The 72,089-nt window shown below is 40.7% G+C and overlaps 1 pseudogene; it reads left to right on the forward strand.

Moving 5' to 3' along the window:
- The first annotated feature begins 31,131 nt into the window (after positions 1-31,131).
- On the forward strand, positions 31,132-58,541 carry LOC112181420 (annotated as a pseudogene).
- Positions 58,542-72,089: the final 13,548 nt, after the last annotated feature.

Raw genomic sequence — 72,089 nt, forward strand, 5'->3', positions numbered from 1 at the left:
TAATTAATTATACTAAAAATTTCCGGAAATTCCACGGAATAAAAATATGGTAACTATTACATAAATCAAAATCCTCAAATCGAGCATAATGAATCTTAATTCAAAAGTTCAAACCAATAAATCAATCAATAATCCAAACCAAAATAAAATGCTCGATAATTAAGTTGATAAATCAATAAAATCAAAATTTGCGGAAATTAATTTGCATGCATCAATTAAAATCAAAATCCACTCACAATGCTATTGGGCGACCACGCAAACGAGTTCCTTCATCTAGTCGTAGCTCGCGACATCATCCTGTACACAATTATATTTCCGTAAACGACAATCCGATAAAAAACTTACGAACCTAAAATGAAATCTCATCTCCATAACTTCTCGGATTCAACCCAAATCTCCCCCATAACACCAATCCTCAATTTACATACTCCATGGCAGAAACGAGGGAAATCCGAAGGCCGAATTTCCCACAATTCAATCACAAAACTCTGCACTTCAGAAAATCACAAACAATTCCAAACTCCTCCAAAATTCACCAAACTTCACCTACAAGCTCTACAACAATTATACAATTTAATGGGCTAAAAACTGGAATTAAAACACTGCCCTACACGCCTCCACGCGCCACCCACAGTGGCCCACGCGCCGCCAGCCACCACCATCGATGGCCACCAAATTTAGGCAGCACCACCTACTCATCTAGCCCAATAATTCTCTCAACTACAACAAAGCCAGAAAATGCCTAGAACTACCTCAACAATTAAGGTGAAGATTATACCAGAAACGTGAATAGTATCAAGAAATTCAAACCTCAAATTCATCCTCCATGCTACGAATCGATGCAAGAGATTTGAGGAGCATCATCTACCTCTTCATGCGCTTCCAGAGAATCAAGAAAATTGGACGGAGGTGGCCGGAATCCTGAGAAACCGGCGTTGACCCAAACTGCTGTCAAACTCTTCTCGGCGTCGAAACTGCATTTTCCGGTCGATCACGGCGATCCACCACCACTAGCGAGTCCAGGAGGAGGAGACGAAGCTAGGGTGGTCGCGGCTCATCCCAGGTGGCCGGAAATGGAAGATTTGCCGAAAAAACCAAAAAAAAAGAAACCGGAGGAGAGAGAGCTCGGGGAGAGAGAAAGGAGAGTTACCGAGTGGGTTTTCGAAAGCTACCACAGTAATTATATAAGAAAGTTACTATGAACAACTTCTACCTTTTTGGCCATAACTTTCGCATACGAAATCCAATTTTTACGTACCACATATGCACGCTCTCAGTTTAACGTCCTCTACTACTTTCATGAAGAAAATTTTCTCAAATTTAAACCCGAACTAAAAGTCAACTTTAGGGCCACTAAAAGTACCGAAACAAGGTAAAAAGTGAAAGTAGTTGTCGTTTACCATCCAAATGCCAAGTAAATCGGTAAATTTAGGTTCGGGACGTAACACAACAAGTTAGAATGCTAATCTTATCATGCAAAGTTCATTGTTGATTTACCTAAGGAATTATAGATTTTTCACTTAGCAATTAAGACCTAGAACGCTAGCATATCTTAATTTGGATATAATTACATGCTTATAATTCTAAGTTGCGCACCAAAGAATATAACACATAAAAGGTGGGATTGAAGCACAAAATCAACAAACAATCATGACATATTTGGAATCGAAAATTATAATCTGAAAACCTAAAACAAACATGCTTCATGGTTATTGGAAATCAATCTTTAACATCCAAACTTTAATCTAACAAGAATTCGAAACATCCAGAAAATAACAAAAAATCTGTTTTGAATTACAAGAAAAGAAAACCAAAATTAAACTAGAAGAGGACATGGTTACACTTTTGAAGATCTCAAGAGCGCAAGAAAGCTTCAAGGTGGTGGAAGATGATGATGACTATGGAAAGGAGATGTTGATGGAGCTTGATCACGGCTTCTTGACTTGAAGAGAGGATGACAAAATTTTGAGAGAGAAAAGGGGAGGATTGCGTATTTGATTTAGGGTTTGATGATTTTTTAAGTTGCGGAACGGATGAACGTGCATGGAGGGAGAGAGATGGCTGAATGGAGTGAAGGAATATGTCAAAAACGTCCAACATAGGTGTGTATATATAGAAGAAGCTTTAGACGTCAAACCCTAGCTCTCCGTCTTCAATTCTGATTCTCTTTCCTTCTTTGTGTTGATGTAGACTTCTTTTGAATTTTCTCATTGGTCCACATCATCATGGCTGCAATATATCCACAAAATCAGATCAAATATGGAGTAGAAACCTTCCCAAACTCGTCCCAAAAGATATTCACGTTCAAACTCTCCTTATTCACGCAAAACGGATTTCCGGGCAGATTGACCTTCGTTCACTAATCGGCCATAACTTCTTCTAGAAAATTGATATTGACGAACCATAAAAAGCTCTGGAAACTAGACATCGTAGATTTCCAACCATAGATAGATCGTAATTTAGTCATTCTGAGATGTCCTCAAGACTCTGTCGAAGTTGACTGATCTGCACATGTAGATTCCTACAAACTCTCCCTTTTGGGGATTTCCGAAATCTTCTTGAATATTCTTCATATTGCACGGCAAAACCAACTAGAATTGTTTTAGGATTCCTCCAAGACGTCAAGAAGGGTCAAGTCACATGCTTCAATCTTTGGGCCAGACTTCTTAATTGGACAATTTCAAGCTCATTCTTCAATTGTCGAAATTCCTTGTGCATTCTAGAACATTCTTGCCACAACATCTCCTAGCACCACCAGGTCTCCTAGTGTCATCAGGTTTCCTAGTCCAACTGGGACTCTATCATTTCTTCATTTCCGAACACCATTTTTCCGAGCTCACTCCTAGTTGCATTAGGATTCCTACTTCATCTGGGATTCCTTTTCCTGGTATGATTAGGAAAGCTTCATTTCTCCATTTCTGATCATTTATGCGCCTCATTTCCTCCTTGCCTTCATTTTTGACTCAAAAGTACCTAAAAACAAAAACTAAGTTAGAATGATAATGTTAAGAGGAATAACTAAGTAAATGTAAGAGAATGCACTAAAATAGAGAAATATCGTCGATCATTTTTTTATTTTTTTATCTTTGTATCTAATTTCTGACCTATACTTCTTGGTATTTTTTTTGTTATATATATCAATAAACAACTTATAATAATTTGATAATGTACATGATCTAGTTCTAGTTCGTGAGTTGCATTTATAGTTTTCCACTTACAAAGTATGCACTAATACCACTTCACCAAATGGTCCCGCACTTTCTGTTTATTTTGAATGTACACCAATAATCTGAAAATGGTATTTCTAGAGGAGGCTCCTCATTCTCTCTAGAAATCTTCTCTAGATCTGCCATTTTGAGAGTCCAATACCACCACTCCCATCCCACCCACCACCACCTCCACCACTTCCACTCACCTTTACCTCCTTCTCCACCTTCACCCAACCTTTTTGCTCGACCAGATTTCCCCTTTGCCATCTACCAGCTCCTCTCTTTCCTCTCATGAGATTTCCAGTGATGGAGAGTTCTCTGTTCATCACCACTTTCACCTTCTCTCCATTCCACGATTCCTCCTTCTCCATCTCCACAAACCAAATTTCCTCTCAAGCCGCAGATTCTTCTTCATCTAGCTGAGTTTTGGTCATTCTTTCTTTGGATGGGTTTGACTACCGTGGCTTCCAGATCTACTTACTTCTCCACCACATCTAGGCAAGCTTTCGCCCGTTGGCGGATTTTTATCCACTCAAAAGAGGTTGTTCAGATTGCCTTGGCAATCACGCCCTACGGTTACTTTTCTCTTGGGCGTTCTTGAGCCCTGTGTGTGTTCCAATCAGTGGAGGAGGAGGTGCGATATGGCTCTACGATGGTTGCTTCTGTTCAAGAAATGGCTCTAATTTGGCGGCTGGATTTTGCGGCTGCAGGTCCCTCGATGGCAGATTGATAGGTTGCTAGGGTTTGCTAGTTTTTTCTTTGGCTTTTGTCTTGTATCTGGGTTAGACCCATTGTAGGTTTTATGTTTGCTGGGCCTTTGTGCCTCATTTACTGGGCCTATGTGCTCATTTACTAGGCCTATGTGCTCTAGGCTTTTGTGCCTTTTGCTGGGGTCTTGTATCTCTTGTATTTGGTTTGATCATTTGGATCTTCTAATATAATCAACCATTAACAAAAAAAAAGAATGTACACCAATAATTAAAAGTGAAAGTTACTCATTTATCATGCTACAACGGACTAAGTTATCAAGTAATAACTTTCGATTGATATCATCTACGAAAAAACAAAAAAATTGTTGTTTCTTCTATATCACAATTTGCTCATTATATGATGTCCTCTACGAAATAATTTATAATAATATTTTTTTCTTATTAGATAAATAATTCAACACTATAATAAATGATAGACTTTTTCAAAATCCATGGATCTATAAAAAGTTCATAGACTTTTATTGATTTTTAAAAACCATTGACTTTTACTGATTTTTAGCACAGATTTTTACTGATTTGTAAAAATCTACAGACTTTATATGAATGACTTATGTAGATTTCACAATACTTATAAAAAAGAAAAACCAAGCTAGTTTATTAGTGTTAATGTCTAAAAGTCTAGCGGTAGCTGGACTTTAGTTAACGCTGATCCGGCGGGCGGACCGATACTCCTGCTGTTAGTGATTCCCGTCACCTGTCAAGTAAATACAATGGGCGTCAGAGGGAGACCGTGTCACGCCCCTGATTTTACACACATGAAAATCGATATATATAACCCCATAATTATATATGCGTGAACGTCCAGTCATCAATACAAAATACCTGAAATCTTTTTCCCTTAAACTTACACACTTATTGATGCCCTGAACCCTCAAAGTTAATATACACTCGCTCCAAAGAGTTATATATTACACAAGCCTACGAATTAAATTGTCAACAACAAGATAAACGTAATGCTCCTCAGAGCTCACTACAACGGAAGTCCAAATAACGGTAAAGTCACAAAATTAGCTTCCTACCGTAAAGCTGCTAGCTCGCTGCTTCAACCTCGATTATCCTAACCTGCAGGATTAACCCCTACACCGTTGGAATGGTGCACCGGGTTGCCACACAACACCCCGGTAAGCTTTTGCAAGCCCGTATGAGTAACTCAAACCACACACAACTCACGCCAAAAATAAGGAAAACAACTCACGCTTTGATTCCTTAAAACACGAAATAAAGGAGAATAACTCACACTTTAATTTCCTTTCAAATCGAAATAAAAGAAAGCAACTCACACCTTGTTTCCTTTTAAAACGAAACATAGAAAACAACCCACACTTGAATTCTATCAATAAAACATAGAAAACAACGCACACCTTGAATTCTATCAGTTGTACCATAAGCGTACCCTAGAAAGCAACTCACACCTTGATTTCTATCAGTAAAACATAGAAAGCAACTCACTCCTTGATTTCTATCAGTAAAACATAGAAAGCAACTCACTCCTTGATTTCTATCAGTAAAACATAGAAAACAACTCACTCCTTGATTTCTATCAGTAAAACATAGAAAACAACTCACTCCTTGATTTCTATCAGTAAAACATAGAAAAACAACTCACACCTTGTTTCTATCAAATGTACCATTATCGTACCATAGAAAGCAACTCACACCTTGATTTCTATCAAAACGTTAATAAGGAAACAACTCACACCTGTCCCTTAAAAACCATTAATAAGGAAGCAACTCACACCTTGTTCCCTAAAAATACGTAATGTCATGAGTTGTAAATAACCAATTCCCGTTACCCATGAATTACCTATATGGCAGACAGATTAGAGCTCTAACTGAAAAACGTAACCACTCGTCCGGCCAAAGACGTGGTCACCTGAGATTCTGCCCAAGGTCTTAGACCTTCGATCCTCGGGCCGCAATGTCCCTTGGAGCAAAACATTAAAGGAGTCGCATCTGACCCAAATGTTACACAAATCGCAACGCTTTTGAAAACAATCGAAATCAACATTTCCATAATCATTGTTTTCCGAAAAAGCCATAACACAAAACAATAAAAAGCATCAATTCATGCCCATTGTTTTCATACCCAAATCTCAACACTTTTCTCAAATCTCAACGCTTTTCAAAACAAATCGAAATCAATCATTTCCACAAATCATTTGTTTTCCAAAAGCCACACCCCAAAACAATAAAAAGCATCATTTCATGCATATTGTTTTCATAAATCCACAAACCACCCAAAACATATATATTTCACGTAAACATATATCTACTAATACATGAATACGTATGTATATATATACATCCCATAATATACATATATACACACGTAATCATCTACTCAAAAGTGCCACTAATACCATCTATAGTTTGCAGTTAACTAAATAACTCTCAAAATAATAAGGGTATTCCCGTTCGTGAAATGAACTTCGTGAGATTACTCACCTCAGAATCCCGCTGCGTCTTCTATACAGAACCGAACTAGTACACTATCACCAACAACTCGTCCAATTCACCTTCTAGAAGCACCTATTCACCAATGATCTCAAATCAGTAACGATTCATAACCAATTTTAAGTCCGAAACCCCTGTTTTGAACTAAAATCCCCCAAAGTGGCGCCAATCGAGGCAAAACCACATCCGAGACCTCCCGAAGTCTCTGGAATACGTCCACGATCGATGTGACCAAACCACAAGTCGATCGGACGCTCAAATCCTCACGGATAGAATAATCGATCGGTATGAAATTGCAAAAATCATAACAATTCCATACGAACTCCAAAATTTGCATATTATATATCGAAACGCTCGTATCAACGAGTAGAACATATATAATACCAAAAACAGTTCCTTAAGTGGCCGGAACACCGCCGGAACTCCACCACAGACGGTGGTGCACCGCCACCGGCCAAAACACATTATTTCACAAAACTCCCAACATCAAAGTTCTTCATCTAAGCATGCTTGTGAATTCTCATAACTAGCTCGAAGTCAGAAAACAAGCTTAAGGGATCGAAAACTACCTCACAAGCCGTGAACAGTAATCCGAACTGAGTTGATCGAATTTCACGTGAATCGATCCAAACAACCACCATGAATCGACCAGGGAGCTTGTTCTGAACTCAACCCAAGAAAATCGAAGCCGTGCCGACGTCGGAACTGTGTTTTCCGGTCGGGTCCGATTTCTCCAGTCTGCACCGCCTTGAACTGCCACCGAGACGGAGAATCGCCGTAAGAGAACACCAGAGGTACGACCAGACGGAGGAGACGACCCTGCTGGCCAAGTTTCAAGGCCGGAAACCGCCGCAGTTGGCCGGAAAAGTCGGGTCGGATCGGCCGGGTTCGGGTCGGGTCAGGCGGTTTTCTTCGATACTGAGGGAGCGGACGAGAGAGAAGAGAGAGAGAAAAAAGGCTTCCGGAAAAGGAAATGAGGAAATGAAAATATATTTCTGATTTTTCCTATATATACTAAAATGGAAACTTTTTCCAATAGCCATAACTTCCTCATACGAACTCCGATTCTCGCGTTCCACATGTCCACGAACTCGTATCGACGCGCTCTACAACTTTCGTGAAGGAAGTTTTCGGAGAATCCCAACGAATAAAAAGTCAACCTTTGGCAACCCCCCCTAAAACCATATTCTTCAATTAATTATTCGCCCGAAACACTTCCGCTCCATCCACGAGCCACGAAACAGTCCAATAGTTATAAAATTAATTCCGGAAAATCCTCGGAAAATAATTACGAATTTCCGGGGCATCACAGACCGCGCTGGGCGGTCTTCAACTCTCCGATGCCTAAGTTAGTCAATGTATTTATGTTGACAAAGTAACAGTAGGTAAGTATTGAATGCGTAATAAATGAGGAGAGAGGAGAGGACCTTTTATAGGTGAGGAAGAGGATGATCTTCTCCTTGTTTTCGATGTGGGACTGATGTGTTTCGGTTCCCAGTTTAAGTAGCCTCTGATGCCAACTTGACACGGCGCGTGGCGGCGCGTCAGCGGTGCTTTGGGGTTGATCCGGGGCTCAGGCGGTAACCCGGCTAGCTGTCTTTACGCCAGTCACTTATATGGTGGGCGTTGATACCCCTGGCGGTACCATGAGTCTGGCTCATTATAGCTAATTATGCTTGCAAATGCACATGTATGTACAAGTCCCCCAAATCCCCAGTCAAGGAGGGCAATCTTGGTTGGGGAGTTGATCGGCGGTTTGAAGCGTTTCTCCCGCTAGACTTTGTGCCCTTTCGGGTGGGCCCCTGCTAGGCCCCCAGGGAGTCCCCCACTCCCCGGCTAAGATGGACCTCCGGATGGTCGCTATTATTGTTTGTTGAGGGAGAGCTGCACGGAGCAGAGGGTGTTGGGTTGCGAGCCCAATCTTAGCACCCAAGTGACGGGGGTCAACGTACCTGATCAGGGCTGTCGTAGACTGTTGACTAGTCCCCGTGTCCCGTAGGGACATTCTGACTGTAACTCCGCGTGGCGGCGTTGTCAGAGAGGCGTGGCCTCGGGATCCACCGCTGGCGGAAGTCCCCCCGCTAGATGTAGCGGGAAGCAGCGTCAAGTAGACGTGCTTGGTGGTATTTTATTGAGCGGTATTGCGCTGAATAAAGTACGCAGTTTGTCAGATGAGAAAGGGGGTTCGCTAGCGGTGTGCTGTGTAGCAGAGGGCGCCCCGTTCACGGAATGACGAGAGAAGTTCCACTGGAGACTTTGATGGTGACAAAAGAAGTTCCGGTGGCGGGGTTTCACTCAGCGGAGACTCCGTCACTTGGAGGATGACAAGTGAAGATCCGCTGGCGGGGTTTCGCTCAGCGGAGACTCCGTCACTTGGGAGATGACAAGTGAAGATCCGCTGGCGGGGTTTCGCTCAGCGGAGACTCCGTCACTTGGAGGATGACAAGTGAAGATCCGCTGGCGGGGTTTCGCTCAGCGGAGACTCCGTCACTTGGGAGATGACAAGTGAAGATCCGCTGGCGGGGTTTCGCTCAGCGGAGACTCCGTCACTTGGAGGATGACAAGTGAAGATCCGCTGGCGGGGTTTCGCTCAGCGGAGACTCCGTCACTTGGAGGATGACAAGTGAAGATCCGCTGGCGGGGTTTCGCTCAGCGGAGACTCCGGGCGGTTCTTTACGAAGTCACCCAACTGTTTAACACGTGTCGAACCTATAGCGGGTTAGCGTGCGTAGGCTTGTCTCCTAAGCCTGTCCATCTTCTAGCTTTTAATGATATTAATTGTGGGTTTCATAACCGAGGTAACGCCTCGGGTACTCCGGAGAGTGAGTGGAGACTGATGACACGTGTACGGCTGGTACGTGATGTTGATATGGAGCGGACGGCTGAGGACGCGTTGGGGCCAATATAAGAGGGGGGGAACTTTGTGGGATTTGACACTTTGTGAAAATTTTGAAAACCTAGTCACCGTTGAGCCCTGTTTGTCCAAGACCGGAGAAGGAGCCTACCGAAGTTTGGGTACACCATTCCCAAAGAGACGTCGATCGTAACTGTGCACCACCGTGTCGGAGTTTGCACCACTGAGGTTGGTATCTGGATTTTCCTCCTCTGCCTTTTGCTTCTGCTATTTTCTTTGATAATTGCTGGTTTTAATGGGTGTGTTCTGAGGTTGGAGTGGGATTTCCTTGGGTGGGATGGTTGGATTATGGTTGGCTAAACGTTGGTGGTTAAGGATTTAGATAGCCGAATCTGGGTTGAGTAGTCTGTTTTGTACTCTGGAGTTTTCTGGGTTTTGTTTTTTATTATTGTGGCTATATCTGATGCGAGAAAGGCTAGATCTGTGTTTGTGCTAACTGATGTGGGTTTTAGGGTTTGGGATGGCTAACGTTATAGAGATTTCGAGCAGTGAGGATTCCGGGTCTGACGTGTCGTTCAGCGCGGCGGATAGGATTTTTATTGATTCGTTGCGTCCGTCTGCCCCTGCAGGAACCTCACTGCCAGAAGCGTTAGACGTTGAGCCGCTACAGACCATCCCCTGGGAAGTAGTTATGGGTCGTGGTTCGCGTCCGGAGAGTTCTAAGGCGGGTGAGGCCGCTGTTGGCAAAGCTAGGCGCGACGAGCGTTTGGCGAGCAATAGTGCTGCTAGCGGCTCCGCTGGGGAAGAAGAAGTAGCGGGGCAGAATGCGGAATCGGCGTGGTTCCTCTCAGATGGCACCGCCGTCGACGAGGCAGGTGGGCGGATGACAGCCGCTGCGGTTAATCGACTGAAACAGACGTTCCGGTTGCCGGGGTCGGTGAAGCTGCGTCCGCCGACAGCGGATGAGAAGGCGTCGATTCTCCGGCGGGATCTGCAGCCGTTCATGAGGCGATATTCCGCCAAGGAGTGACACTCCCGCTGGTGCCCAACCTCCAGATCCTGGTGTGCGAATTTGGCCTTGCGTTGGGTCAGATTTGCCCCAATATGTGGCGGTTGTTGCTCGCCGTGAACTCCCTTTGGCGGTTATCCGGGTGCGAGGGGCCTACCGTGGCGGAAGTGCTTCACTTCTACGAGTTGGTGTACGTGAAGCGCCGAGGCTGCCAAGGGCAAGTGAACTTGAGTCGCCGGCAAGGAGCGCCCAAGCTGATCGAGAATCTAAGGGACTCAATGTCCTACTGGCGGGGGACCTTCTGCGTGGCTACCGACGGTTGGGAGTACCACGCCAGATCGAATGCGGAAGGGCCGACATTTAGGATTAAGTCTGAGTTCCAACCTATTCGAGGTTGGTGTCCGGTTTCCGCTGAAAGTATTTGGCGTGCCCACGTGCTTGCACTTGTATTCCTACTAACGTCGTGTTTTTTTTTTTTTTTTTTTTTTTTTTGTGTGCAGCGGGACTTCGGTACACGCTAACGCGCGAAGAAGAGTGCCGCGTGGCGAGGATCAGGGGTTGCTGGCGGAACCGAAACTTGCTTGATTTCCGCCTGCTGACTGGTTGGGAGTTGCTGGTCGACCTGCGACTAACACGCTCAGTTGGTGAGGAGTCTACCCTGTCGTTTCGTACTATACTTTTGAATTGTGTCTTGACTGGTGGCTGTCGTTTTTCTTTTTAGAAACTCCGCCGGGCAACAAATCGAGTCGCGACGCATTTGAGAAGGCGATGGATCGGGCGGAGATAGAGAATTTTTTGGAGGCCATGTACGCCGAGGGGCTAACGGCCCAGCAGACTGTAGTGAACCCCGAGACGTTGGCGCTGAGCCAGTCCGAGGTTCCGGTGGTGATGCCGATGCCGCACCAGTCTCATCTTGGTGAGGATGGTCTCCCTATAGTGCAGGCGGGGACCCAGACGGCCGGCGGGGATCAGAGGGGAAGCGCTGCGGCCGGGCCACAGAAGGAGCGGATGCCTGCCCAGAGGCGTGGCCCTCAAAAGGTGGTTCAACCGACTGAAGAAGTCATTGTGACCAGGGAGGAGCCGCCAGTAAGGGCGACGAGGGCCGCCGCTGGGAGCCAGAGGGCGCTGGAGAGAAAGCGCCGGACGGCTGAGTCTCCTGACGAGGAAGAGGGAGATGATTTGGAGGTGGTCGGGGCCCGCCGACAGAAGAAGGCCCGACAGGCTCCTTCGAAAACTGCGGCGGTGGAGGGAGAGGCGCCCGCCGTCAGTGATCTGGACTCCTTCGCCGAGTATGCGCCATTTATGACAGAAGGGGAGCGGGAGTTCCTCTTCCATCTGTGTGAGCGGCTGGGGTTCGGCGGTCTGGCGGGCATATCGCGCCCGACGGCAATTGACCAATCGCCCTTTAGCTCGGCGTTTGGTCAAATATCGGCGGATTACACGATATGTTCGTGGCGGCGTCGAAGCAGCCCCGGATTGAGGAAGAGCTCAAGGGAGAAATTGGAGGTCTCCAGAGGGAGTTGGCGGAGGCAAAGGAGAGACTGGCGGAGGTCGAGCGGGGGCTGGCCAAGGCGGAGTGTGATTATACGGACGCCCGCGGCAAGCTTAATGCGGCCATCCGGCGGGACCTGGAGAGGAATGAACATGTCTCCAAATTGGAGCAGGAGATCGCGCTGCTGCAGGAGCGGATAGCCGCTAAAGATAAGAAGCTCATTGTAGTGCAGCGGGAGTCCGCCGACAGGATGGCCGAAATGAAGCGGCTGGGGGTGAGGTTACCCGCCTGAGAGCTGAGGGGAGTACCGCTGCGGCCGCTGCTGTTGAAGCGTTCAAGCAGTCGGCGGAGTTTAAGAAGACATTGACCGAAGCGGCGAAGTCTGGGGCCCGAGCCAATATAGATATGTTGAAGCGGAAGGGCGCATTGACTTTGTAAAGGCGTCACAGCCTGACGTGCCGCCGGCCGAGAGTGTCCCGGCGGAGACAGAAGTCGTGCCTGCCCCAGCTGTAGGTACTTACTCGGGCAGCGGGGAAAGTGGCCCTCATCCGACGGAAGGGTCCCAGCAGACTCCCCAGCAGACCCCGTCGGAGGTGTCACGTGCCGGATTTCTGGAGGCACACACCCGGCGGACGGCACCATGGAGACCCCCAGTCCGACAGCTCGAGGGTCCGATCAAGCGAGCCGATCGGTCGCGCGCCGCCTGTTGAAGCAGCAGAGGCCGAAGCCAACCGCTGAAGCTATCCGAGACCCTAGTTTTTTCCTGCTTTCCCCTTTTTGTTTGTAGCCGCTGAGGCGCATCAGTTTGTAAAGAATTTTGGGGCGTAACATAAATTTCTGACTTGGTTTGCCATGATGTATGTGTAGTGTTTTTGAGTTATATTTTCTTTTGTCGATCAATGGAACATTAAAGGAATTAAGATTGGTCCAAGTGCCAGTTGCCCTCAGTGCTAGACTTGGTAACAATGGTTTGAATAATTCCTCGTTTCATTGATAGCTGACTGATCAGTGTACAAAAGCGGGGTAGTACCCGTTGGGTAGCTTCCCTTAGCTAAATATTTGAACAAAATAATTAGCTAAGTCAAGATGCTCCTGGGTAGGGTTCTGACTATTTGTAGTAATACCAAGGTGTTCAGTATTCCAAGGGCGGGCCGATGTGACGCCGTCCTTGTCCATTAAGTAGAAGGTGCCTGGGCTAACGACTTCCACAATTTTGTACGGGCCTTCCCAAGTTGGGCGGAGTTTAGTCGGCGGCGGAATGACTTCCTTCATGACCGAGTCCCCCAGCTGGAGGTTCCGGGCCTTGACTCTGGCGTTGTAGAAACGTGATACCCGTTGTTTGTTTTGTAGATTGTGTAAGTGGGCCTTGCGTCTTTTCTCTTCCAGGAGGTCGTTGTCCAAGTTGACGCCAGCGCTGTTGTTCTCTGGGCAGTAGCCTTCGACTCTAGCGGTAGGTTGAGTAACTTCAATGGGTAAGACAGCCTCTGTGCCGAACATCATACAAAAAGGAGTTTCTCCGGTGGCGGAGGTTGGAGTTGTTCGTATGGCCCAAGAACCTCTAGTTTTCCGCCCATAAACCCTTGGCGTTGTCGAGCTTCTTTTTTAACAACTTTTTGATTATCTTATTTGCCGCTTCGACTTGGCCGTTGGTCTGGGGGTGGGCGACAGATGCAAACCTCAACTTGGTGCCTAAGTTGGTGGTGAAGGAGATGAGCTCGTCATTGTTGAACTGTGTGCCGTTGTCTGTAATGATTGTGTGTGGGACACCGTAACGGCAGTAGATATTCTTCCAAAGGAAGCGAATTACCTTGGCGGTAGTTATTGCCGTCAGTGGCTCTGCCTCTATCCACTTGCTGTTGTAATCGATGGCAACAATGATGTATTTGAATTGACCCTTGGCAGTTTGGAATTTTCCCATCAGATCAAGGCCCCACGTGGAATGAATCCATGGGCCCACGATGATTGACAGTGGTTCCGCTGGTGCGTGTGGGAGATCTGCAAACTGTTGGCATTTGTGGCAAGACCTCGAAATCTGCCGGGCGTCATCACCAAGTGTGGGCCAGAAGTATCCTTGTCGCATTGTGCGGTTGGCCAGGGATCTGGCGCCCGAGTGGTTTCCGCATTCCCCGCCATGGATTTCCGCTAGGACAACCCTTCCTTCCTCTGGGGTTAGACAGCGGAGGTTAGGATGGGTGAACCCCTGGCGGTAGAGCTTGCCGTGCTGGATGTTGTAGCGGGTTGCTCTTCGCTGGAGCTGTCTTGCCTGTACCTTGTCTTCTGGCAACGTTCCGTTGCGTTTATATGTAATGATCTCGTCCATCCAGCTGGGGTTGACCTGAACGTTGAAGATTTCCGCCAGGGTCTTTGTGATACTTGGCTTGTCAAGATACTCCACCCTTGTGTCCGCTGGACTCTGATGCGGTTGGGCGGTTGCCAGTCTCGCCAGTGAATCAGCCTTGGCGTTCTTTTCCCTGGGGATTTGTGTGATTGTGTGAAATTTGAATTTCTTTAGCAACGTTTTTACGTACCCCAAATATGCCGCTAGCTGCTGGTCCTTGGCTTGGAAGCTGTCGTTGACCTGATTGACGACTAGTTGGGAGTCGCTGAATATGTTGACGTTGTCAGCTCCGGAGTCGATGGCGAGGAGTAGACCGGCTATGAGCGCCTCGTACTCCGCCATATTGTTTGAAGCTTTGAAGTTGAATTTCAACGCGTACTCTGCGTTCAGTCCCCCGGGTCCGGTTAAGATGACTCCGGCGCCGCTGGCCTTGGCGCAGGCGGATCCGTCCACGTGGAGGTTCCAATCGGACTGTGGGGGAGTTGTTTCTGCACTGGCTACTATTTCTGTTGCGGACTTTGTTTGAGTACTGGGTTCTGGCTGACGCTCGGTAAGTTCAGCGATGAAGTCCGCTACTGCCTGGCCCTTCATGGCGGCTCTTGGCTTGTAATCTATGTCAAATTCACTGAGCTCGATGGCCCACTTGCTGAGGCGCCCTGAATGTTCAGGGTTCTGCATCACCTGTCTCAGCGGTTGATTAGTTAGCACATGGATTGTGTGCGCTTGAAAATATTGGCGGAGGCGCCTGGCGGCAACAATGAGTGCGAGAGCTAGCTGCTCCAAGGGTGGATATCTTGTTTCTGCCCCGTTCATGCCTCTGCCGGCGTAGAAAACTGGGAGCTCGTCCTGTCCCTCCCGCCGGACAATGGCGCAGCTCACCGCCGATATCGATACCGCTAGGTATATGAACAGTGTCTCTCCTTGCACAGGGATAGAGAGTAGTGGGACTTCCGCTAGGTAATCCTTCAAGCCCTGAAATGCCGTCTGACATTCTGGGTTCCAGTTGATGACTTTCTTGTGGGTCGTTTTGAGGAGTTTGAAAAATGGGGCACACCTGTCAGTGAGCCTGGAGATGAATCGAGAAAGGGCGGTTAACTTGCCTTGGAGGCACTGGACATGTACCTTATACTCAGGGTCCGCCAGGTCGAGTATGGCCTGTACCTTGTCCGGGTTAGCCTCGATTCCTCGTTCACTGACGATATAACCCAGAAATTTGCTGGCGGTGACGCCAAAGAAGCATTTTTCTGGGTTGAGGCGCATGCCATAGGCCAGGAGGATGGTAACTATGATCTTGAGGTTTGCCACATGTCCGCTGGCCTTTATACTCTTGACCAACATGTCGTCCACGTAGACTTCGATTATCTTGCCCAAATGTTCAGCGAACATAGCATTCATCAACCGCTGATAAGTTGCACCGGCGTTCTTCAGACCGAAAGGCATAACGTTGTAGCAGTACAGGCCTTTGTCGGTGGTGAAGGTGGTACACTCCTGATCGCTGGGATGCATCTTGATCTGATTGTAGCCGGAGAAAGCGTCCATCATGCTGAGGAGTTCATGCCCGGCTGTTGCGTCAACCAGCTGATCAATGCGTGGTAGAGGGAAACTGTCCTTTGGGCACGCCTTGTTGAGATTTTTGAAGTCGACACACATCCGCCACTTGCCGCTAGGTTTCTTGACCATGACCAGGTTGGAGATCCACTGGGGATAGACTACCTGGCGGATGAATCCCATGCCCTGGAGCTTGGCGACCTCCTCCCCTATGGCGCGGTATTTCTCCTCGTCAAAGGCCCTTCGCTTCTGCTTGATAGGATAGAAGGATGGCTTGATGGTTAGCTTGTGTGTGATGATTTCAGGAGAGATACCTGGCATGTCTGCATATGACCATGCAAAGACGGCGGCGTTGTCCCGTAGGAATTGAGTGAGTTCTGCCGCCACCTCTGGGTCTAGCTGAGCTCCTATGCGGACTGTCCGCTCTGGGTGCTCGTCGGAGATGCTGATGACCTTCAACGATGTTTCTGGATTGACCGGTTCCTTCTTCACATATTTCTTCTCCTCATCCCTAGGATCCTCGAAGATATCTGGTGGCGGTGCCTGATTTCCTACCGTTAGGATTTCGTGGCGGCGGGTTGACCGCGCAATGGTGGTTGAGTAGCATTCTCTTGCCAATTGCTGACTTCCCTTGACACAGCCCGTGCCGTTGGGTGTGGGGAACTTCATGAGAAGCATGTATCCGGCGATGATGCATTTGAGCTTGTTGAGTGCCGGCCGTCCTATGATGGCGTTATACGAACTGAAACAATCCACAATTATAAATTCAGTATGTACCTCCGCCATACATGGACTGGAGCCGATGGTTAACCGCATGTAGTCAGAACCCAGCGGTTGAGTGATATCGCCGGAGAAGCTAAGCAATGGCTCATGGTCTTGTAGTAGTTTCTTGTTCCGCTTAAGGTTGCTGTAACAACCGCTGAATATGACATTGACAGCAGATCCGCTATCCACCAGGATTCTTCCCACTGACCATCTGTCGAGAATGGCATCGATCAGAAATGGGTCGTCATGGGGTAGATGTGCTCCGCGCTCCTCCTCCTCTGAGAAGGTGATGGGCTCCCAACCAGACTTTGGGAGTTTGGCGGATCTCTCGTAGCGGATGTTACAGACTTCCTTTGGGTGATTTGCGCGTGCGTAACGCTTTCTTGCCCTGTGAGACATGTTGGTGATTAGAGCCCCGCCATCGATGGTGTTGATGCGGCCTAGTGGCTCAATGTTGGCAATTACAGGTGGCGGTTGGCGCACCTTGAATTGATCCATCTTGCCGTCACGGTACAAGGTCTCAATGGCCGTTTTGAGAGCGTTGCAACTGTTGGTATTGTGACCGCTGTCCTCGTGGTATTTGCACCACATGCCGGTGTTTCTTGGCTTGCCCTTTTTGGGGAATTTCGGTGAGGGTGGTATCCGATCCTTGCACTGATTGTAAATTTCCTCGTACGAGGCTGTGAGGACCGTAAATACCGCATACCGCTGAGAGGACTTCCGTTGCGATTGTCCCCATGGGATGGGCGGTTGCCCTTGTAATGGTTGTCTTTCTGCCTCTTGCTTTGATAACTGCCCTGTTGCCACTCCCTCTTCTTGTCAGCTGGCTGTGCAGTGGGGGCCTTGCTGGCGGTCTCCTGATGGCTGGAGGAGGGTTGAGATGATTTTGTTGGTGTTGCTGGTGGTGGTGGGGTTTCTCCATATGTGATAAACTCTGCCTGGGCATGAATGACCGCCTCACTCATAAGGTGATCATACGCCGCGTTTGGATGATTGTAGTTGAGGTGATAGAGGAATGGTCCCTTGAGGAGTCCCTGCTTGAAAGCCGCCGAAGCCATTGTTTTGTCGAGATCGCGGCACTGAGATGCTGCTGCCCGCCATCTTGTGACGAATGCCTTCAATGATTCGTCCCCTCCCTGCCGGACGCCAAACAACTGGCTCGTGTTGTGATGACCGGCGGACAACAAGATGAATCGAGAGAGGAAAGCATGAGATAACGCCTGGAATGAGCCGATGGACCCTGGCGGACACTCGAAAAAACCAACTCATTGCCTCACTATCCAGCGTTTCGCTGAACAAGTGGCACAGGGTGGCGTCATCAAATCCCTTGTTGTTGGTGACCTTCTTGAACGTGTCCATGTGGACGAAGGGATCGGTCTTACCGCTATAATGTGACATTTTTGGGGTCTTTGCAAACGCTGGTCTGACAGCTTGCAAAATTGTAGCGGTGAATGGTCCTGGCCTGGACGCGAAGAGTGGGTTTGGGGCTGGCGCCGGGGTGCCTGCCTCTGCCAGGATTAGCCTCTGTTCTAACTGCTGTATTCTCTCCAAAATTTGGGCGGTTGCGTTGCCAGCGGGGCCTGCTCGGGCGCTCCGCGGAACTGACCCTCGCCCGGGAATGGGTAGATTGCCCTCAGTCCTTGTTCTGGTCCTCGAGGGGTGGGTGCGCAGCGATGACTCCTCCTCCTCCAACAGTTGGGGGACAGGGGGTGGTCCCATTCCTGCCAGCTCAGGTGGGTTTAGCGGTACCTGCATTTGCACAATGGGTCCTATACCAGCGGTAGGCCGGCTGTGTCTGGTGCTGTGTGACTGCTCACTTCGTGCTGGGTTGGCGTTTGCGTCCAGCGCCCGCTTTAGCTCGTCGAAACGTGTCATCAGCGTGGCCACCTGCTCTTGGGCCTCAGCCTTTTCCTTGCGTTCCTGCTCGCGCTCTCTGTTTACTTTGTGGAGGTCCGCCAGCGCCAGCTCATACAAGGCGGTGAGGTCCTGACCTGGGGGCGGCTGCTGCTTGGATTTGTTTCACCGCCAGGGTTGACCGGGGTGCTGAATAGTGCGCGGTTGATGCTTACCGCTGGTGGGCGGGTTGGGGAACGGCGGACTGGTCTGCCTGCTCCTCGACATTTCCCCCGCTACCGTTAGTCATGGTAATTGTGATGGGATGACCTTTTGTTCAAGGCTTCCCACAGACGGCGCCAATGTTAATGTCTAAAAGTCTAGCGGTAGCTGGACTTTAGTTAACGCTGATCCGGCGGGCGGATCGATACTTCTGTTGTTAGTGGTTCCCGTTACCTGTCAAGTAAAATACAATGGGCGTCAGAGGGAGACCGCGCTGGGCGGTCTTCAACTCTCCGATGCCTAAGTTAGTCAATGTATTTATGTTGACAAAGTAACAGTAGGTAAGTATTGAATGCGTAATAAATGAGGAGAGAGGAGAGGACCTTTTATAGGTGAGGAAGAGGATGATCTTCTCCTTGTTTTCGATGTGGGACTGATGTGCTTCAGTTCCCAGTTTCAGTAGCTTCTGATGCTAACTTGACACGGCGCGTGGCGGCGCGTCGGCGGTGCTTTGGGGTTGATCCGGGGCTCAGGCGGTAACCCGGCTAGCTGTCTTTACGCCAGTCACTATATGGTGGGCGTTGGTACCCCTGGCGGTACAATGAGCGTGGCTCATTATAGCTAATTATGCTTGCAAATGCACATGTATGTACACGTTGAGAAAAGGGGAGAATATATAGGGGCACGGCTAGGGTTCTCCAAGCAATCAGAAATTTCCACATCACTTCAACCAATGGTATGATGCCAAGTAAGCCTTGTGATGTGGTCCAACCAATCGTAGAATGCCAAGTAAGCCTTGTGATGTGTTCCAACCAATCATAATTCTCTAAAATACCTCCCTAATATTTAATTGCCGAATTTCCTTGAAATTATTCTGATTTTCTTCATGAATTTCGGCCAACATTCCTTTAGGGAATTTAAGGATGAATCTAGACGCCTTTTTAGCTTTTCCTTGGTGCACACATATTTTCCTTCCATAAATATCTCCCTTGAATCTCTCTTGGCGTCATCTCCTTGATTATTTCTGATTTTCACGTTGGCAATCACACCAAATTATTCCTCCAACAATATTTCTTTCCATAAAAGTCTCCCAAGAAAATCTCTCCTTGAAATCCTCAATCAATCATCTTCAATTCCCACGTTGTCACCTTGTTTTTCCTTAAGTATTACACGGCAAATTTAATTCCCAAGGAAAATGTATTTTACTTTTTTAAAAACTCTTCCTTGAATCCCTCCTTGCCATGTCATCTTCATGAAACTTGTCGTTCCATTTATGAACTCAATTCAGCTTATTTATTCCAAAAACCTGAAAATAGAAGCTTTCTAAAATAAGAAATGGAAACTTTCTTAAACTAAAATGGAAACTTTCTAAAAATGGAAAATAGAAACTACAAAACGGAAACTTTCTACAATTAGGAACTTTCCCAATCAAAGAATGGAAACTTTCCTAAACAGAGTTTTATTAAGGAAATAACGCAGAAAATATAGGGAAATAACAGTTAAAATGTCGCATTAAAATGCTCCTATCAAGGTGACGTAGGGAGCTCGCATAGGGAGATTACGGAGGGAGCTCGCATATGGAGGTTACGGAGGGAGCTCGCATAGGGACGTTACGTAGGGAGCTCGCATAGGGAGGTTACGGAGGGAGCCCGCATAGGGAGGTTACGTAGGGAGCCCGCATAGGGAGGTTACGGAGGGAGCGCGCATAGGGAGGTTACAGAGGGAGATCGCATAGGGAGGTTACGGAGGGAACTCACATAGGGAGGTTCCAGAGGGAGCTCGCATAGGGAGGTTCCAGAGGGAGCTCGCATAGGGAGGTCAAGGAGGGAACTAAAAAAGGAGTCTGTGCTTCGTCAACATCAAGTCAACGACAAATTGAAACCTCTTAATTGTCCCCGGTTCAGCTCCCGCTCCAGTCCGCATTAATTGTTGGGTCAAACTCCTCTACGGAATTTTTCACCTCCAACAATTATCATTATTTGGAGCATGCTTTTGAGAAACAAACTTCTTAGACTCAACTCTCAACCAACCAAACTTCTGCTTACGTCTCTGCATGCAAAAGTGGAAATCAATTAAATGTATAAAATTTCATAGTTTCTTTAATTTTTGTAAGTAAAGTTAAAGTGTGTAGCATAAAGTGGATGAATATTCGTAAGAAAAAGGTTAGTCCGGAGTCCCTTTTGAATGACTAGGGTTTTAACTTTCTCCAAACTTGCATACGCGTACCTTAAAGAGTTCATTTCAAAAAGAATACTTTGGAATTCTATGTGAAATATAGACTTTTTTAAGTTAGAAATGTTGACCATTACATAGAATTCAGCAAGCAGTACAATAACGTCACATCTTTAAAAATTGATAATAAGAATTGTTACTTAGAGTACACTATAAAATCCACCCTAATAAAATAGCAAACTACCTAGCACACTTTTAGCACACCTACATTTTAGGATTAAGCCTAAAATAAGGAAAACTAGACCTTCGAAGAGGATTAAAAGAGACAATGAAGCGTCTGATTTCCTTGTCGATCTCTTCACTCAAACAAGAAGAAAACATAAACATATTAGTTTAATTAGCAAATAAATTACAAAATAGATAGTTATAATTGTAAATAGTAATATGAGTTTAATTGATACAGTAGGAGCCACATAGCACCTATTTTTATCTATTTAGCGATCAGTTTGCTAGTTTCCCTGATCCCACTCAGTGTTCTTTTTCATTTGGTTCCAATAGTTCAACACTCCAACCTATTTAACTTTCTCTCTCCTCATATTTTAGAAGTGGGTGAGTCTATTAACACCCTATAATTTGCTCTGTTCATCCTTACTCTCGAATTAAAGAAAAAAAAGAAGAAGATATAATTATAAAACCAAAGAAAGAATAAAAAAGGAAAACAAGAAAACAAAAAAAAATTAAGATGCATTTATTTGATTAAAAAAAAAAAGTAAGATGCAGACGTTGTAGAGAACTCTCATATCACCACCGCACGACCATTCTAAACTCCTATGCCCCCGATGATCTATTCCTTGTATTTTTCCAGGATTGGGCTGGGGATTGAAGTTTGGTTATTTGTGATTGGAGGGACTCCATTATCTTAATCTTAAGACAACTCATTTTCTCCTAGGATGATGGTGGCTGGGTTGGCCGTTGATAGGTGCTGGCGACAATTGAAGCAAGGATATATAGGGAATATAAGGTACTAACTATAATGGTTGTTGCAGAATGCAGATATTTTTAATCGAAAGTTGAACTTGCATAATGTAGATATTGATTTTTTTTTTTTTTTTTTAGTTAAGTTAGTATGGGAATATTTTACTAATTTTGTATGTAGGGTGAATTAAGTATATAGAAGCCTAACAATAGACACACCCTTTAGAAGTTCATTGTTCTTTCTAATTTTAGAAGCGTAAAATGGACAAATGGACCGTAGTCGGACATTTATTTTAGCTTCATCATACATTTTGTTTAATGAAAAATAAGGAGCTCAATATAGATACTCTTAACAGCACTGCTACGGTACTACGAACTTTACATTAAAAGAAATCACCAAAGGCCAGTAAAAATAAGGTCACAACTTGTCCACTCATATTTGTATCTTTAATAAGGCCACTCGAACTTAAAAGTTATTGACCTGAACCTAAAAGGCTAAAAGTTACAATCTCAAAAGAAGGCTATTGTCCCTGACCCGAACCTATAGTTAGTCTCAAAAGGAAAGGTTATTGTCCCTGACCCAAATCTAAAAGCTATTGACCTAAACATTTTGAGTAAAAAGTATAGGTAAATTCCTTCTATGGTATTTGAGATATGGCCAATCAGACACTTGGTACCTAGTCTTCAAAGAGATAATTTGATATCTGAACTAAGCCTCCATTTGACAGTTTGGTACTTCTGTTAATTTTTTCAGTTAATGTAATGGTAAAATTGACCTTTAGAATATATGTATAAAACAAAATAAAAAACATGAGTTTTGTGGGCTGATGACCATCAGCCCTAGGTCTTCATAATTTTTTGGGTCATTTGGGAGAAAATGACATGAATTAATGCTTGGGTTATGTTAAAGATGATATAATTGAATTTTATGATTAAAAAATTTAGTCGTCGTGATTGAACACTCATGAGACTACTTTAAGTGGATTAGATATAGTTCAGTGGAGAAGTCTCATGGGTGTTCAAATCACGATTACTATATTTCTTAAACATAAATTCGATTATTTCACGTTCAACATAACCCACAAGCATTATTCATACCCATAAAATGATGAAGAATGGCCATCAACCCACAAAGTTTATGTTTTTTATTTTGCTTTTATACATATATTCTAAATGTGAATTTTATCCTTGCATTTAACTGAATAATTAATAGAAATACTAAATTGTCAAACGGAGTCTAAGTTCAGGTATCAAATTGTCCTTTTGAAGACTTGGTACCAAAATGTCCAATTGGCCATACCTCAGATACCATAGAAGGAATTTACCAAAAAGTATATACAATGGTCTAGTAGGGGTGGGCAAAAATGACCGAAAGACCGGAAGGGACAGATCCGGACCGGCCGGTTCGGGCCGGGTTTTAGAAGGAAAATAAGTGTTTTCGGGCCAGTTCGGTCCCTATACTTAGCGTGGCAGTCCGGTCCCGGTTCTTGAAAATAAGTGTGTTCGGGCGGTTCGGTCCCTAAACTGAACTTGACGGTCCGGGTTCGGTTCTTGACTAGAGTAACTGCGTAGACCAGAAAACCTGAGCTTATGTACGTGTCGTCCAATTATAGGTTTATTTTGAAGTATATGAAAGTTAGTATGGACACCATCACATGTGATTAGTTAATAGACCTAAAATCTAAAATCCCAAGTCAATCTTCCTCAGATCTCAGCGACTCCGCCAGTCCGCTCCAACTCTCTCAGTCTCTCCCAGAAATCGATCTTCCTCAGCCCTCAGTCACTCAGCCCCCAGAAATCGGTATTCCCACTTTGGTCTTCTCCGCTATGTCGCCTCCGGAGGTTCGGCCTCTCAGCTCTCAGTCTCTCATTCTTGGTCTCTTCAGTCTCTCATTCTTTGCCTTTTTTCTGCAGGGAAGAGAAAGATCCGGCTGCACAAAGAAAGAGAAAGAGAAAGATCGCAGCTGCACAGAGCTTGAAGCCTTCAACAATGACGACGAGTCGACGAGTTGACAAGAAGGTCATGTTTTTGTTTTTGTTTCTGCTGGGTTACACATATAATCAGTGCCTTTTTTTTCAATATTCCTGTAATATTTCATTCAATTGATGTAGTTGTGCTTCATTTCATGTAAGTAAATCTGCTCTTTTCATCATAAACCAAAGATCTATATTGTTGGTTATTGATTGTTTGTATTGTTTTTGAAATTGGGTTGCAGAAAACAGAAGAAGCATTGCTGGGTTTGGGATTTCAATGATTGATTGGGAGAGGTTGAAGATAAGGTTTTGATTTTCAGTCTGTACCAGAGTGATTTTTTTTTTTTTTTTTTTACGAATATCAAATCGATATATTAATAATAACTCAGGCCAGAAAGGACATTACATATCCTCTCTCTACCATCGATGGATAGATAAAGAGTTTGTGGTAAACACAGCGATACATAAATTAGATCTGATCATTTGACGTACCCATGCTCACTTATTCAAGAAAGCCTATAAACTATGTTACAATGACATGTAAATAGGCTAAATTCAAAACAAAACAAAACAAAACTTTCTCCTTGCCCTTAACACTAGGGCTTGGAGTTTGGTGGGGCAGATCACACTCAGCACTTCTTCAGCAGATACTTTCCTAGTCTTGGAAGGATTTTTGTTCTTCGACCCCAAAGGCCTACCTTTCTTCTTTTTGATCAGCTGCGACTCCTCCTTCTAGATGGTACCTTCTTTAGGAGCCAAAATTCCGCTTGGAACTTCAATTAAGCCAGAGATTTAGCCGAGAATTTGGTATGGAACTCCGGGACTTTCAGCTTCTTTGAAATTCCTGAGATACTCTCTGATGCTTCGCCAAACAAAAGCTTGGGCTTCTTTGGGGAGGAGAGGGAGAGGCTGGTTGGTTTCTCTTCAAATCTGCCAATGGTGCCTCAAATGGTACCAATGCTAGGCATCCGTACTAGTACCCTCAGTACTAATAGTGGCAGCATGCTTCTCCATATTGTTGTTTCGTATAACTATCGGCTTCCTAGGCTTATTGCCTTCACCAGAACCAAATAGGTTTCGAACTACAGAAGTAAGATCGGTGTTTGTACACCTTGGAACTTGAACGCACCATTGACAAACCTGTTCTCAGCAAACCCCATAAATGACTCTGGTAAGGGAGACGCACCTGCTCCTCTTCCTCAGACTGCTTGCATGGTGAGCCGACCTGACAGACACCTGGGGTATGGTAAATTAGGTTACACTTCCTGCACTTACCAATCAGATTTTCGAAGAAGAATTCGATCTCTGCTACAACACCAGGAGCAAGTTTTAGAGTCATCTTGTTGAGGAAGGGTTTAGAGATGTCGTGTGCTTCCCGTACCCTAATCTTTCCAGTGTGATCGAATAGCTTTTGATCGATTTCCTGGTATGTGCCTGCCATAGAGGCCATGTTCATGATGGTCCTCTTCTCTTCCAGGGCTGGTGGGATGTTGGTGATTTTACCCAAAAGTATAGGGTTTCCAACTGGATCGACTGAGGCGCAGCAAGACCATCATAGGTTTGCATGATCATAGGCGCCTTGTTGAAATACCACGGCCCGCCTCCCAGCACCTTGTTTTGATCCTTTCTCTAATCAAAGGAGAATATATACCTGTTGGAAGGCCGATCTTGGACCTTGAATGATCCATCCAGTACCCAGATTCTTTGAAATTTGCGTTGCAGATCTGCACTGTTGCATGGTTTCCTCGTCAAAGGACGCGCTAACAAGAAAGCTTGAGATCCCCAAGTCGTGGATCCTCCAGCCATGTGGGAGATATCGATAACGTCACCTCCGGCCAGAGCCAGAGAGGCAGCAAAGGTGGCTGTGAAATCCTCAATGGAGGCCATGAGGTTGTTGGAGGAGGGCGTCGCAAGCTCGACGCTAGGTTTCTATGTTTTGAGAGCGCGGCAAGGAGGCAGCGCATTATTCTGTACCACAGTGATTGACATCAAAGAAGAAAGGTATTGATTGTGCTTCATCATTTAATATAAGTAAAATGTCCTTTTTTCATTGTAACCAAAGAACTATATCATCTTGAGATGTAGTGCATTAGTAGGTAGATGAGAAGTATATTATGTTTTTGGTTAGGTGTCTGTTTTCTGTTTCTGAATTGGTTTTGTTTTTTAGTATTAACGTTTTGTTCAACCTTTAAAGCAAGAGAAAATTAATATAGACAAACGAGAAATTTTGGTCGTCTAGAAACTTTGTTTGTTGTCTGTGTGTGTTATTTAATTGATGGTCTACGTGCGTTTTGTGAAACATAAATATCTTTTCTTACATTGGAATTTTTGTCATTTGTTTTTGTTGGTTTTTTTTATTTATTTATTAACTTGGATCTATTTAGGGTGCTGATTAGATAGTTTTCTAAATTGTCAGTGGGCAAGCATACACTCAATAATATATATGAATAATCAGTGGGTACTCTAAATGATCTATTTTTGTATTCTAACTGGACTTGACCTTAGATTTTGAGTATATGTTTGATATCTTCATATTTCTTCTATTTTGGGTATTAACATTCTTATGCCTAAGTTTTTCATTAAGCCAATCTAACTATGTGTTTAATTTCCACAGAATTTTATCATTAAATACTTGCCAAGGCTGTAGCGCATTTCTTTCGATTAAAGTTTCTGGTCATAACTTGGTCAGAGTAGGTAAGGTTCTCTACTATTTTTTATTTGTTATGAGAATGTTGACCTTGATGATGAAAAACATGACATAGTTTTGGTGCACATGAATATGCCAGGCATTTAGGAAACATTCTTGATTTTTTTTAGTGTTGACCTCAAGCTCAAAGTCTGCAAAAGTCTCCAAAAGAGCTGCAGCTGCAACTCTTTCAACAAGTGCCGCTGTTGGGACCTCAAAATCTTCAAAAGCAGCAAAACAAGGGCTGTTGCACCAAGAAAAGCTAAAGGTATATCAATTTATTGCCTTGCTGCCTTTTTTGGTTATTGTTTCTACAATGTTGCATTGGTGCAAAGTATAAGTGTATAACTATATAATGTGTAAATGTGTAATACTGTGTCTTTTTAAACTGAAATGCTTAGGGAAAAAATTGAAGAGGGAGGACTGGAGGAGCAGCTGCATAAGTGCATAACATTGAGCATGGCAGCATGGAAGTTTCTGATTCTGAGATGAACTCATGAACAATATATGTTTTCGGATGTTGGACTTTGGCCCTTAACTTTGGTTTGGTTTTTAATTTGTTATGCTGTTATTAATTGTTATGTAGTTAACTGTTAAGACAATATGTGCTGCTATGTTGGTGAACTTGGTGTTGACATATGTTGATCAGACGATGTTGAATTAAATTCCTAGCAGCCTTTCATTATTTCAATTTCAAACTTCCTGCCTTGGCAGCCTTGCTTGGCTTGTTGCACAGCAGCTCATGATTGATGTAGACTTGTAGTCTTGTAACTCTTGTTGAAATGTTGATTGTTAGTTGCAGCAGAATGGTTTGTTTTATTTGCAGCAGAATGGTTTGTTTTACACTTTTACAGCAGATTGCAGAATGGTTTTGTTTTTGTTTTTTTTTTTCCAAGCATTGCAACCTTGCAAATTGCATTATATTTATACTCTTTATAGTCTCCAAACACAAGCAGGTGAAGCAGCCAAGCAGCAGTGCTGCAAAGATTGACTGGAACCGGAAACCCGAAAACACATGCCTGTTTTTCCCTGTCCGAGTTTATCCCGGTCCCTGTTTTCTACAGTTGCAAGATCGGTCCAGTCTTGACTGTCGGTCTTGGTCCCGATCTCTTCAAAACTAGTACCGATCCGGGTTTAGCCCAGTCCCAGTTTCCTCAATTGCAAGACCGGCCCGAATTGACATTGCCTGTCCTGGTCCCGGTCCCTGTAAATCGGTGCCGGTCTGGGACCGTGCCCAGCCCTATGGTCTAGTAAATAACAAGGTTACTAAAATGTCATAAAAGAAATCTAAAGTTAGAGAGAGACTCTAATGAGGACCACTATAATAAAGATTAGTTGAGGACTTTCCGATTAATCTTTGTGAGATCCATTTTTCGATTACATTTCTATAACTCAACCGTTAGATGTTTAGATAGACATGAGCAGATACTTCTACAAATTTTCGACAAAATTGGAAATCTTTTAAGGTATCGAATTATATCAAATAAATAGACAAACCAAATCTGCCAAATTTGAACATTTCATGTTCATAACTGATAAATCACAATTATAAACGCCATAACGATTTCCAATTTGGTTGAAAATTTGCAAAATGTTATACTCATGAATATCTAAACATGTAACGGTTAATTTGCCGAAATATAATTAAATAGTGGATCTCACAAAAAGTTCTCAACTAGTCTTCAATACAGTGGTTCTCATTATAACTCTCATTAGTAATATTTTGTTCTCCAACAACTTTAATCAAGAATAAAAAAAAACAACTTTAATCATGAGTCAAATACATTTAATCCTTTGTGGAAATTTCAAAATTTTCTTTAAAGACTAATATGATTCTTTGGCATGGCATGGAATGATGGAATGATGGAATATGGCGTACCAGCAATTAATTAGTTCCCGCGTGAAGTTAATGTTGACTAACAAGAACCCAAAGATATGTACGTCCGAACTATAATATGTTGACTGATCCTTCATTCACAGAGAAGTTCATCGAAGCCAGTTGTGATGACTTGAACCCTAGGCGACGACACAAAATCAAACAGCTCTGGGGACGTGGGGTTATATATGATGGTTATTTTTGTGCTTCAATATTTTAATAGGCCTTTTATTTTTCTTTTCTTTTTTGAAAGGGAAGCTTTTTTATTATTATTATTATTACTACCTCCATTACCATTAGAAGTGGGATATTTTGAAAAAAAAAAAAAACTTTTGAACTGAATAATATGTAGCTAGAGCGACATTCACAGCCCTTATGAGAGCAATGTGCATTTATAGGCTCATTAAAGTTTGACAAAGTCTTTTAGGAGGAAAAAAAAAAGACTGTCAAACTTTAATGATCATCTTTCTTCCCTTTTGTGTTAATGTTATTTATAGAATGTTTCAGACAAAAAAAATGTATAGAAATGCTTGATTATTTCCTTTTTTTCTTTAATTTGGTGTACCTAATTTTCTATATTCCTTGTTAATGTTTATTTCCTTATTGTATTTGAAGTTTTCTATACTTATATGTTTGCTGACTTTGCTCTAAAAAAAAAAAAAAAAAAGTTTGCCGTTAAACAAATAAATTTATTTGAATCTCCCCCTTCACCCAAAAAAAAAAAATTAAAAAATTCTAAAATTCTATTTCCGGCTCATTGCTAGTTTGCTACTTGATTTATTTGATAAAGAGCCAGCTAGGTACCAAACAACACGTACACCTTCGCCTGCGTACTAAGGTTATCACTTATCAGCATGCATCTAACATTCTAACCCAAGGAAACAATCAAAACTTCTAAGAGTGGTAAACTTCCAACTATTTGACTATAAATTTATTTTCTACAAATTTTCTGTTTACAATTTATAAAAAAGGAATTTTAATAGAATACAAGCAAGTTGTGAGAATAATATTCGTAATTTTTCGTTTAATTTGTTCTTGTTTAAAGGGCAAATAAGGTAGTTAGTATTGTAGTATTTGTAGCATGCGAACTTTTCTTTCGTTTGTCTCATTGGATCGAGGTCAAGTCTCCTCCTCTTTCCTTCTCCCTCCCATCCCAGAGCCACACTCTCTTATTAGTTTCCTCTTTCTAAACTATTTCAAACAGAAAGCTAGCTGTTAATTCCTACTCCTCCTCCATTTCTCTTTTAAACCGACAGAGCTTAGTGCTCAACATTTTCCCTTTTGTAATTACCAGATGGAACAATAATGAAGATTTAAGCAACCACTGCAATCCTAAATGATAACACACACATACAATTGAACACAAGAGATTGCTGACGCAGTGTAAACCTTACCACTAAGGAACTTCACTACAAGGCTTATAACGTAGCCAATATGAGAATAAAATCCAATATGAATCAAGATGATTACAGTTCACAAGCAGTGGTATTCAACACAACACATTGACTAGCTTCAAAGCTAACTTGTTTACAATTTCAAAGACCTATTCTACACAAGTATGAATCGATCTATGGTGATGACAGTAACTGGATAGCCCTTCCTTTTCTTACTGATTCAGGTCACACTGATCTCAATTACTATGCAAGTGAAGAATGCAGTGAAACACACACACAGAAATCAAATAATATTAAGAAAGAATTCTGAAAAACAGTTTATGCAGACTATGCAGCACAATGAAAATTCTCAATCAAAAACTCTAACTCGTAATGCAGTTTTCAAACCCTTTTATAGAAAACAAAGACTTCCCTCAATCCAATCACATTGATCATAATTGAGATAAACTAGGAAGGGTTTTTCAAACAAATCGAAACACTCAATCTATCCTATAACTAACAACAAGCAAACAAAATCTTTTTATTTGATATGACTTCTAAGCAACTTTAAGTGCATATAAGATTTTAAAAGATTTTCCAAACCTAATCGATAGGATTGTATAACAATTTAGATCCACAATATATGCATCAATCACACACAAATTGATATGAAATGCAAACTACCTTAACTTGAGATCAGAGAGCTTATTTCTTCGCTTATTGCTCGATCCTTCAATCTCCTAGGGTCACCGAGAAAATAGGAGGAAGATGCTTTCCTCAATCTTCAACGTTCAAGTCTCCTAGTCCTTAGGAGTCTTTGTGTTGAATGGAAACAGCCCAAAATACTTACAATCTCCCCTTTGGCATTCCCATTCAATATAAGGAAATATCAGCCTACAGTAGAATACAATCATCTAGATACAAGTAATCAAGCAATGATGATCATAACTATGTCAGTAGGTTCTCTCTCATTGATCTGTGAATCCCAACAGGTTATTTTCACACAAGGATCAACAGTCACAGAGATGAGAACAAAAGACTTACTTGGATCTTTTAGAATCAGTTTCCATCCTTTTCCAAGATCCAAAAGTACCAACTAAAATAATAAGCAAAACAAATATCCTACATAATAACCAAGCATCCAAAATAGTCTGTGCTTATGCACTTACAACAATAAAACCAAATAAAAAATTGTCCAAGAAAATAAAGAAGAAGAAAAAACAAATAATCATCAAAATAAATTTTACTTCTCCCCTTTGAATGGGAAGGCTCAAACTCCTCCATAAGCTTGGTCACCCAGTCCTGAAACTCCTCAATGGCGATCGAGTCATCTCTGTCATCCGTCTCAGCCTCCTGTTGAGGAGCCACGGTTGATGGGTCCTGGATCACCTCCAGCAGGATCCCTGTTTGTCATAGCCTCCTTGCTTGTCACAGCCTCCCTCCTTTGAAACCCTGGGGGTGGATTTGCATGTTTTGAACTTCCATGGTGAGATTGTTGAGCGCAGTGTGACACCAAACCAATGAGAAGTACATGTCAGCCACATAATGACAAGGCAGGTGACCCTTCAGTCAGTCACCTGAATGCCGTTGCGGAGCGTGGAGCACATGTCTTCAATGGACGCAGCAAGGCGTCCAGGGTGGCCCGTGGCTGAGCGACATCAGCAGGTTGGGAGAAGGACGACACCCTGGCATGCAATCTGGGCGACCGACGAGGAAGCGGCGAGGACTCCAGCTGCTGTGGCGAGAGGGAGGAGGATCGCCAAGGTGAGTCAGGCTAGCTCTGGCAGCAACACTACGAGCCTCCTCCAGAGAGAGAGAACGTTGCTGCCAGCATTCACCAACACGAGTGGTGATCGTGGTGCGCACTATAGTTGAGAAGAAGCGGAAAGATGAATAGGCAACACTTTGAAACTGCACACTAAAGACAAACCTAGAGAACAGAGTCTTTATATAGAGCACAACACTAGGGTTAGCCAACTCAACAGACACCCTTTCAACCAAGAGACATAGCTTCTCCTAGAAGGAGAGGAGTTATTGCAAGAATAAACTATGCAATAAACGCAAAGGGACAATAACTCCCCCTAAGAACATGCTTCTGTAGGAAGGGAATCACATTAAGAGATGTGGTAGAATGAGAAAAATTAGCACAAACCAAACATATATACACAACATATTCCATATCCAAGAATAAAGCCTGCTAAGTATATATGGTCACACCTTCAATGAGAGTAATTTGCATAGTATAATCACAGAGAAGCACACATCGATTGCCAATTGGTTTTGGATGTGAACCTCAGATTACTTTATCATGGTATCAGAGCAGGTTATCTCATGTGTGCATGCTCATGGCTACACGGGCTCCATATCACCCAAAGTTGTTTACGCGCATGGCTTGAAAATTTTCCACACGTGCGGGGGGGTGTTGAGAATATATACATCTCACATGGAAAAATGAGACATCGCCTATGTATTATAAGGATTTGGCCAATCCATCCATTGCCAATTGATTTCGGATGTGAACCTCCATATTACTTTATCATCCACCTTCTAGTAATTGGAAATTGTGAAATCAATTGTTCATAGCGCCTCGCCTGGGGAAGGCAATTTGATACCATGGGTATTGAACTATTGACAACTCATCAATTTAATTCTTTCCTTCTCCCTTTCTTCCTTCTTGTAGTGACATCTACCTTATAGTACTGGAAACTGTGAATCAATTGTTCATGATGCCTCGCTTGGGGAAGGCAATTTGATACCATGGGTATTAACTATTGACAACTCATCAATTTAATTCTTTCCTCCTCCTCTCTTCCTTCTTGTAGTGAGGAGGAATAAGAATGATGGTGTTTGGATACCTTATGTACATTTGCCATCTCTAGCATTGCTTCTTGAATTATGAACATCTATCTTTTCTGTTGGTCAGAGATAACTATGATATCTGCATTGGATAATTTTGGATTAACTTTGTTCAGAGAGGACGGCATTACATATTCACGGTTCCTATTTGAATGTTTTTGTACAAGTTTTCCCCCTTTTGTAGACAAATAATGTGAAGTGCTATAAAATGGCGTCTTCGACAAACTGTTAGAACGAGTCTTCATCATCAAGATAAGTCATTTGCAGGGCTTTTATGATGTAGAACAGTCCCAAATGGTAGCCATCTCTCACCTCGCATACATTTCGGTACATAAGACAAGTCAATCAAATGACAATGTAAATACGATAAAACTGAAGTGGAAAATTGTGTTTAACCAATGCACAGTCTTTTTAATATATATATATATATATATATATATTTTTTTTTTTTTTTAATTTAGGATAATAATCATATCTCACACCCTCATGCATTTGTGGAGCGACTTATTAAATACATATACAGCTCATATTAAGTGACGTAGAGCATATATATGGACGGTAGGCGGTCTCGCATATTACTTGTATGCTCTTGGGTCATATAAATGTAGATATCATCTAAAAATCAATTAAAATGTGAAGTGCATGTGAACCTCAAAAATATGGTTGACTTGGTATTGAAGGTCAAGGAAACCATGAAACTGTGGAGCGCTCGTATCAGATTGACTGACTAGTCAATTTCCTCTATGCACATAATGATAATACATATTGATCCACCAACCCATAACCGAAAAAGAAGTTTATGATAATGTTGTAAATACATTATTGTGTGGCTTTCATAATTATTTAGGGGTCACTCTATAATATTCATAGCTATTACTTCATGATGTAATATCAAGAATTTGTGAGTGATCACCAGTAGAGAGTGATCACCAAGTAACTTAAGAGTGACATCAAGTAACTGAGAGTGACCACCAAGTTACAACATGAGTGGTCATCAAAGTTTCCAACCTATATAAGGGGCTAGTGAAAATGAAATAAACACCTCTTTCCCCATCCATTATTCTCTCTTCATACTCTTCACTTTCTAACAAGTAAGTTATCTCATTTATAATACATTACAAACGATAGTCTCTCGTATAAGGTCCCGGAGTTTCAAGAGTCATATGGTGCAACTTCGTTCTGAGTAATACTCTAATCTAGAGTTTAACTTGCTTGTTCTTTGTTGATATGGTATTCTCCATTGTTTCTTATGCTTGCCCACGAGGATATGCACAATTTGAATATGCAATCGCATCTACAACATTCATTGTGCGAGTGGCATCAATATTCAAGTTGTTCTAGCATCTTGCTAGACACACATATCAATGAGGTAAGTACACACTCATTATCTTGACTTATTACCATCCTTGTGTTAGTTTATGCTACATTTATATCCTTATTCATTTAAAGGAACGGAAGTTCCTAATTAGTCTATCTCGACCCAAAGATTTGAGTACTATGCGTTTGAACTCCAGTTCAAACCACCAAAAATTTAGAACACAAGTTCCTAATTGGTCTATCTCGAACCTAAGTTTCGAGTGCTAAGCTTCAAACCACAAAAGTTAGAACCGAACTCCTAGTGGTTTGTCTCGATCCAAAGTTGAGTACTAAGTGTTTGACCCGAAGTTCAACCACAAAATCAGATTCAGATCGAAGTTCTAATAATAAAGTCTCGAACCTGAAGCTTCGAGTACATACAGGCTTATTCATATACAACATGAATATGAAAATGGATGCTCTCAACTCAAGAAAGATGGAGAAATATGTCTTGCAGACAGTGCGACACGCACACGATCCTTCGAGATTGAAATATTCTCCAATTTAAGTTTGACAAGAGCAAAAGTGACAGCCATTTCAAGTCCTGCAGACCTATTGAAGGCTCTGAAGACCCTATATTCGATTGCCAAGTGGTACTCAATATCATTCAAGAGGCATTATACTCTCCAGATCTAGAAGAATATGTTGAGTTTTAAATATACGCTTGAATGGGTACCAATAGAACCACAAATGAGAACATATAGAATATCTTTGCATTACTTCCAACTTATAGCCAAGGGTATATTGGAAAGATTGGTTGCCTCTCGTCTGGTTTGTATATACAACCATTAATCAATGAGGCATACCATGTCGTGAACCAGAAGTTCACTGCTCAACATACATTATGCTTTGGCATGACCTTTGAGTCACCCGGATCCACCATATGCGTAGGATATCTCAATTCCAATGGACACCATTGTCGAATAAGAATATTATTTTGCCAAGCAATAATCCTTGTAAAGCATGATTACAAGGAAGTTAATCATTAAGCCATCTTTTGCAAAGATTGATATTAATTCCCATCATTTTTACAAAGAATTCAGCGACTTTGTGGGCCTATACAACATCTTGCGGACCATTTCGGTATTTTATGGTCTTGATTGATGCCTCTACAAGATGGTCGCATGTTTGTCTCTTGTCAATACGTAATATGGCATTTGCATGCTTCTTGCTCAGATATTAAATTACGAGCACAATTCTCAGATTATTCTATCAAATCAATTCGATTAATAATGTTGGTGAATTTACATCCCAGCATTGACGATTATTGCATTTTTAGGAATTGAGGTTGAGCATCCAGTCCTCATGCTCATACACAAATGGCTAGCAGAGCTCTTATTAAGCGCATGCAGATAATCGCGAGCCTTTACTAATGAGAACAAAATTGCCAACTTCTGCACGGGGACATGCATTTGCATGCGGAATGATTAATTCGGTTGAGGCCATAGCCACCACCAATATTCCCATTACATGTTTTTGGGAATCAGCTAATATCTCCATTAAGAATCTTTGGTTGTGCTGTTTATGTGCTATTGCACCGCACAATGTACTAAACAGCACACCAAAGATTGGGAATCTATGTTGGTTAGATTCCACTATCATTAGATATCTGGAACCTGACAGGTGATATCTTACTGTACGATTTGCATATTGTCACTTGATGAGACATTATTCCCGCCGTAGGGGGAGAAACAACTGTTCTGAAGAACGTCGTGAATTATCATGGATGTACCCACTATGTCTCACTTGATCTTCGACCGTACAAAGTGAAAATGAAGTGCGAAAGATCTCCATCTTCAAGATGTTGCTATACAATGCCTGATACATTTACTGATATAGCAAAAGTGACAAGATCAATACCAGCAGCTAATGCACCTACGAGGATTGATGTCCCAATTGGACAAAATAGTGTGCGGCCATGAGCATGTTGCATGCTGAAGCGTGCAGACATGTAGGTTCAAAAGATTCAGTTCCTAGAAAAATGGATAAAGGCACATCTGAATCATAATGACATCGCTTTTGAAAACGTTGTTGGGCAAAACGTTGATGTCGATCCACATCATGATTCGTAATTGCATAGAGCAAAGTGCCATGATGAGACATTGAGACACAAGCCCTGAGAGGCTCAGGTACTGATAATAAGGAAATTTCCATAAATTATGTGCACAGTAATGAATTGTGGATCAAAGAGAAATGTCGTCGAGATGTATTTTCATTCGCAGTACTACTGAGATCGTAAAAAGCGATGACTTTGAACCTCGCTCTATCGATGATTGTAGATAGAGATATGATTGGCTCAAATGGAAAGATGCAATCTAAGCAGAACTAGATTCTTGAAAAAGCGCAGTGTTTTTGGACCTGTAGTCTAACACCACCCAATGTGAACCTGTCGGTTACAAATGGGTATTTACAAGAAAGCGCAATGAGAAAAATGAGATGCAAGATATAAAGCAGCCTTGTTGCACAAGGTTTTTCACAAAGCCTGGGATTGATTATGATGAAACTTATTCCCCTTATGGATGTCATTACATTCCGGTATCTAATAAGTTTAGTAGTTTCGGAGAAACTTGATATGCGACTTATGGATTTGTTATCGCATATCTATACGGGAGTTAGATACGATATATACATGAAAGTCTCAGAAGGACTTACGTTGCCTGAAGCAACTACAAAATCACGCAACATGTACTCAATTAAATTAAGACGATCATTATATGGATTGAAACAATCCGGACGAATGTGGTACAACCGTCAGTGGTATTGATTAAGGAGTGATATGTTAACGATCCTAATGTCCTGCGTGTTATCAAAAATCAAATTCTGTTTTGAAATAGTGGCAGTCTATGTCGATGAATGATTTAATTGGAGCCAAAAGAGCTCACAAAGATTGCAGAATATTGAAGAAGGAATTTGAATGAAAGACCTTGGGAAAACAAATTTTGCCTCGTCTGCAGATCGAGCATTTGCTAGTAGAATTCTTGTCCATCAATCAGCTTATGTTGAAAAGTTTTGAAAAGATTTGCATGGACAAAGCCTATCCACTAAGCACCTCAATGGTCGTTCGATGTCTTGATGTAAGAAGATCCATTCCATCAAGACAATAGGTGAAATAATCCTTGGTCCAAAGTACCATATCTCAGTGTTATAGGTGCCCGTGCCTTCTTTATTGGCCAATGCCACTAGACCAGATATTGCATTGTAGTCAATTTATTGGCAAGATATCGCTGCTCCAACGTTGTGCCATTGGAATGGTGTAAAAATTTGCGCTACTTGTGGTACAACGGACATGGTTTATTTATACATGTAAATCCACCATAGTCGAGTATGTTGGATATGCAGATGCTGATTCTCTCTGATCCACAAAAGGTCGTCTTAAACAGTTACATTTTACTTGTGGAGATACGGCAATTTATGCGGTCGACAAAGCAATCACTAGTGCTATTCTTCAATCACTCAGAAATTCTTGCACTTCACGAAGCTAGCGAGAATGCGTTTGGTTGAGATCAATGATTCACCGTATTCGAGCACATGTAGTCTATCATCAGTAACAGACACTCCTACAATCTTACATGAAGATAATGCAGTGTGTATAGCTCAAATTCAAGGAGGTTATCAAAGGAGATAGAACAAAACACATTGCACCAAAGTTCTTCTACATCATGAGCTTCAAAAGCATCAAGAAGTTGAAGTTAAAAATTCGATCAGATGTCAACTTGGCGGATTCTTACCAAACTCACCAAATGTACTTTCAGAAGTTAGTGAAATGTATCGGAATGCATCGACTTTCCAAGCTACCAGAAGATGCAGTTGTGATAGGAGGACATTCCAATCAGGGGAGCACCCAAAATCATTCTCAATAGGACATATGTGCGTGTACTCTTTTCCTTCAACCAGGGTTATTTTTCCCACATGTTTTTGTTACTACAAGGTTAACAAGGCAACAATATGCGGTCCAAACAAATTAATTGGTGGACATCCAAGGGGAGTGTTGTAATACTATATTGTGTGGCTGTCCAATAATTATTTAGGGGTACTTTGTAATATTCATAGTATACTTCATGAGTAATATCAAAAAGTTGTGAGTGATCACAAGTAATTAAGAGTAACATCAAGTAACTTGAGAGTGACCACAAGTTACAACATGAATGGTCATCAAGTTTTCCAATCTATATAAGGGGCTAGTGAAGAATGAATAAGCACACCTCTTCCCCCCCCCCCCCCTCCATTATTCTCTTCATACTCTTCACTTTCTAACAAGCAAGTTATTCATTTTATAACAGATACAAGTTCTTAATTGAATAGTCAAATGCCCAAATGTTAAATAAAAAATCCTAGATAATCAACAATCTTGTGATTTTTTAGTTTCAATTTTTAATTTAATTCATTAGTGGCCACAAAACTCTCGTTGTCTTAGCACATGCATGCAGAAGCTGGATGCATTTGACAAGTAAAACATAACAAAACATGAATGAGATTGATTCGGATACGTTTGTTTGTTTCTTTGTTTCACATGTAGCCGATAATTACGTAGAAGTATATAAAATGACTCTGGATTGTGACTGTGCATTTGACGAGGTCTCCTCCCTTTATTCCTTAATGAGAATAAAATGGTGTTCGTATATATAGTCTCGCATTGTAGAAATTACTCATCAATCCAAGATCGAATATCTCGACAGTCTATTTATCTCGATCACCCTCTACAAAACTCATTTGGGCATCAGATGCCCATCAAATCGGAAACGTTTTCACCATATACAGAGTAAAAGGCAAATGATTACACGTTCTTCTCTCGGCTTCTTGTTGGTTCTCTTGCTAGTTTATCTGCGAGCTTTGCTTTCGGAGCTAATCGATTATCTCCAGATGAAAGTAAGTGATATATGTGATGTTGCAATATGTTTCACTGTTTGAGGATGGTGTTTGTTTACAAGCACTGATATGCGTGTAGGACAAGCTTTAATGGACATCGGAAAGACACTCGGTAAGAATGGGATTTCAGCGTAGATCCATGCAGCGGAGAACTTGATGGATTAGTCTTCGGATGACCAATACATGAATCAGGTCATCTGCGACAACTGTAGTACTACCTCAGTATATGGCCGATCAGATCTGCCATGTCACAAACATGTACGTAAACCTCTCTTCTCTCTACCGTTCAGAGATGACTATTCTCTTTAACGAAGAAAGGTCATAGATCATTTAATCGGAAAAGAATTTTCATGCGAAAGAGTGTGAAGTTTAGACTCGAAAATTTGATTAGTCTTCAAGTCTTATCCTGATGGATATGTAGTTGATCAAAAAGTTAAACAAGGAAAGTGAGGTTAGCTACTTCGAGGGTCCCGTCGCCAAAAATGCATTATATCTGCGTACAATATATATATATATATATATATAGTTTTCTCTACTAATGAGATCCTTAATATTAAGGATTTCTGTGATATATCCACTTTTCAATGTATATCAACTGTAGATCATTCAGTTTTCAGGTATATATGAGTAGATCATCTCTGAAAACTTCAGCAATTCATAATCATTAAGGCATTCAAAACTGTAATTTATAATTAGACACGACGGTTCAAGTTGGACAGATTCAGTTCGTTCATTGATTTAATATAGTTCGATACCTTAACCATCATTGATTTGGCTGAAAATTTGCAGAAGTGATCTATACATTAAGACTAAAACTAATGGTTGACATGCGGATATGCGATCGAAAATTGGGTCTGTCAAGAAAATCCTTAGATATTAATATCTAAGGACCTCTTAGTAGAGAAAGCCTATTATATATATATATATATATATATATATATATATATAACACATAATATATATACAGGCTTTCTCAGTAAGGATATCTTTATCTAGCTTATGGAGGATTTCAGTTTTTGGCAACTTTTCTATCACATATTCACATCTTAACCATTCAGTTTTTAGATCCTAATGTATATATCACTTTTTTAAAATTTCAGACAAATTGATGATCGTTAAGGCATCCAAAACTGCAATTTACACGAACGAACCGAATCTGTCGAACCTGGAACAATTGTGTACATTGTTGTAAATTGCAGTTTAAATGACTTAATGATCATCATTTGTCTGAAATTTTGAAAAGATGATCTATACTTAGGACCTAAAACTAAACGGTTAAGATGTGAATATGTGATCGAAAAGTGGGCAAAAACTGAAAATCCGTACCTAAACTTAGGTAAGGACGTCCTAGCCAAGAATGACTGAATATATATATATTATATATATATAATATATATATGTATATATTTCTGCTATGTCGGTACAGTTACTTTGAGTACTTGACTATCTCTTTAGCAAATTGTTAGACTTTACACTATTTGGATTTCTACTGCCCCTGGGTTTGTATATTTGAATTGTTTCAAACTATAGACTATTTGATAATCTACCTGCATGCGCCTGGTTTACGTATTTGAATTGCTTTAAACTTTCATGTACGTGAAGCTGGAAGGCTAAGAGACCTAAACTCATCAGCTTGAAGACTTTTAGTTTCCGAGTCGTCTTTCATCGTGTACTATTCGGAGGGTCCTGTTGCATTAATGCATACAGATATTTACATGAGTGATGGCTGTATATATGTACGGGTTCGCTCCAGTGGCCAGCATATATCAGATAGTCTCGATCATTGGCTTAATTATGTAGGGTTGTGATGACAACATGAATAGGAACTAATTAGTGTCACTGTGTGTCGTGACATGCAAGTTGCCGATGTGTTTTTCTCTCTCTTGTGGCCGTGCATTTTTCAAGATTTTGAATAAGGAAATATTTACATCCAAACTAGTATTGACTCTATATATCCAATTTTTTTTTTTTTTTTATACATTCGACAGTTTAAATTCAAACGGTTAAAACATAAGTTTAGATTGTCTACTATATACAAATAAAAGAGAATTTCAATACACGATTCAAACTAGCATGGTCGTTTGGATTTAAGTATTTTCCAGCTTGATACATGGCGTCCATATTAATTAGTTTAAGGTCGCACAAGCACGTTGGGAAATTATGCAGCCATTTAGACTTGTACATGATGGGCACTTTGTCTCCATTCCATATCTCATGAGAATGGTTGAGTGTTTGGACCTCTCTTTGCCATGGTCGAATAAACCTAGAGAGAAAAGAGACAGCTACATAGCAGTGCTATGCAGCACTCTTTTCTTGAGTCTCTCATAGTCTCATTTCGTGGCCATCTTAAAGTTTTCAATCTAGCTAGTGTGGCATTTACATTTTGACCGAACGTCAACCTCCGTGTGATGTCGAGCATCTTGAGGTGGTATAGCGGTAATAAATTTTATCTCGGTATCTTCAGCCTTCTGCTTGGAAGGGATGGTGATCCTCTTTTTGGTCTCATCGTCTTCTCTTTATTTGCGGGTTTGGAACTTCTTCCTGTGGTTTTTATTCACAGTCAATCAAAATAGTTGGCCCAACCTAGCAACTTTTGGGTTTTGGTTGGTTTTGGACAAATCGACAGATGTGCCCAGAAACGGGTTGGACTAGTACGTAGAAAGTAATATGTGCCAGCCCAAACTGCCTTTAATAGGACGAACATCTGTCTTTTACTCTTTATAGTCCTAATCCAATTTCCAACCTCCTCTGGAGGAAATCATCTGTCCCAATAACCGTATCCCAACCCTGTCACACTCTATATCGTGACACATGTCCATCAACTTAATAGAGATTAACACCGTTAAGTCTATTACTTTTCAGCTTTTTTCTTAATAAAATAAATAATAAACTCACTGATTAGTGTTTGATCTACTCTTCCTCTTACGGATTCTTCTCTTTCTTCTCTCTACACCTCTGCAACAAACTCAACACTTTGTTCCATCACTCCAACAACCTTGCTGTGGATTTTAAGTTTTAATCCAGTTAGAAAACCCATCCAATTTGTGTTCGTCGTCTCTTAAGGAGGAAGTTGATTGCGATGGAGGAATAATTAAAGACTGAAATAGCCAAAATGAGTTGAAGAAGAGCAAAACATGATTTCTTTGTAATCTCTGAATTCGATTTACTGGAATATAGTTTTGGATATTCCATTCAGAAGACCCACCATCCTGATCCACACCATCAGTCAACGCAGCAACCACCGAAACCACCATAGCGACAGTATCTCCCAACTAAAACCTTAACCAGAAAAGCTCTGCAAAGCCAACTCCAGCCTCCTCATCCCGGGCCACGAGAAGAGCCAAGAAGGCAAAGAAGAGGATGATGAAGAAAACAACGTCGCTGAAGAAGGCTCTCTGGCCAGAATGGTTGATGGCTAGATCTGGGCTTGAATCAATAGAGAGAAAGAGAAAAAGAGAAAATATTATTACTTATTTTTTTAGTGAGAGTTAGCAGAGTTAGTATTTATGGTGTTAGATTAGTGATGACGTGTCAATTTTATTCGTGGGACAGAGTTGAGATAGGGTTATTGGGGGCAGGTGATTTCATCCCCCTACCATTTAGTTAATAATACGAATTTATTACAGGTTCGGAAAACCTTTTTATGGGTCAGTAATTAAATAAAGAACTTATTGTGGTCATTTTTTCATCTGACCAATAAAATTACCAGATGAGAACAATTAACAAAAGAGACTAATTATTAAAAAAATTTCTTTCCACATAATGTCCTTCCTACCTGGTTAGGCACCCACTACCTATGTACGAAGTCATGGGTTCGAGTTACTATGAGGGTATGAGTGAAATTTTTTGATCCTTTTTTTTACAGAAGAAATAAAAAAAATAAATAAAAAAGTCCTTCCTACCTCATTGGTGTTCAGTGTTCATTGTTATTTGGTCTAGTACTTTAGTTTCTTTTGTAAGTAGTAGAAGACAGAAGTGGAAGGTTTTTTTTTTTTTTTTGGAAGTGGGTGTTAATCCATAAAATGAAGATGTAAGCAACATTGAAACAAGCGGTATTAGAACCCAAAACTAATGACATCATTCACTAGGCATTAAGCGGCATCACCATTGCACCCAAACCTCTAAGCAACACTCCACAAAAGGCTAGCCCAATCTACAGCCTAGGACAAAGCAGAAGGAAGCCACCAATTAGCATCAATACCACTACCTAGCCAAAGCCGATGCTACCACATCGAACAAACTAATGTCTGCGATTCCAGAATTAGTACTTGGATCCTATGACCAGATCTACACGCTTCAACTGACAAACAAAGAAATCCGAAGATGAAGAAGACTCTACAAGGCCTTTGATGATACGTTATAAAAAGGGCAACTTGCTCAATCGTTTTGGCGAAGGAGGATTGAGAATAGCCTAGGCTATGCCATAGTGTCAATGGAGGCGCGCTAGGTTCTCAAAAATGAGAGCCATTCAAAAGGAGTGTGCAAATATGGTATTGGCCTTGTTTATGGTGATCGTAAGAGCAGGAGGTCCTAAGCTTGATTCATGAACTAGTTATTGTATATTTTTACTTGTTATTGAAAAAAAAAAAAAAAAAACAAACTTTAGTCTTCGTTTTGTAAATGGAAGATCTCAGGTTCGACTCATAAAATAATTTTTTTTTAAGTTCTATATGTGATAAAACAAAAAAAATTATGCGTCTTCCCTGCCGCACTGTTTTTCTCCAAGAACCCTAGCAAGTCTTCTGGCGAGCAGCGCTCGTCCGATGGTGGCCCAGCATTTATGCCGGCCTTGGTCACTAGATGTTGGTGCTGCTGCGAAGGGTTTCTAAGGCCTAACTTATGGCTGTTTAGTTTGTTTTTTTGGCTTGGAGGTTGACAGATTAGCTCCAGATTTTGGCTCAATGCTGCTGACAGGACCCGCCCAGATTCCACCCTAGAATCGAAGTGGCCTGCGGACCCACTTTTAAAGAAGGTTTACCAAAATTCGGCATAACTCCCTTAAAATGGACAACCCAAAACCTGTGAAAACAAATTTCACTTCTAAAAATTTCCAACCACTAACTCCTGGAGCACCCTGCTCCCATCATTCAACCAACTCAATCCCAAAAAAATAATAACAGTGTATCAAGTATTTCAAGTCTAAGAAACTCCAAGGTTTAAGGTACTACAAATTCACAAAGTTAGGTCGTAGACCTCAAATATAAATTTCATACAAGTCTGGGTCACAAATCCATAGTAATCAGAGCAATCTAGGAAGGTAAATTAACATAGAGTACAGTAGGCTAAACAGGTAACCTACAAAATATGATGACGGAAGCGGATGCGGTCACTATGGCTCACTCCTAAACGCCGAGCAGCAACACTGAAAACTGGGCATTTGAAACCGAAGGGCCCAGGGGAAAGTACATAAAAAGTTAGCGTGAGTGGACAAAAATAAACATTTCAACAAAGGGATTTTATACTTTCCCACATTTATTTCTTTAAAAATTCCCAATGCATGCAATGATTAACGAAAATAAAACAAAAGGAGTTCCGTCATGAAAACCGACTAGCCCGCTAGTCACAGACGATTAAAAGAAAGGTTGAAACTCTGATACTCAAGGAAATAAACCAGCCCCGCTGGATAAAATAATCGGACTAGCCCGCTAGTCGAAATAGTATAATGAGTAGGGGAAGACGATAGCCATACGAGTGAGCCTCCCAGGCTAAAATACTCCCATTACTCCTGTAATAACCCTTACGCACTAAGTGTAGCGATAGGATACCGGACTACAGAATTACTGTCACATAGACAGTAATCTGCGCCACAAAGGCGGAGGGCTACGGTGATCCCATCACGCACCAAAGGCGGAAAATCAATGCTAGCAATGATAATAGTCCCCAAAATATGGCAACAGAAATCCGAAAACCAAGTAAATCCATAATACATAAGGCTTCCCATTTCTCGTAAAAGATTTCCAATGACGTGTCCACACGCCAAGATAATCTCAAGTTCAAAATAAATAGGAGATAAATAAATATAAAGATTTACTCCATTGAAATCTCATTTCGAAAATCTCATAAAAATCTCAAATCGCCGAATATAAATAGTATAAATCCGGAATCACATCGGAAATAAATAAATAAAAGAAAATTAGCATAATCCAATGACGTGACCCGCACGCCATAAACCTTCAAATAATCAAATATCCAAAACATTCTGAAATTAACCATATGCTCGGGAAATTAATACGATAAACAATTATAACCTTGGAACAATTAAATAAATGCAGCATCATTCTTGAAAATAAAGTCCACTACGTATATGATCAATCCTGAGTCGCTCGGTATTTTTCTCGTACGAAGACTCCTTCGTCCTGTACGAATAGCACTCGTAAAAATATTTACAGGACGGAAATTAACTTTACGATAATTAGAATTGAAATTCATAATGTCCCTTCAAATCCAACTCCTTATTCACAACGAATCCATCCACAATATTCCAACAATATTCATTCATCGATATATAAATTCTAAAGTGATTTGAAAGATTTCGGCGATCGAATTCACGTAATCGATAATTATCCATTTATACTCAATTCGTAATTCCTCCAATTTCCACCAAACTTCATGTATAATTCTACAATCATAAGGGATTTATGGAGCCAAACAGTAAATAAATTGCAGCTCACGCGCCACCCACAGTGGCCGCGGTGGGCCCACGCGCACGGCAAACACCACCAATGGCCACAAATTTTGGCAGCACCACTACTCAACGACCCAATCTCTTTCTCAACTACACAAGTTCCAATTTTACCTGGAAGAGCTCCAATTAAGCCGGTGAAATTTTCCAGAAAAATTCAAGAACCTAGATCGGTTTGATCGATTCGACCTCCACACTGCAAATTGGAATGCAAGGCCTTAGGGGAAATGATCTCCAGCAAAAACCCGACTTCGACGCCGGTTTAGTGACCGGAGATGGCCGAATCGTCGGAATCGGCAAAACTCGCAAGTTGCTACAGTAACCTTCCCAGCAAGAAATCGAGCTCCTCCGGCCAAATCTCCCCAAAATACCACCACAGATGCGTCAAGGGGGAGGAGACGAGCTTGGGGATGGTCGGATTTTGTCGTGGGTCGGCCGGAGAGGGAAGAAATCGAAGGGAGAAAAATCGGGCCGAAAGGGGGAAGAAGTCGGGGGAGAAGAGGGAGAGTTACCGTGGGTTTCCGAAAATGGAAACCTACAGTGGTAACTTTCCATATATATATTTTTGTTACCATGAACAGTAACTTCCACATTTTAAGCTATAGCTTTCACATACGAACTCCAATTTTACGTACCACATATGCACGCGCTCGGTTTAACGTCCTCTACAACTTCATGAAGAAATTTTCTCAAATTGTTAACCCATAAAAAGTCAACTTCTAGCCACCCCCCTAAAAGATAAAACTATAACCGCGAATGGTAAAACATACAGTGATTCGTGTAACTCAGTAAAAGGGTAAATCGGATGTGGGGTGTAACAGCTGCACTGAGGCATGTGAGATTAGTGGTGGATGGCAACGATTAGAGAAACGACAGTGGCAGTGGCGTCAACAGCGTGGGTTTCAGGTGGTGGCTTGGTGCACTAGGGATCTGTGTCCCTTTTTGGGTAGGGTCCTCTCCTGCACTAGTTTTGCCGAGAGCTCAGGTGACGGCATCGAGTGGTGGAGGTGGTGTTCCTCGTGGCGGTAGCGGGGTCGTCGTGCTTGTTGTCGAACGCTTTGCACAGTCGGACAAAGCTTGTTATCGGTTAGGCAGTTTGCTGTTGGCTTCAGGATCGGGCAAACTGTGGGCTATTAGGCTGTGCTCTTTATTTTAGTTTTTATTTTTTTCTTCTAATAATTCTCTACTTTTCTAGGGAGCTATGCTTGTTAGATCTTAATGAGGGCTAAAGAGTATAGTCTTGCTTTGCCTATTTGCTTTCATAACTCATAGGCTTGCTTATATTAAGTGAACAATTGATATATAATGAGTGGTCTATACCTACGTATTATCGTGGTACCTCCACAACCTCTTATTTGTCAAGTTAATGGTAGCGGCGGGGTATGTAATGACCATTCTGGCGATGCATTCATTTAAAAGAAGAAAAAAAAAAGTTATGTGATAAAAGAAAATGTCTTTATTGATAAATTACACATCTTTTCAAAAAGATATTTAAAAAATGACTAATTTCAGTTTACCCCCTGAGGTTTAGGGTCGTCATCATGTTAGTCCCTCTAGGTTCAATTTAATCAGTGACACCCTTGTACTCTCCAAATTCATCAGCCGTGTCCAATTTTTAAGACCTCCGTCCAAACTGGACGTTAAATCCGTTATGTGGTCTCTCTTTAGGGGGTAAAATGGTCATTTTCGCATCCCATTCCGATTCTCTCTTTCTTCTTCTTCTTCTTTTCTTTCTGACCCATACCCATACCTGTCTATACTCACCCTAAAGATTGGACACGGCTGATGAATTTGGAGAGTACAAGGGTATTACTGATTAAATTGAAACTAGAGGGACTAACATGATGACGACCCCAAACCTCAGGGGGGTAAACTGAAATTAGTCCTAAAAAAAAAATACCAGCTGCGCTGGATAGCGGGATTGCCTAGTTGTAGGTTGGGTTTAGGTGTAACGTGGATTTTTTAATGGCTTCAGAGTTCAAACCAGAGAAAAGGAGAGAGCCAAAAACAGTTTAGCTGCATATTTTCTACATGGTAGCTGTATTGGGTTGATAGGCAATGATCTTTCCATTAGAACAATGTACTTGTGAAACATGTACTCCACCTGCTTGTCAGTATGCCTATAATTAGGAACTGGCCACTGCCTGTTCGAGTTGGGTTTTGTTCCTTGGCCTTCAATAAAAGAAGAAAAAGAAAGCACTTTCTTTAACTCGATAACATTTGACCTGCTTTCATAGTCTCAGTACTGTGTGGCTGTTTTTGCAATTTAGTCAGGATATATAACAGGTGTTTGTTACTTTCTGATGAAGCGCAGATCTTTGAAAGCTCAGAATTTGGCAGGAACACTCCCACCAGAGTTGAAGAGGCTCACCTATCTACAAACAATGTAAGCACAATCTCACCACTCCATGTTTGAGTCGTGCAAAGCAAGCAAAAGAGCACTTTTGGTCATATTGAATGTTTGTTCCAAATTTCTAGTATCTATAACTACGACTCATTTTTCTTTCTTTTCTTTCTTTAGAGATCTCACCCGCACTATTTGAGTGGCACCATCCCTCGAGAATGGGGCTCCCTGCCGCTAGCTACCATGTACTAAATTAACTTCTCTCTCTCTCTCTGTACACGTGTGCGCACGCGCACGAGTGTGCAATTAATATTCATCTCATGTTCATATTATCACATCAAATTTTTTCACAAATGAAGAATCTAAGACAGCTTTGAGGATTGATGGCCCTTTGGTGTTGACGAGTCATTTGAATCATAAATATGAATCTTACATATGGTTTTGTTTCATTTCATATTTACGGCCAATTAGTGTTATGGAACCTTTCTCCTTATAAAAATGATTACAACTATGAGTATTGTTGCAGTTCCCTTGTTGGAAACCGTTTGACAGGTTCTATCCCCATTGAGATCGGAAACATTAGCACCCTGCAAAGTTTGTGAGTGATTCCTCTTTCTTTCCTTGTTCCCTTGCTTAATATATGAAGTTGCTTAACAGAATTGATATCTTTTTTGTTTTGTGTGTAGGGACATCACTTCCAATAATTTTTCAGGACTTCCTCCGGAGCTTGGGAATTTAACCAGCATAAAGAAAATGTACGACATCTGGCCTATTGGAAATTTCGCCAGATAATAAATAATTGGTTTATTTGATTCTCTGAGTTGTAAACAGAGGTTATTATCGCCAGTAAATCAGCTATCTGTTTGATCTTTGTTTAGAATTATTATCTCCCCTTTATTTTCTCTTTTAGGCTTCTTTCCTCAAACAATTTTACTGGGAAGTTGCCCGAAACATTTGCAAGGCTTAAGACATTAACGGACTTGTAAGCTTTTTTATCAGTTTTTGTTTCTTATTATGTTTCCTTAGCATCCAACTTAGTCCGTATAAATTGCAGTCTGAGATTAATTTGTAACAATTTTCTTTTCCCTACCATCATTGCAGTCGGGTTGATGACAATCACTTTTCTGGGAAGATACCTGATTTCATTCAGAACTGGACAAATCTTACAAAACTGTTAGTGTCTTATACGTGTGTTATTCTTTACTGATAGCTGATTCTGGACATTATATAACACTGACTTAAATTATAACTTGTTGAAACAGAGTAATTCAGGCTAGTGGTTTGACTGGGCCAATTCCATCCAGCATCTCTCTTTTGAAGGAATTAACTGACCTGTTAGTCTAGCATTTGAGTTAATAGCTATTTATAAATTCAGAACAGATTTGGAATTATGTAACTGCTATTCATAGTCGATTTTAACTTGCAGGAGAATTACTGACTTGGATGGACCTGATGAAGCACCTTTTCCTCGACTTGATGATATGACAGAACTGAAAACACTGTGAGTTAATGCTCTAATTACAGATATGTATATCTTGCTGTACCAAAAGTCTTTGCAAATTCAAAGTTTTAGTGTCTGTGTTTCAGGATGTTGAGGAATTGCAATCTTACTGGAGAACTACCTATGAATCTTGCAGATATGACAAAGTTGAAATACTTGTTAGTATAAATGTTTTTCTTTTTGTGTCTACTGTGTTCAGATAAATCATCTTCTTTCTAAAGTAATTATACTAATGAATCATTTTGGCATAATTTCATGACTTCCAGAAAATTTAGAGGTGGTTCGTAGATGCCTGTGTCCTGCCAGTATTGTTTTGATAAGTCCAATACTCCAATTAATCAAAGTATGTAGTCTAGGTGGTAGAAACAAAGAGAACTGTTCTCTTTCTGAGAATTAAATCGAGAGTGTTCTAGTTCTAGGTAGTGAATTAAATCACATGTTCGTTTTTGAATATTTAATCAATGTAATCACGCACTTTTGGGCATACAGTGAACTTATATTTTGGCAGACTCAGGCTTTTATTGGACACCTGCCTTACTCTGCGCATACTTTATCATCATATTGAATGCTCCGATACATAATAAAACAATTTAAACTGTTATAAGAAATAGAAATCTAAGAGGGGAGAAGGGAGAGGAAGAGAGAGAAAACCCACTTGAAGTGCCACCTTCAGTTCCTCTGAACAGCGTAAATCTACAAGTTAAGATTATTTTGATCAGGCCTCGTGTATCTTTCATTTCTTGTATTTTATGTTTAAATGCTTGCACAGCTACCATTTTCCTACCATCTTCTCTGACAATTCGGTTGGCAACCTAGTATCCTTGTACTCCATCCTTATCCACTGAGAGTTGGCATGCTGAAAACCAATTCTCTGATTATGTTGGCACTTTTTTACTTCATTTTTGACTGCTTATCAGATACTAAACAACACACAATCCTACTATTATGCACATGTTTGTTATGCAATTAAATGCATATCAATTATTAAACAATGAATGTCAATATCAAATGCATCTATATCAATCAGAGAAAGCAACATGTTTGTTGTATTTTTGACTGCTCATAATGCTTATCTATTATCAATTGATGAAGTTCTTAATTCATATCTCATTAACAAAGATGGAACTGCTTTATATAGTGTGTACTTTTAATGCAATAATTTCTGATCAGATGCTTTATGCACAAGACAATGGCGGATTAGTAAAATGTATATGATTCTTAATCATGTTCTGGGCTTTTGATACTTCTGTGACATGTTTTTGATGTTGTTTTGTTTGCAGAGACCTCAGCTTTAACAAGCTTACTGGGGAAATTCCAAGCTCCTTTGGTAATGAAAATGATTTGGATTACATGTAAGCAATTCAAATAACAGATTTTGACTTTCTTGCACCAAAATTCAGACAGACATTCGTCAGCGGTTCAACAAGTTCAAACAATCAATTTAATCTTGGGGACTATAATAATTAATGACTCACAACTGATGTGTTCTTAAATACTGCAATAGCAGTTAGAACATGGTCATAACAATAAATAATAATTTACTAAGCTAACTGTGGAATTGATCTTTAAAAACAATAATACTTTAAAAACCAGGCCTGGCCAGGGCATTTTATTGGGGAAGCCCGGGCTAAATGACCAATATATTAATCTTTCTATAAACATATTGGAATTTGGTCATTTTAATGAAAAGCAGGAACAGTTAAAAATTAATTGCAGACCTTTTGTTAGTATATGTACAATTTGTAGTAATTTATTTATATGAATATATATATATATATTATATATATATATATATATTATATCCCTTGGACGTTTGGCCAAAAAGAAAAATGATCTGTTTGATGTGATTTTTCAGATGGAAGTATAATCCAAGGCACTCAGAACTGATCAAATAACATAAGCAAACTTTTATAATGAAGCACTGCATCTTTTTCACTAATTTGTTTTTGGATTCAATATGTTTAATTAGATTCTTAACTGGAAACTTGCTGACTGGATCAGTGCCCGGATCGGTGAAAGGAGACAACATGTAAGCCTCTCTCCCAAATTTGAATATTTAGTTTCTTAATATTACGTTATATACTACATGAAGCATAGTACATCCATTATGGTGTGAAGCAGAACTTTGGAGCTTGATTTGCAATTATACAATCAAGATAGGCATTAACTGTATACTTGTATTTTGTCTGGTGATTACTGGGTATTAAATCTAGAGTAAAACCCACCAATAGGGTCAAAACTTTTCTTCACCGGACAAAATGATACCCAACTTTCAAAAGTGATCAAAATGATATCTAAATTTTTAAAAGTGATCAAAATGATACCTAAATTTTTAAAAACAAATCAACTTGATACCCAACTTTTAAAAGTGATTAAAATGATACCTAAAGTTTTAAAAACAAATCAATTTGATACCTCGGTTTAATTTTTTGTAACTTTTTGTTAAAATTGATCACGTGTGGTGCAGTATTTTATGGGGTTATAATAATATTTTACGCAAAAAACTATTTTTCAATTATTTTTTATTTTACTTTGTTAATTCTCTTCTTCTTCTTCTATCTCTGCCTCTCTCTCTCTTCCCATTTTTCTTTGTTTCTTTAGAAGTTGGGAAACATCCGAATTTTATTTGTTTCTACGATTGATGGTAGAATTGAAATTGAATGGAAGATTTTTTTTTTTAATTCTATAGAAGAAGAAGATTGGGTTATAGATGATTGATGGCCCTCTGACCACAAATCACTTCAATTTTTGTGCTTGATTCTGCATTTGATTTAACAAAGAAGTTAAAAAAAAAAAGGGCTAAATACTGACTACTACGTAGTTTGGGTCCAAAATCAATTCAATCTCTAAACTTCTAATTTCATCAAGAACACCCCTGCACTTTCAATTTTGAACTAATAGATCCAATTTGTTAGCCTTCAGACAATTGAGTCATTTAACTTGTTGACGTGACTCATATATGGCCTATGTTTTATGATATGGTGTTGAGGTGGCCTGCATAGTCAATTTTGGAGTAAGTCCTACTATTAGAAATCTATTAAATAAATAGTTTTTCAACAAATAATCCAACTATAACTTGAACTCATAACAGAATATTAATAAATTGGACCTATTAGATCAAAATTGAAAATACAGGGGTGTTTTTATTGAAATTAGAAGTCCAGGGACTGAATTGATTTTGAACCTAAACCACAGAGTAGTAACTAATATTTAGCCCTAAAAAATAAACTGAGGTATCGAATTGATTTGTTTTTAAAACTTTAGGTATCATTTTGATCACTTTTGAAAGTTGGGTATCAAGTTGATTTGTTTTTAAAAATTTAGGTATCATTTTGATCACTTTTAAAAATTTAGGTATCATTTTGATCACTTTTGAAAGTTGGGTATCATTTTGTCCGGTGAAGAAAAGTTTTGACCCTAGTGGTGGGTTTTACTCTTAAATCTATGATAGCATACTTAGATAGTACTTCTTAGTTTGGAGAGCATCCTAAAAAATTCCCAAAATTTATTGATTCCTACAGTTCAAGATTTACTATTCATAAATCCTCCAAAGTATGTGAAATATATTGTTAGACTTAGACCAGCCATGCTATATGGGACAGAATTCTGGGCTGTTGGAAAATAGCATGTTCATAAAATGGGTATCAGCAATGCTGATGTTGAGCTGCATATGTAAAATAACGGGTTGGATCTAAATAATCAGGAAAGATCATATGGTCCCAATATAAACGAAAATATGGCCTTTTAATAGAACTAATGAAAGATCAATGTTTATGAAGCCAATCTCAAGTATTGGGACAAAGCTCTTTTGTTGCTATGTTTGTTAATGTTTAACCCGAAACTAATTTTCTATGAGTGAAGAGTCTTAGGATATTATAAACCGACTGACTAAGATGCTACACTTGGAACATCTGTAGGGTTTTTATCGTTGAGAATATGAATCCCACATGAAAAAATGAAGACATTGCATATGAATGTAAAAGGATTTGGATCAACCTTATCTATTATTAATTGGTTTGGTTGTAAAACCCATATTACTCTATCATGGTCTTTATCATGATCCCACGTGTGTATGCCTTATGTCCACTTCACCAAATATATGTTGCCTATCTGTATGGCTTGAAAATCCGCCACGTGTAGGGGCGTGATCCCACGTGAGAAAATGAAGACATTGTATATGAAGTTAAAAGGATTTGGGTCAACTTCTTGATTGTGAAGCCCATACTACATTATCATTTATATGCTTAACATGCTCCCTCAACAGATCAAACTACTTCGTGACATGGAGCATGAACATAATGCATTTCCAAAGAAAAACTTAAAAAATAAGAACTAATATCAGATGCTTTTTGTGCAGTGATCTTTCATACAACAACTTCGCAACCACTAGTGTGACCGGCAATTGTAGAATTGGCCGCATGTAAGAATTTATTTAGCACCCAAAATTTAATTTCTTTGTGTTTTGTAGAGCAAGCTTAACTCTTCTTTTTTTGCTAATGTCTACAGGAACTTGTTTGCAAGCTCGTCAAAGGGAAATAATTTGTAAGTTTCAAATTAATTTTCTGACAGCATGCACCATAGATCTAGTTGGCACTCCAACTGTGTATCTCTTATTTTAATTTACAAGTCATTTTTATTTGTGATGTTATTTTTATGAAATTCTCTGGCCTTTCTATTTGCAGAATTATTCCATGTTTAGAAAATGCAACATGTCCGAAAGGTAACTTTGGTTTCCGCATACATAAGTTATTTTAGGTGAGAAAAAACTATTGTTTTGCGGCAAAGATTTTCTAACTCCAAACATGCTAAGTGAGAGTACAGTTTAAAAGCACTTAATTCAGTAGCCTTATTTGAAAGATAATAGCTCTAAAGGGTTTAAATGACAAAAAAATAAATTGGAACTACTATGAACTCAATTTTTTCAGAGAAAAAAAAATAAAAAGAAGGAAAAAAAAACATTATGATGTTCTCAGATTAAGCAACTTATGCAGATTAAAGAATAGTAACTATTTTGGATTATTATATTTTTCTGATTGAGTCATTTTTGCAAGACCATAAAACTTTAGGGACACATCCTATAAAGGGAAAAGACTGATAAATTAGTAATTTCATCAACCTTGACTCGTAGCTGCTCATTAGCTCATCTGAACCGTTCTGTGAAAGGAACAATTGTGCTTGCCTTTTCTATTCTTTTACAAAGCCAACGACAGCTCCATTTCTTTTTTGGTCTGAAAGCACGTGGGGTGAACTTTTAATCATTCATTATTGGCTTTTTTTTCATTTGCAATTCTTTGGATATTCACTGTGATAGAGGCATTCCAATGATGCCAGAAGTATATATAGATTGTTAGTTTGTTGTGTTAAGGTTCTTGAGTTTCCTTGAGTTGTTTGGGTCTTATTATGGGTTCTTCAATATTATACCATGGTAGAGATTTGAGATTTAGGATCTAGGGTTAGCGGTACAATGGTGTTCTGTTATTCAGCATGTAACTGTCTCTAAGCTGGTTGGAAAGAAGCTTAGTTTCATAACTTCCACGAAGTTACAATTAAAAGGGACTTACGGTTACAAAAATTTAGGCTAAATGCTTTGAAAAAGAATATGTGTTAGGGAGCTATAATGAAATACCTCCTTTTGTTCTAGGGTTTAGTCCTTTTGGTTGTTCTCTTTAACGGTACTAATCTCTTTTTGTTTTCAATCCAGATCTATCTCACTCTCTCCGTATAAATTGTGGTGGAAGTGTGATAGTTGTTAATGAAAATATCACCACACCCATAACATATGAAGCAGATAACGATGATGGTGGCCCTTCATCATTTTATAGCAAAAGCGATTGGGGGTCTAGCAGCACTGGTTATTACCCTGATGATAACACAGAAGACACCTTTATTGTGTATAATATATCTACACTCCCTATGCCCGATCCTCAGCTGTACATGACTGCACGTGTTTCACCCATCTCTCTAACTTATTTTGGGTTTTGCCTGATTAATGGAAACTACATAGTGAGGCTCCATTTTGCAGAGATAATGTTTACAAATGACAAAACATATCGTAGCTTGGGAAGGCGTATATTTGATGTTTACATTCAGGTAGCTAATTACATACATTTCCACGTTTCTAATATTCAACAAATTATGATTAGGTTTTGGCCAATTGAAAAATGCGTTTTACGTTTATGAATTTCAAGTAATGACATGTAATAGATTGAAATCAAGACTGAGAAGTATAATTTTCATTGTGAGAATGAAACGGCAAGTAATTAAAGTAGTATATTGCAGGGGAAACGAGTGGAGAAGGATTTTAATATTGCGGATGTAGCAGGCGGGAATGGTATATTAGTTATAAGAAACTATACTGCTTCTGTAACAAATCATACCTTGGAGATTCGTTTCTTTTGGAATGGGAAAGGAACACAGGTTATCCCTAAAAAGGAGTCTATGGTCCTCTTATATCAGCCATTTCTGTAGACCCGGGTAAGTTTTGCACTGTTATGAGCTTCTTCTAATAATTATTTGTAGAGAATGGGGAGTTTCTCATATGTAAAGGTTAGTGTTAGGAGTGATATTTCATTAAAGTCTACTTCCACTCTCTCGTGTAACAATGTCTTGAGCTTTTTATCGGATTCTTCAGTTTCTTTTACTTTGAATTGCCACAAAATTGCATCTAACTACATATTTCTTAACTTGAGAGTTAAGATATCATCTTTATTAAAGTACCCTCTTGGGCTTTCAAATAAAACTGATTTATGCTATTGTCAGTAATGGGTATGTGTTCTTAATTGCATTGAAATAGTATGCTACATGGAGTATGCTTTCAAGCACTAGATGAAAAAGTCCATTTTCACCATGAAAATAAATGCATGTACAAGAGTTACAAAAAAATAATAATAATTAAAAAAAATAATAATAATATACTAAACATATTCTTCCTATGGCAGATTTTATACCCCGAAAGAACGCTCGCCAGGTATATCGGCAGGTGAATGGTTGGAATTGTGGCTGGAGGAGTGTTCATAATATTAGTGATTTTATGTATTCTCTGGTGGAAAGGCTTCACAGGACCAGCAAATACTTTGGAACAAGGTATTTCCAGTTGTTTCTGATATCTTGATTTTTTTTTCTTTGTAATTTCTTTTATATTGTTATGTTTCTTTCTTTGCTAAGATGACTATCTATGTTGTTTTTCTACGACTGTTTCATGTAAATTACTCTCATTCCATAACATATGCACTGCCACACATGTAAGATGAGATGATCTAATTATGCTGTTAAAGCTATGGCTTCATTGACTTTGTTTAAGTCGTAGGCCTTAAACCAGTCTCAAGATATTAAAAATTAAGAATGCCATATATCATTCTGAAGTTATGGGCAATAATATAAATTCTTACCTAAGTTTGCTTCATACATAGATTTGAAGGGTGTGGACCTGCAGACTGGCAAATTTACCTTGAGGCAAATCAAAGCTGCCACGAACGACTTTGACATAGCGAACAAGATTGGAGAAGGTGGTTTTGGTCCTGTTTACAGGGTATTCTTCATAAACAATCATTTCGATAATATTTATTTACTGCATTTGGGCTAATTTAAATGCATCATATTTCTTGTTAACCTCTTTACTATTTGCAGAAGAGGTAGTTTAAGTATGTTTGTTGAATGCAGGGCCTTCTATCAGACAACACTGCAATTGCTGTTAAGAAGCTTTCAGCCAAATCGAAGCAAGGAAATCGTGAATTTGTGAATGAGATAGGCATGATTTCTGCTCTGCAACACCCTCACCTTGTCAAGCTTTATGGATGCTGTATTGAAGGAAATAACTTGTTGCTTGTCTATGAGTACATGGAAAACAATAGTCTTGCACGTGCTCTATTTGGTAAGTGTCTCTCTCTCATAATTTCATATAATTTACCTTGTTTTGGTTCATGCTAGAGGGTATGCAAAGATATTATTTATACTCAAAAGAAACAGAGAATTCATTTCTTCAAACTACTTTTTATCAATGAAAGGCCCAAAAGAAAGTCAGGTGAAGTTGGATTGGCCAACAAGGCATAGGATTTGTGTTGGTATAGCCAGAGGTTTGACTTATCTCCATGAGGAATCAAGGTTGAAGATCGTTCATAGAGACATCAAAGCTACTAATGTGCTACTTGATAAAAATCTTTTCCCCAAGATATCTGACTTTGGATTGGCCAAGCTTGATGAAGACGATAATACCCACATAAGCACCCGGATTGCTGGAACTTTGTGAGCCCCTATGTTTTACCTTATTTTCCTATCCTTTCTGTCTATCTTCATTTCACCCAGATGGGTCCGTCCATATAAGAGAAAGGAAAAAGAAAACATGGACAAATGGAAGGTTTCTCTACCCTAATAAAGTTTTAACTTACTAGTTCTTTACTATTCAACAAATCTTAAGACCAGATTTGTTCTTCCAATGCAGTTTTTTTATGTCATCCCTATCACATTTTAAACATTCAATTAAGAAAGAAAAATCCTATGATATTTGGATAGTAGTATCTTTACTAGTTGTTTAACCCTGATGATGGTTGACTTCATGATTTGGCAGTGGTTATATGGCACCTGAATATGCAATGCGAGGTTATCTGACTGATAAAGCAGATGTTTATAGTTTCGGAATTCTTGTATTGGAAATGGTCAGTGGAAGGTGCAATACAACTTACCGCTCCAAGGAAGAATGTTTTTATCTTCTAGACTGGGTAACGTGAATCTACTGGCTTCCTTATTTAATCTTGAGTTTTGTTGATACCATTTATCTCTATTAAAGTATACCCTTGCTTATTTTCTTTTCTCTTATAATATCAGTTCTGCTCGATTTTTGAAATCATATTGGTTTTTGTACCTTCATGGTTTTTTTTGTTTGATGCGCTTTTGTACCTTCATGTTTCCAGGCACTTCTTCTAAAAGAGAGAGCAAGTTTGTTGGACCTGGTGGATCCAAGGTTGGACTCAGAGTTTAACAAAGCAGAAATGATTAATACGATCAATATTGCTCTCCTTTGTGCTAATGCTTCTTCAGCAGTTAGGCCCGCCATGTCTTCAGTGGTGAGCATGCTTGACGGTAGAGCTTCTGTTCAGGAGGTGGTCTATGATCCAAACGCCTCGATTAATGAAATCAATGCGATGAGGAAACATTTTCAATCCAATATTGAAGAAAACAATGGTGACCCTGAGAGTCAGAGACAAACTATGTCAATTGAAGGGTCGTGGACTGCTTCATCTACATCTGCTCAAGACCTCTATCCAGTCCGCCCTGATTCATATTATTGGGAGAATAGAAATTAGAGAATTTGCGCGCAGTGTCCTTTTTTATCGTTACTTCTATAAACCGTTTTTTTTTTGAAAAGTGAATTCATTGAAACTTTTAACGATTACAATCGTTTAGAATGGCATCCCAAAAAACCTTGGGAGCAGACACAAGCCACAAACGGCTTGAAGCTAGAGCTAAGCGAGAACAAACCAGAAGGTGTACTACACCAGCGAGTAGTTCATGTACAATAAGATACTACTCTAAATCACTTATAGATAAACTAACAGAAAACTGAAGATAAATTCCCAGTCTCCTCAAGATAATTACCAACAATGAGACCATTGCCATGACCTTGAGGTTTTGAGACCAAATCATCAGAAGCTGTAACTCGGGCATGCAAGAGATCGGTAGATGCCTCAAGACCATGTTCGTCCCAGCACAATTAACACTGCTCGCCAGGCACGCAATTGTGGTACTCACAGCGTGATTATACTGAGATCTTTTATAGATTATAGCAATAAGCAGTCTGCCTGCACTTAAGCACAACACACCCGAAATAATAACAACACATTTGAGCAAATAAGTACCCAAAGCACCTCCTGGATCCCAAATCCAAATATGAGAAGAAATCAATCCCAACCACTTAACTCATTGTATTTAAATTTAGAGAAATTATCACAAATGGTCACTAAGTTATGACCTATTCAACACTTAACTCATTGACTTTTCAAAAATATCACTTAACTCACACACTTTAATATCCCTCGTTCACATAACTCACTTCCGTCTATTGTGTTGTTAAAAGTTAAAAGTTTGAACAGAGAGGGTCATTTTCATCAAATTACATATAAATATTTGAAAAAGAAATATTAAAATTTAAAAAAATGAATTTTTTTAAAGAAAGTTAAATTTGTGTTTCAAACTTTTTATAGTTTTTAGATAATTTCTAATGAAAAATTAATTTTAATTTGAAAACAAAAAAAATCAGTCATTTTTTATTTTGGAAAAAATTATTTTTCAAGTTAGAAATGCATACTTTAGTATTTAGAAAAATATATCCTTAACTTTACCGGCTTCTAATGGGAGATTTAACATCAGTGAGTTAAGTGTAAAATAATGGTAAATGTGAGTGAGTTAAGTGATATTTTTAAAAAGTCAGTGAGTAGTGTCGAATGAGTTATAACTCAGTGACTATTGGTGATTTTTTGCCTTAAATTTAAAAGTCATGTCTTTTTAAAAGGTTACAAAGAAATCTATAAATAATAAACTCATGAGACAAATAATGGACATCTTTTCTATTGCTCTCATTTATTTACTCTTCAACTGTCTCCTTTTCATTTTTTGGGCAATCGATAAACACTTGGCACCCCATCTATCATTAGTGATGCAAAGCAGATTAGCCATCCTATGAACAACATAGGGAGACATCTACGGCTTTAGGACAACAAATGTCGTGCATCTCTTGTACTCATAAGCTTGACTCTTCAATTGTCTTCTCTTTCATACTATTTTTGTTTATATTATATATTTATATATATAGTTGCTTGATTTGATTTGATGTATTCATTTACCTAGCACAAACAATGAGATTTGGGATTCAACATGTGTTTGGACCTAAATTTAGCAACACCTATGTAAGGCCATTTGGAAAGTCGGACGAAGGGAAGATTGGATCGTACGCCCAAACTGAAGGTGTCGTTTGACCGAGGTAATGATTTTTGGATCACACGACTGAGGAAAGTGTGTCGTTTGGCCGCCTGGCCAAGATTTGAGACTTTGGGTCGGACAACCTAAAGTTAGTAAGATGTGCTGTCCAGCCAAGCTCTTAGACAATCCGGATGAGGAATGGGTGAATGCGCAGACAAGCTGAGAGAAGGACTAGGAGTGCTCGGCCAAGCCCAAGCAAATAATTTCGGCCGAGAGGTCACCCAAGGAAGGAATCCTCACAAGGAAGGAGTTCGAGTCAATTAAGGATTTCAATTGTGAAAATTCCAGATATCAGCCGAATCATAACATTTATGGACGAATCAATCTTAAAAGGAAGGAGAATTCTACTTAAATTCCACGACTTGGAGGACAAGTTAGCTAGGGTTTTGATTTGTATATATAGTACATTGTAACTCATTGTAAAAAGTCCTGCACCACACAAACAAATCAATATACAACTTTTACTCACAAACTTTTCTCTTACTATCTCATAGGTACTTTGCCTTTGATTCAACTTTTACAACTTGTTTTCATTTCTAGTTTCTTATTTCAATTCAGTACTTTACTTTCTTGTTCTTTATTTATCTACACTTTACTTTTTGCATTTAGGAGTAGTTCATAACATAGAATTTTCGTCCGTTGATCTCTTTTGGCCAGTCCGGATTGGATCAATGCGATTCGCTGTTCACACACATATCATCTCACAACGCTTTGACAACCGAGTCCACTTCACCTTCGTCTTCACCGTGATTTGCGAGTACCTTCACCCGATAGATCTCTCGCTTGTCACCCGGACGTTTGAGTTTACCCAAGAAGTGAACGTGATAGAAGATCCCGGTCAAGATTGACGCTTAACCGAAGTCCTTGCAATAGAGGCATCAGAACCTAACGGCCGAGAGGGTTCCTTCCTCGGCCTACAATCACTTGAAAGTAGTTAGATACAAGCGCAAATCAGATCAGAACCTCAGTCGGCCATTCGGCCGCTAGTTGGCACGCCCGCGCAATTTAGAAGGACGATTCAACCACAAGTCCCTCGGCCCTCACTTCGGCCGAGACGATTTTGAGGCAAACAACATGTCAAAGACTTTTACTATTTGGGAATTCATTGAATTGTATATCAGATGCTTTTATTCCCCCATAAACGTGGTCTCATATTGTCTTCATTGTCTTCCAATAATGGCCGGTAACGCATTGCCTGGTTCTAGGTATTACTTCAGTCAATATCACTAGTAAATGAGTTACTCTGTAAATCTGATTCTCAACATATAAAAGGAAATAAATCTGAAATAAAACTCCGTACCTATTTACACCAAATTAAAAATAAATCCTCCAGGTTTTAACCAAAAGAGAAAACTAACCGAAAAGGACATCATGATGGTGTCTAGCTACCCGCCCATCTTCTCTGACCATAAAACTCCCATCACACTCTTTCATTCTCTCTCTAAAACATATCAACCTCTCTCTCTCTCTCTCTTGCTTCTCTGGTAAGGACTTAGAAATGGGTTCCTGGGTTCGTACCAGTCTTAGCTTCACTACCATAGCTCTCCTCCATCTTCTTGTTCTTGTTTCTGGTCGGAAAGCAAATGGTGCAAGAAGACGTAGTGAGACGAGTGGTACCTCTGATTTCTTCAATGGGAGATGGCTTGGACGAGGCGTACCCACCATGGCGTAACTATGTAGGAGGCTAGTTGGGCTATAGCCCAACCCATAATTCTTTCAATATTTGATCAATTATAAGTGCCAACCTTTCTCATATTCATGTTTGGTTCAGTTGGCAAAAGTGGTTGGTTATTTCCTAGTGACCTTGGTTCGAACCTTGTTGACATAAATGAATGCTTGTTTTCTTGGTTGTTTTATCATTTTCCTCCCCCATTTTCTTCTTTTGTTCCTTTGTTATTTTTTTTTCTCTTTCCCCATGAAGGGCTCCCTTCTTCTTTCCAGCTAAAATTTTCTTGCCTATTTTTTTCTCTCTTTCCCGATTTCTTACAACAATTTCTATTAACATTTCTTTACAATTTAGTCTCTGTTGTAGAGAAACTGAAATTGAGAGAAATTTGCTGTGTGTTCTCATTGATAATAGGGGCCTCTTTATATAGAGGATTACAATGCATAGAATCTCAATCATACAAGGAGAGTAATCTTACATTAAATAGGAATCTAGATCCTTCTACACTAATCCTATTACCACTAGGTCAAGTAACCTAGAGTTTGGGCCAAACACAAATTAGGTTTTACTTGAACACTCCCCCTTGTGTTGCCCAAACGCGGTGCTCTCTAGTTGCCTCGTTAAAAACCTTGCCGAGTAACAAAAACCCAGTGAGACAAAATAACCTCGATCGAAGGGGAAAAAGAGCACAACACACCCTTCACATTTCGAGACCATACGTGTAGACATCTCCCCCTGATGTCTGCATCTCCCCCTGATGACTACGATCATGGGAGTTCGGACAACTTCCGCAAACGATGCTACCAACATGTTTCTCAAAAGTGGAATTTAGGCAGTGACTTAGTGAGCAAGTCTGCCATACTGTCCTCAGATTGAATCTAGTTCAAATTGATCTTGAGGAGTCTGTTGTTGCTGATTATCCTTGGTGTTGTCACTTTTGATGTAGCCTTGCTTCATTGTTCAAAATGAATAGCATTATCCTAAATGCTTGTAGGCTCATCTTGTGGTAGACTTCAAACCACAATCGTTCGAACATGCGTGATTATTGATTCAATCCATAAACATTCACGAAGAGCAATAATCTCTGCATGGTTCGAAGATATAGCGACTACGGTCTGTTCTGTAGACCTCCAAGATATCACGGTCTTTTCCCATAGTGAACACTTAACCAGTTTGGGAGCGACCTTTGTGTGGGTCAGAGAGGTACCCAGCATCAGCAAAACTTTCCAAAACACTTATTTCATTTTGGGATAGGGATAGAGAACGCAGGCCAGCGTTGGCGGTGTTTCTGGTGTGTGATGGGTCAGAATCCATCATCTCTCTGTAGGGATAGAACAAGCCCATATCAATCGTACATCTCAAGTACCGAAAGATATCTTTTACACCAATCCAATGGTGTCGCGTTGGCACAGAGCCATATCTAGCTAACAAGTTCATTGCAAATGAGATGTCTGGTCTTGTGCATTGAGCTAAGTACAATAATGCGCCTATTGTACTCAAGTAAGACACTTCTGCCTCTAGCACATCTTCGTCATCATTCAGACGAAGAGGATCATTTGCAGGATCAAGACTACGGACGATCATGGGGGTGCTTGAAAGTTTGACCTTGTCAAAATGCCTAAGCATCTATCGACATGATGCTCAAGTTTCAAACCGAGACATAATCGTGTTCTCCCATAATCCTTCATCTCAAAATCGGATTTCAAGTGTTCAGCGGTTTCCCTTAACTCTTTAAGGGCTTTCCAATGAAGATCATGTCCAACATGAACCGCGATGGAATCCGAAATTTGTTATGGAAACGCGTGGGCATATCCCTTCCCAGTCAAGTAGTCATTTTAGCGAGCGTTTCAACCTCTTTGTAAACGCGCTCCGTGGTCTAGAGCCACTTGACTTGGGTAAATGAAGTTCACCATGAACCTTCATGTATATTCCGTATCTAGATCCCTATAGAGATACGTAGTGACCACATTTGTACGCTGCATGTTCAGTTATTCGAAAACTACCAAATTGACAGGGTAGTGGAGTGCAATGACATCCATTACGAGAGAATATGTCTCATCGTAGTCGATTCCAGGGCGTTTTGTGAGAAGCCTTGCGCCATAAGGCGAGATCGCCATCTCTTTTTCTCATCACGCTTTCTAACGAAGACCCATTAGTTAATAGGTTTTATGTTAGGGGATGTTGGCATCACTGGCTCAAAAATCTTCCTCTTCGTTAGAGAATCCAACTTAACCTGGATCGTATCTTTCCATTTAGCCCAAATCTCTCTACGTTTGCATTCATTCATCAACGGAGCATGGTTCAATATCATCTGACTCAACAAACTCATGCGCAACGAAATGCACAACTACATCATCAATTATGATGGAGTTTCTATCCCACGTCTCATGTACACTAGTGTAATTTTCATAGAGCTCTATATTTTCAGGAATAGGTTCTGACGTTGAGGTGTCCCCCAACGATAACCATAACCTGGAAGATTCTCATGAGATGGATTTTGAATGTCGATGATCAAAGGATTGGAGTGTGCCAAAGTATCATTTGAATCCACGGGCCTCTCACGCATCCTAGCTGGGGCCATGGCCTGTAACGCCAGAGTGCCACTCTCTTTGGCGTTGGCGCCATGCCTACCTCTGTGTAGGGTGGCGCTACATCCTTTCGTAGAGACGTCCATCCTTGCAGGCATGTTTGCAGCATATTTTTGTGACCTCGTCACTTTAACAGGGATCGAGATGAGACCTAGTGGGGACAGACCACGACAATTCCTGTTGTTCCTGCTGAACATCTGTGTTCTTATCTCCCATAACGACGGGAAGACTGTCTCATCAAAGTGACAACCCGCAAATCTAGCGGTAATGAGATCGCCAAGCAAGGGTATTAAGTGGTAGACGATTGTTGGAGTCTCAAATCCAACTGAGTTGCCCATTTGTCTGTAAGGACCCATCATAGAGCGCTGTGGCGGCGCAATTGGCACATAAATGGCTCACTCAAATATGCGTAAGTACTATACTTGTACCCAGTCACTAGTTGTAACGCAGAGGTAGATTGAGTGGCAGTGGGTCGTAGACGAATTAGCATAGCTGCATGCGATATTGCATCACCCCAAGCGGATATAAGAAAATTGGTGCGCATTACCAATATCCGGACTACCATCGTAGTCGTTTCCGCGAGACCATTTGGGTGTGTTCAGGGGAATATAATGTCCAACATTAGTCCTAATGCAATAACCATCAAAAGTCTTCGATGTAAACTCTCTAGCATCGTCAAGTCCAATTGACGGAATAGGATGATCCGGGGAGTGAGCCCGTTGTAGTATGATATGTGCTAGGAGTGTAGCATAATCAGCATTAAAGGTGGACAATGGCACAACACGTGACCAGCGTGTTGGCATATCAACCAACATCATAAGATATTTAAACGTCCGCAAGTTGGTTGAATCAGCCCACAGAATCCCTACGGATTCTATGTAAGAACATAATGAGTATTTTCATATCCTTTGCCTAGGACGGTCTCAGTCCTAATTTTCCTAAGGAAATGGCTTTGTAAAGTGAGCGAGAGGCCTCAGAAGCAACCAATGAGGGTTTTGGTTGGGCCTGAGCGTTTGAAATGCATTTTTGAAGCAAAGTTTGTGACTACATCACCCATCATGGTGTCAAGACCATGGGAAGTGGCATCCATGGCGTTATAATCATGGGGATTGACATCCATGGTGTCATAGCCATGGGTGACGCCCTCTATGGCGTTGTCAAGGGGGATAGTGGTGGCCCTAGGCCGGTTGTGGACGGCGGCGGTGCCAAAAGCAATGGCGGCGGCGGTCACACTTAGTCCGGGAATCAATCTTTGATTCATGCTTCGTTTCGCTCGAGAGAAAGGATGTCCATGTGAAGTCTTTAGTAGACGGATCATCATATCATGACTAGGATGACCTATCATGTCGTGACAAAGCCAATATGTGTCGAAATCCAAGAGATCATCTTGCACAACTTTATTGGATTTAATAGCTCAAATAGTGACATAGAGTCCACTAGAGAGACACATAAAGATCTCTAAGATGCGTCTTTGTTTGCAATCATTAGAGGTATTGCAAAGGAACTCATTTTTGTTCTCTTCATGCATTTCTGCATGGAATCCGTTGGCTATTCATAGGGTGTGATTTGCCCTAGGAGCATAGAGAGTTTTGTGAGAATAATCAAGGTGCTATTTGGCAAGGGGAACTTGGGCTATTCCATGTCCTTGAATTACTACTGATGGCCCAGCCATCATAGTCACAGAGTAACATGCTCAGAATGAAAATGGAGTCATAATGAAAAGAACTCGAAATTTAATTCATAAGCCAACAGAGTTACATCATTGTCTCTTTGACCAAAGAAATCTAATCCAATAAACTAGCTAATGCAAAACAATGGTAGCCGTCTAACTCCTTTCGGTAATTCCAATACAAATGTGACCAGGTGAGTAGAGAGATGTCGGTGGAGCAAAGCTCGCTAAATTACCACTTATCTCAAAACCTTCCTAGACATCACATTTACCTTGAGTACGCCTACTTTGAAGAAAAACTAATACCATTGGCATCTACTATAAAATAATATGGCAATTGCCTATTACATCCCTTGGAAAATAAAAGACTTAATCAAAATCGCCAGTCTTTGGATCTTGGCCTTTGAAGTCTTCAACCCTTAGAGCGAGATCGTCATCTTGATCTTCTTGCTCCATGTAATTTGCTTCCCTTGCTTCACGATACGTCTTGTATGCGTTAGCAACATTCTTGGGTGCATTACATGCTTTAGCCCAATGTCCGGATGCTTCACACCAAAGACAAGCATCATTGTGGTCAGGTTCCCTTGATCGAGGCGCTTTAGGAGGCTTTGGGGATGGCTATACCATTTGGTGGCGTCACCACCATAGCCAGAGGCTTGGCCTCTCTCTCTCTTCACACGTTTACCTCTACGGTTCTGTGCACGCCTATCTTGGTTATTTCCTTCCTCTTTGGGGCGAGAATATAGACCAGAATGTCCAGAATAATCCCTTTCCTTACAGTTTCGCTCCTGGTGCCCTCCTTTAGGGGCGACACTATAATTAGACTCCGGAATTGGCTTTTCTCCCACGGGTCTAGAGTTATAGTTCTTCACAAGTATGTTGTCGTGCTTTTCAGCTACGTTCATGGCTCTAATAAGCTCATGAAATCTTGTGATGCGTCTAGCATTGACATCAATCCGATAGTTTTTAGCTACCATCAATGCAGAGACAGGGAAGGTGGAGTGAGTTTTCTCGATCAACATTGTATCAGTGATTTTTTGTCCACATAATTCCATCAAAGACTTGATACGAAGTGCTTCTGAATTGTAGTCAAGTACAGACTTGAAATCACAGAAGCGGAGGCTATGCCATCTCACTTCTAAGTCTGGAAGTAGGGAATCACGGACGTTGCCAAAACGCTGCTCGAGTTCTACCCATAGTTTTCTTGGGTCTTCCTCATTGTGGTACTCATTTTGGAGCGCGTCATTCATGTGCCTTGTCACGAGAATGATGGCTTTTGCTTCATTAGCCTCTCTCGTAGCTCTATTTGCTTCAAAAGTAGCAGCTTGTTGAGGAGTAAGCACGTCCTGACTTGGCTCTTGGATCATACTCAGGATCCCATCAGCCTTAAGATGCTGGTGCACATCACGGACCCACTTGTGGTATCCTGCGCCTGTTGTCTCTAGTGAAGCGAAGCTCAACTTGTTCAGGTTACTCATCCTGAAAAACAACAAGAAAGTAGGGTTAGTTTCGGAGCAAAATAAGCTACCACGAAAGCAATAAAAATTTCTGAGCGTAGTCGCTTCCAAGAAATTAGAAATTTCCGAGCGTAAATGCTTCCAAGAAATTCAATTCCAAGAGGGGTTGGATTAGATCGAAACAATGATGTTTGTGGTCCATCGTATTCTTCTCAACAAACTCTAAGTTTGGAGGACTCTACAAGCTCTAAGCTTGGAGTGAGCACGAACCCCCACAGTTCGGCTTTTTGGTCTCCCCTATGCAGAAGAAAGGGGGTAGAAGAAGGGAGGTTACAAGTCCCCGTGAAAAGAAGAAAAGAATGAAAAAAAAACTTTAAAAACGGGAACTTTTAGAAAAGTTTACCTTGAAAAGTGGCCCGAAAGTTTGACCGAAAAAGTTACTGTAGATGGCTGGAAAAAGGTCACGGGAGGTCGCTGGAAAAGTGGCCGGAAACTGGTGGCCAGCAGTGGTGGCCGGAGCTAGGCTGGACTGTGAAGGGGCGCTGCAGGGGCTATGCGGAGGCTGTGCAGGGCTCGTGCAGGGGCTGTCGGCAGATGTCGCAAGGGTGTCGGCAGGGCCTCGGTAGGTGTGTGCGGGATTGTCGACAGCTATCGGCAGGTGTGTCCGGGGCTGTCTGCAGGTGTGTGCGGGACTATCGGCAGCTATCGGCAGGTGTGTGCGGGCTCTCGCAGCTCTCGGCAGATCTGCGGAGGGTAGGCATAGGGCTCGGCAGGGACAGAGACCGATCCGATTTTTCTGACGGCCGGTTCAGGGGTTTTTCTGCCGGTTTCGGTGGTTCCGCTGCCGGTTCTGGGCTCCTTGGGATTAGGGTTTCGATGTGTAGGGCGGTGGTTGCAGGATTTTGAGGGCTATGAAATTAGGGTTTCAGGGTTAGAGTCTCGTGCTGATAACGTGTTGTAAAGAAACTGAAATTGAGAGAAATTTGCTGTGTGTTCTCATTGATAATGGGGGCCTCTTTATATAGAGGATTACAATGCATAGAATCTCAATCATACAAGGAGAGTAATCTTACATTAAATAGGAATCTAGATCCTTCTACACTAATCCTATTACCACTAGGTCAAGTAACCTAGAGTTTGGGCCAAACACAAATTAGGTTTTACTTGAACAGTCTCAAAATTTTTACAAGCATTATTGATGGGGAAAAAAAAAATCTTGGTAGCAAGCCTTAGATTAGCCCACCCCAAGTTTACATCCTGGATCCGCCACTGGTACCCACCCTACCATCCCAGCACGTGTCTGCTCATCGAGCGGGAGTTCAGTTGCGAGAAGAATGGCTGAGCTGACCAGGACTACACCAAATACAGATGGCAACCCCATGACGTATTGTAACTTACAAAGGTACGTGCCTGCATTCCTCTCTTTCCTCTTCAACATTGTTTTTCATTGCTATTGTATTATGGAAAAAATGGTAAGAAAATTGTTGATATAAGTGAATGACTATGATGATGATTACAATTTACAAACTATAATCAAAAGCTACCTGGCCAGATTCTTTTTTTTGTTTTTTTATTTTATTTTATTTTATTTTTTATGAATTTTGTGAGTAGCTGGGCCAATTATTAATTACGATACTTAACTTTTAGGCAGAGAGTCAGAGGTAAAATACTACTTTTAAGTATGTTTCTATACAATATATATGGAGGTTTGAGCGTGGATTACAGTGAGTGTAACTCAAAATTTATGATCACTAATCTAGTCGTTGTGTAACCATCAAACTTGGGACAAAGAAGATTGGAAATTATAATTTATGAGGTTAGATTGCTTCTTCTTTGTTGTTCACTTGTTCTATCATTATTTGATATATACTATCTATTTGCATTCTGAGCACAAAATTTATAGTCCATGACTCGAGGCTTGTTTGGCAATACTTTCAGGCTTCTAGTAATGATAAAAAAAAGCTTTCAAATACTCTTCAAAGCGCGCCTTTGGAGTGATTTGAAACTTGGAAGAAATAGCTTATAGTGCTTTTTGTTTTTTTTTTTCTTATTTTGTTGTTTGTTTGTTTTTTTTTTTTTTTGGAGAATGGCTTATAGTGCTTTCATATATAAAAGGGTTTTGTCCATTTACCCTATTTCTATGGATTTTTTTCCCACCACTTACCCAATTAAGTTTTTTAATTCCCTTTTACGTACCCAAAACACTCTAAGGAGGCATTCCCTAATACCCCATTAAGGATTTTTTGTTTTGTTTTTAATACCATTTTACCCTCACCCTTTGTTACTTAGAGAGAGAGAGAGAAACCATAGGAGACTTCGCCGGAGCCGGTCGCCGGATTCCGGTCATCGTCGCCGGATTCCCGCTAACTTTCGCTAGATTCCGGTCATTGGTCGCCGCCCACCGGAATTTTCTGAAAAACTCTATTGCTCCCAATAGACGTCTATTGCCCCCCAATAGAGGGCAATAAACCTCTATTGCCCCAATAATACTTTCAGTCACAGGAAAGAGAATTAATCTCCCTAAATTTAGACAAATAAAACTTTGATTAAAGAAAAAAACGAGAAGATTACATCAATTCAAAACGTCTATTGCCCCCCAATAGACGTCTATTGCCCTCCAATAGAACTTTCAGTGGCTGAAATGGCAACTAATCTCCTTAAATTTAAACAAATAAAATTTTGATTAAAGAAAAATACGAGGAGATTACATCAATTCATAACGTATATTGCCCCCAATAGACCTTCAATAGACCTCTATTATCCCAATAAAACTTTTTTCTTTTCATTTTTCTTTCCTACTGGACCTTCTGCCCTCATTTTATCCCAAAAAAAAAACAAAACCAAAGAAACAAATTGACTTGTGCCCCTAATAAAACTTTTTTTTTGTCTTTTTTGCTTGCATTATAGGCCTTCTGCCCCATCTAGATCGACTCCAGCCTTGAAACACTCTAATAATCTTTGAGAGCTCCAAAATCATGTTCATACTTCTTTCAGTCTAATTCATTCAAAAACAGATTCACAGTATCAATTCTTCAGATCTCAACATAAACACAAGAATTGAACAAATGCTCTGAAAGCAAACTCGGTTTCAACACAATTCAAATCATTCAGCATCCTGGCCAACCTACATCAGATTCAAAAGCGGCACCGTAATTTAAAACTAGGTTCAAAAATTACCGCCGGAGACGGAGATCTAGTAGGTCGAGTTGTGGAAATCGCCGGAAGACCACTACCGCTGTTATTGGCGCCATTGTTGGAGTAAGAAGACGACGCATGAGGTGGTTGGCCAGGGAATCGGAACCTGAGATCATCGTCCTCATCGTCATCATCAACCATCGTTTGCAACGCCGTGAGGTTCTGGTTCCGCTTGACGGTGGAGAATCCAGTCGCGGAAGGATTGAGCCGCGACTGAGGATGCGCCGACGACATCACCAGAGTTGAGCCCGGGCTGCTCGAACCTCCGCTCCACTGGGGCGAGTACAGCGAACTTGCCAGGGGATGAGAGAGAGTGATCGAAGAGATAGAGAACTGCAACGGGGTCGCGCTAGAGAGAGAGAGAGAGAGAGAGAGAGAGAGAGAGAGGACACTGTGGCGTGCTTGTAATTTTTTAGTTGCGTTGAAGGCAAAATGGTCAATTTTTGTTAAATTTTTGTTAAAATGTGTAAGTGGGAACAAAAATCTATTGCTGGGTAAGTGAAATAATTTTTGTTCATTTTGGTGCTTTTGGTCAGGGACCCTATATAAAATGATGAGAGGGTTTGCTGGTGGGTATCCAAATGGGGTTTAACGGTGCGTGTAACACACGCTCTGTTGATGTTAACCGTTTTGCAAGGAACCAAAAAAAGTGGAGGTCAGTAAAATTATGTTTACTGCAATCACATGCACTGCACGTGCTGCCTAACTCAAACAAAAAGGGTGATGACCTGCACTTTAGAACCGTTTTGGGAGGAGAGATGGGCTGCAGCTCGAGAATCGTCTAATCCCGCATGTTTGCCATGGCCTCAGCTCAAACCTTAGAGGTACTCTCTCTCTTCCCCTTCTCCATGTTTGAGTTTGAGTTTGAGTTTTTGTGCTGAGCTGAATGTTTGTTTGCGGGGCAATTATTTGAAAATCTGAGGTTTAATTTTGTTGATCACGGCGGGTTGCTACATGGAATTGGAATTAGGAACGCCGGTGCAAGGTGATAGGGTCGAGCAAGGAAGATAGGAAAGGCAACATTGAATTGGAATTCTACTCAAAATCCAGTTTATGGAAATCCAGAGGACGTCATGTGTATTCAGGTAAACTTAGCTGTTTGCAGGTAACCCTTATCTATTTCTTTGTGTTACTAATCAATGGTATTCCACTACCATTTATCTAGTATAGGCTTGCAGGTCTACCCACAGTTTTGTTTTCTTCCTTGCATTCAGAAGTTGATTTCCAAACTCTACTTTTGGAATTGCAACCCTAATTGCCTTAGGCTTAGTTTGGCATTGCTTCCTAGGGTGCTTTTGAGGCTGCTTCTGCTTTTGGACCAAGAGCATGGTGTTTGGTAAAATATTTGAAAGCTGCTTTTGGTTGAAATGGCTTCTCCGTAAAGCCGA

This window comes from Rosa chinensis, unplaced genomic scaffold, assembly GCF_002994745.2.
Source record: "Rosa chinensis cultivar Old Blush unplaced genomic scaffold, RchiOBHm-V2 RchiOBHmChr0c40, whole genome shotgun sequence".
Lineage (NCBI taxonomy): Eukaryota > Viridiplantae > Streptophyta > Magnoliopsida > Rosales > Rosaceae > Rosa > Rosa chinensis.